Source organism: Mus caroli, unplaced genomic scaffold, assembly GCF_978045245.1.
Source record: "Mus caroli unplaced genomic scaffold, Mus_caroli_1 scaffold_7, whole genome shotgun sequence".
NCBI lineage: Eukaryota > Metazoa > Chordata > Mammalia > Rodentia > Muridae > Mus > Mus caroli.
Genome location: NW_028227262.1, coordinates 90,648,691 through 90,703,847, shown reverse-complemented (window position 1 = coordinate 90,703,847; position 55,157 = coordinate 90,648,691). Strand labels below are relative to the sequence as shown.

Here is a 55,157-nt window from a genome sequence, read left to right as displayed (position 1 = left end):
CTGTCTGCCTCTGTGGTCCTCACTCTAACCTGTAGACTAAGTTCGGTGGAGTCCCGGAGCCAAGATGGCACTCTCTGCAGGGCAGGTCTCTGTCCTCCGGCTGGGAGGGTGCCGCCCAACTCAATTCTTCAACAAATTAGAAAGTGCAATCTGCAAATTCATCTGGAATACCAAAAAACCTAGGGTAGCAAAAACTCTTCTCAAGGATAAAAGAACCTCTGGTGGAATCACCATGCCAGACCTAAAGCTTTACTACAGAGGAATTGTGATAAAAACTGCATGGTACTGGTATAGTGACAGACAAGTAGACCAATGGAATAAAATTGAAGACCCAGAAATGAACCCACACACCTATGGTCACTTGATCTTCGACAAGGGAGCTAAAAACATCCAGTGGAAGAAAGACAGCATTTTCAATAAATGGTGCTGGCACAACTGGTTGTTACCATGTAGAAGAATGCGAATTGATCCATTCCTATCTCCTTGTCCTAAGGTCAGATCTAAGTGGGTCAAGGAACTTCACATAAAACCAGAGACAATGAAACTTATAGAGGAGAAAGTGGGAAAAAACCTCGAAGATAATGGGCACAGGGGAAAAAATTCCTGAATAGAACTGCAATGGCTTGTGCTGTAAGATCGAGAATTGACAAATGGGACCTCATGAAACTGCAAAGCTTCTGCAAGGCAAAAGACACAGTCAATAAGATAAAAAGACCACCAACCGATTGGGAAAGGATCTTTACCTATCCTAAATCAGATAGGGGACTTATATCCAATATATATAAAGAACTCAAGAAGGTGGACTCCAGAAAATCAAATAACCCCATTAAAAAATAGGGCTCAGAACTGAACAAAGAATTCTCACCTGAGGAATACTGAATGGCAGAGAAGCACCTGAAAAAATGTTCAGCATCCTTAATCATCAGGGAAATGCAAATCAAAACAACCCTGAGATTCCACCTGACACTAGTCAGAATGGCTAAGATCAAAAATTCAGGTGACTGCAGATGCTGGGGAGGATGTGGAGAAAGAGGAACACTCCTCCATTGTTGGTGGGATTCCAAGTTTGTACAACCACTTTGGAAATCAGTCTGGCAGTTCCTTAGAAAATTGGACATAGTACTACCAGAGGATACAGCAATACCTCTCCTGGGCATATATCCAGAAGATGTCCCAACCGGTAAGAAGGACACATGCTCCACTATGTTCATAGCAGCCTTATTTATAATAGCCAGAAGCTGGAAAGAACCCAGATGCCCCTCAACAGAGGAATGGATACAGAAAATGTGGTATATTTACACAAGGGAGTACTACTCAGCTATTAAAAAGAATGAATTTATGAAATTCCTAGGCAAATGGATGGACCTGGAGGGCATCATCCTGAGTGAGATAACACAATCACAAAGGAACTCACACAATATGTACTCACTGATAAGTGGATATTAGCCCAAAACTTAGGATACTCAAGATATAAGATACAATTTGCTAAACGCATGAAATTCAAGAAGAATGAAGACAAAGTGTGGACACTGTGCCCCTTCTTATAATTGGGAACAAAACACCCATGGAAGGAGTTACAGAGACAAAGTTTGGAGCTGTGATGAAAGGATGGACCATCTAGAGACTGCCATATCCAGGGATCCACCCCATAATCAGCTTCCAAATGCTGACACCCTTGCATACACTAGCAAGATTTTGCTGAAAGGACCCAGATATAGCTGTCTCTTGTGAGACTATGCCGGGGCCTAGCAAACACTTAAGTGGATGCTCACAGTCAGCTATTGGATGGATCACAGGGCTCCCAATGGAGGAGCTAGAGAAAGTACCCAAGGAGCTAAAGGGATCTGCAACTATATAGGTGGAACAACATTATGAACTAACCAGTACCCCGGAGCTCTTGACTCTAGCTGCATATGTATCATAAGACGGCCTACTAGCCAACACTGGAAAGAGAGGTCCATTGGACACACAAACTTTATATGCCCCAGTACAGTGGAATGCCAGGGCAAAAAAAAAAAAAAAAAAAAAAAAAAAATGGGAATGGGTGGGTAGGGAAGTGGGGGGGGAGGTTATGGGGGACTTTTGTGATAGCATTGAAAATGTAATTGAGGAAAATACGTAATAAAAAATATTAAAAATTTTAAAAATGTCAAAAATACCAATGGAAAAAGAAAGCATCTTCAACAAATGGTACTCATGTAACTGGCAGTTTGTAAATGAAAATAGATCCATATTTGTCACCTCAAAAAAGAGAGGTGACACCTACATTTGTCACCTACAACCACTCTGGAAATCAATCTGGACATTCCTCAAAAAAGTTGGAAATAGATCTACCTGAAGACCCAGCTCTACCATTCTTGCATAAATGAAAACATATCCATATTTGTCACCTTATACAAAGTTCAAGTCCAAGTCGATCAAGGACCTCAACAAAAAACAAGATACAGTGACTTTAATAGAAGAGAAAAATGGGAAAACACCTTGAACTCATTGGCACTGGGGGAAATTTCCTAAAGAGAATTCCAATGGCTCAGGCTCTAAGATAAAGAATCGATAAATGGGACCTCATGAAACAGGAGAGCTTCTATGAGGCAAAAGACATAGCCAACAGGACAAACTTGCAACCTACAAATTGGGAAAAAAAATTTCACTAACCCCACATCTGATAGAGGACTAATATCCAAAATATATAAAAAACTCAATAAACTAACCATCAAAAAAAAAAAAAAAAACAAACCCAAATCCAAAAACCAACCAAACAAACAAACATCTAAATTAAACAAATGGGGTATATAACTAAACAAAGAATTCAAGATAGAAGAACCTCAACGGGCTGAGAAGCACTTAAAGAGATATTCAAAGTCCTTAATGATCAGTGAAATACAAATTAAAATGACCCTAGGATTACACATTACACCAATCAGAATGGCTAAGATCAAAAACTAGGTGACAGCAGATTCTGGTGAGGATGTGGAGGAAGAGGACCACTCCTCCGTTGTTGGTGGGATTGCAAACTGCTACAACAACTCTGGAAATCAATCTGGAGATTCCTCAAAAAAGTTGGAAATAGATCTACCTGAAGACCCAGATCTACCACTCTTGGACATAAAACCAAAAGATGCCCCACCATGCCACAGGGGCATGTGTTCCACTATGTTTATAGCTGCCTTATTTGTGATAGCCAGAACCTGGAAAAAATCCAGATGCCCCACAATGGAAGAATGGATGAATGGAAGAATGGAACCACAGAAAATTTACACAATGACAAACTATTTATCTATTAACAAAAAAGACATCATGAGAGTTACAGGCAAATGGATGGAACTAGAAAATATCATCCTAAGTGACATAACTCATTCCCAAAAGGACATGCATGGTTTGTAATCGCTAATAAGTTAAAATTAGTAGAAAAAAGAAGTACAGAACACCCAGGAAATAATCCCCAGAACTACTCAAGAAAGATAACAAGCTGAAGGACTCAAGTAAGTCCCACTTGGGAGGGAGAAGAAAGCAGTAATGAGGGCAGAGGGGGGAAGGCACCTTGGTGGGAGAGGGGCAAGGAGGGAAATTGGGGAACATGGTCATGTATTAGAGGAGGCAGGTGGAAACAGGACTGAAGCTATATGGGCCAGCAGAAAGAATGGAAACAGGCAACCTGGAGAGTTAGGAAGTGGGCAAAGCTTCTAGAATGTACCAGAAGCATGGAAGGTGAGAAACTCTCAGGGATCAATGGGAGGGATCTTGGATGACGAGCTCTACAGTGGTGAGAGGGAACTTATACAGTCCATCTCCAGTGGAGGGACAGGACATCCAGTGAAAGAATGGAGTTGTAATCCTACAGTCAAAAGCTCTGATCCAGAATTGTTCCTGTCTGAAGAAAGGGCAGGGACAAAAATGAAGAGCAGCATGGGAGAAAGGAAGTCCAGCAATAGGCCCAAATTAGGATCCAGCTCAATGGGAGGTCCAGGGCCCCGACACTGTTGCTGACGCTCTGGTGTGCTTGCAGACAGGAGCCTAGCATGGCTGCCCTCTGAGAGGCCCAACAAGCAGTTGAAAGAGTCAGATGCAGATACTTTTACCCAATCAATAGTCAGAAACTGGAGACCCCTCGGGTTGAATTGGGCAAAAGCTGTAAGAAGCTGAGGAGGGTAGCCCCATGGGAAGATCAGCAGTCTCAACTGACCTGGACCCCCAAGATCTCCCAGACATTAAGTCACCAACCAGCAAGCATACACCAGCTGATATGAGGTCTCTGACACATATATACAGCAGAGGAATGCCTGGTCTGGCGTAGGTGAGAGAAAATGCATCTAGCTCTTGGAGAGACTAAAGGTCCCAAGGACTATGGAGGCCTGGTGGGGTGGGGTGGGGATGGGGGTGGGGACATGCTCTGGAAGATGGGGTGTGGGAGAGGAGTTATGGGATGAGAAGCCATCAGGGAGCAGACCACGAGGGGATGAAATATGGACTGTAAAAAAAGGATTAAAGTATAAATAAATAAATAAATAAAATAAAAGTGGGGGTCCAAAACTAAACAGAATTCTTAACAGAGGAATCTTACATGGCTGGGAAGCTCTTAAAGGAAATTTCAAAGTTCTTAGGCATCACAGAAATGCAAATCAAAACAACTTTGGAGTTCCATCTTACACCCATCAAAATGGCTAAGATATAAAAGCAAGAGATAGCACTTGCTGGTGAAAATGTGGAACAAAGAGAACGCAGGCAGACCAATTGTCCCATCAACACATACTTCTGTCAGGAGATGGGGGGAGCTCCTCACATGGGCACCAGTCTGCTGGCTCTCTGCTGGCAGGTCTAGGCTGAGAGGAGAGAACCCGGTCCAGCTGAGTCTCTGGACTGAAGTGTGATGGTGTGTGTTGTGGCTAGGATCTCCTGCCATTTGGAGAATAACCACTCTGAGAATATACACCCTGAGCAAGGAGTCTGTCAAAGCAGGAATTTGTTTTATTGTATCAGTCTTTTGTTTATATAGGGTTGAGGAAGGAGGTGAGGATTTTTGGTGAGGTGAGATGACATAGGGGGATGGGAAGGGCAACAGAGGAGGGAATGGGGTGACTGACAGAGCCAACAAAGTTATTCTATGTAAGCAGTAGCTAGGTAAAGATAGGCTTAATCAGGTCGTGCTGAGTAACTGCAGTAAGGAAGTGATTGAGACAGTTTTCAAACCCGAGCCAGGCTCCGGTTTGTCCTCAAGCCCCAAACCAGGGCCAAGATGGGGCCCAACAGGAGAACACTCTTCCATTGCTGATGGAAATGTTAACTTGTGCAACCACACTGGAAATCAATTTTGAGGTTTCTTTGCATAAAAGGAATAATTCTACATGAAGATCCAGATATAACACTCCTGGGCATAAACCCAAAAGGTGCTCCAATATCTCAAAAAGACACTTGCCCAATTATGTTCATAGCAGTCAGAAGCTGGAAACAACCTAGATGTCCCTCAACTGAAGAAGGGATAAAGAAAATGTGGTACATCTACACAGTGAAATATTATTCGGCTATTGGGAAAGGGAATAGGGGATTTTCGGGGAGGAAAATAGGAAAGGGGAAAACATTTGAAATGTAAATAAAGAAAATATCTAATTGAAAATAATAATAAAAAATCAAGACATTATGAATTTTTGTTTCTCAATAAAAAAAATCATAATTTTAAATGGGGGAGGCTATGGTGATTAACACTTCCACTCCCAAAGCTAGAGAGGCAGTTACTAAAGAAGCCCTAGGACCACCATCTTGGCACAGCTCAGAGAGAGAGATGCTCTATTAAGACAGCAGGGGAATGGCAACAGCAAAACAAACAGAAAGAGCAGGTGACAGCCAACATTGCCTTCTGGCATCCATGTGCACATATACATACATATTTCATCTGTGCACACACATAGATCCATGCATACAGATACACAATGAAAACATTTTCAATATGTATGTATCTAAATTATTTTTATTTACCAACAATATTTTAATACATGTAAGTGAAATGAAGTACAAATAAACAGGCACATGGTATTTTCATATAAGGGTCATTAAGTAACTGTAGCAAAAAAATGGAAACTTTAAATTCATAGTGTTTTCATGAATCCAGAAAAGTTATAATTAGGGAATAGAAATAAAGCTACAAGAAAATATTTAAACTATTCTTTGATGAGCAAGAGTACAACATATTTTGGAGAGAAAGCTTAAAAGTCACTATCAGCAAGGATCTCCTTTTGAGTAAACTCGGCAGCAAGGGAATATTCATTTTACACAGTAAAAGGGAGAAAGAGAATTTATGTAGAAATATCAATTTATTTTGTACAATTAACTTTAAAACTCTATGGTTCTTAGCAACAGAAATGTCAAAAGAATGTATATGTGTAATACCACAAATTTTAATTAAATCATATGAAGAATCCTGCTTTGCTACCTGAACCATTAAAGTTTAATTTTTTTGAGTTATTTATTTTTTTTACTCATTCATACATTCATTTAAATCCCAACCAGTGTCCCTTTCACAGAGTTCCACTTCCTATCCCTCATCTCCTTCTCCTCTGATATGGTGTCCCACCGCATTGTATTACACCACCCAGGCAATAAAGTCTCTTCCAGGGTTAGGACAGCCTCTCCAGCTGAGGCTAAACAAGGCAGGACTGTTGGGGAATGGATTCCATGACAGACAGTAACTTTAGGAACAGGCACAGTTTGCTGGGGGAATTCACATGGAGACTGGGCTGTACATCCGCTACATATGTGTTAGGGACATTAAAGTTTAAAAGAAACAAACTGTATTTTAGAGAAAAATAATTGGTGCTTTACAGAATAATTCCTTATAGCCATCTATAAGTCCAATTTCAGGATATTGCGTGACATCTCACCTCTGCAGTTAGCATGAATGCACTTATAGATACATGCTGGCACAACACTCATAGGTATAAATAAATAATAAATTAATAGTTTTTTAAAGAAATGAAAAAAATCTTTTTAAAAAAATCTCTGGTGGTGCTTTGAGTACATGTTTTTCACCATAATTATTATTCTGTTATCAGAACTGATTTGTACCAAAGGACTAATTGTGGGATAGGCATACATCAGAAACTTCTGAACCATAAGGCTGACTGGATCATAAATCCACACCAGGACTGATGTGGTTGAGATGATGAAGTCCACCCAGTACATGACCACAAAGAAAATCACCAGCAGCAAGATAGTCTGGGTAGCTCTTTTCTCAGGGGATGCTCTCAGGTGTTTGATGCTATGATGAAGATGCTTGCACTGCCTCTGATGTCTACATAAGATAATCACCATGTATGTACTTGTGGTTAGCATCATTCCTACAAGAAATACATCTCTGGAGGTTGTCACTGTAAAAATGAATACCCTGATGATGGAGTTCATGCGGAAGAGTAAGCAGGATTTAGTGATCTGCATCTGGTTACTCTCACTCACATTAGTAAAACCACGAACATAGAAGATCCGGCTACTACTGTATGAAAAACTGAAAGACCAAATACATAAGAAAATATAGACCATGTATTTTCTTAGTTTCTGTTTAAATTTTGCCAAACAAGAAGTACTGGGACTGATTGTGACAGCCTGGAACACACTCAGGAGGCAGGTGGTGCAGATAGAGAGGCATCTCATCACCCTGCTTATGTAAAATGTTGCCTTACATTTGAAGTCATTATTAATATTTAGTGACTCAAATATGTCTGTAAGCAACAGGTCCCCTCCAGTGAGGCACACCATTATGTGAATGAAGGTCAGCTGACAGGAGATCAAGTCCGTGGGCTTAGGTCTGTGACCTACAATTATAAAAATATAGAAGCAAAGAAGAGACATATTTGCTAGGACTCCAAGTCCAGCTTGGAAATAAAGGACATTCTTGAGTGAAAACATAAGTAAAAATTGTATTCATCTTAAGAGCATTGTAGAAATTTATTTCAAATATCTGAAAAAAATAAAGTATACATCAAGCTTTTGATATACTGGATAATAAGACTCTATCCTCATTTCATTTTTTATACTAGCTGATTATTGGCTTGTCTCTTTGATGTTCCAGATTTTACATCATTGCCTACATTTCTACATGCCCTCCATGTATCTCCTGTATAAATTACCATATTATGAACAATAAATTTATTTACACATATTTAGACAGAATTCATAATTTGTGAGTCTGTAGTGCCCCCTAGTCTCATGCTTTAGAAATCTAGCCCTGTTGATTTAAATTGACTCATTTTATACTTAACACCTAAAACAGTAGTGGTGAGAACAGATAACCCATTTGTATAACTGAATAAAACTTACATTGATATGGAAAATAGTCACAGAAGATAACAAAAAGAATTGAGGTGAGGCCATAATTTTACTGTGCTCTATTTTGTGCAAATACTTTTGTTTTATCTCATAATTCTAATGAAAGCATGATGCTAATTCATGATAATCCCATTATTTTAATTAGCAAAATATCTTCCCCAATTCATCTATTTTTATGTTTCTTTTTAAAACAAATCCATAATCTGCATTTAAGACTAGATACAGTTGGAGAACCCTGGTATACTTTCCACATCCTATTACCATTAATTATCATTATAAATATCCATAGATGGCACTCAGCTTAGTTCCCATCTCATCACCTTTTATGAAACTGGACTTCAGGTTTAAAAAGCCTGATTCCCAGCTACCATGGCAAACACTGTTTTTCTCTTCCTTTTGAATGGAATTGTAAATTGCTAATACAATCAGAAGTTATGTCTTTTCAGCCATTTGTATTGACATTTTACCTAACTACCATTTTCTTCTCTATTTATCTTCCTACATTCTCTAGGTAGCCCCCCTTTTCCTATTTTCCTGTTGAAATACTTGTACCCTGCAATCCTGCTTTCTATTGCTCCCACCCCCAACCCTATCCTGGCAATGGTTCCGTTTTCCTTTTCTGTTTTCTGTAGTTACTATGTAATCACACCTGAACATGTATCATCATGTAGCCTCCAACAAGATGGAACATGTGGTATTAAAAGAATCACCATTTTCCAAACATTATGACAAACATGAACTTGTGGAAGAATTTGAGTTTAAAACCGATTCCTTCTCATTCAATAGAAAACAAAGTCCCCAGTGTTTCATATGTCATCAGCACTCACACATGTTTTATAGATGCACTCAACAGTCTTACCTTTAGTGCCCATGTTTTTTATTTGCCATGATTACCAAGATCAATTTATTATGGGACTAATTTAATTTACTTCTTTAAAGTCAGCTTGTGATAGAGAAATAGAAAACAACTATACTAGCCCAGATTCTTGTGAGGAAAGGTGAGCTTAATTATATTTTCAGCTTCACTAGTATACTCCATATATATCGATACACACATACATTCATATGTAGAAATAATGCAAAAGATATTGCCTGAGACTATCCTATAACATATCCATGAATATGACAGCATAAATCGCACATTTTATATTTACATAATTTTTCCTTCTAAAATGTTTAATCTTGTAAAGCAATAGATTCATCAAAACTGCCAGAACCAAATATCTGATTCTCTCACCAACATACATTTATATTAGCTTCACCATGATGTTATGTTTTTAAAAGTTCTAGAATACAGGGTATTGATGTACCTGAGTGGTCAAGAGGACTTTTTGCTTTTGCAAAGATGTTTACATTTGTAAGGATAACTTTATAAGGATTTAAAAATGAGGTGAGAGTTCCAAATATTTTTGAACTACATATAAAAGATCTACTTTATTAGAGATCATTGAAATAATTAAAGAATCTACGTAAAGCATCTAGAACTTTTATGATGTTAAGAGGATTTTATGCTTTACTATGTCATTAATTGAAACTTTCCTAAGAATTCCTAAGTATGTTTAAACTTACCAGCTTAAGTTTCATATAAATAAATGCACACAGTCAGTTAACTTGAGAAAAGTAGTAAAATAAGAAAATACAAATTACAATTTAAATGTACATTAATATGTACTCCTGTGCACCAATAAATGTCTGTGTATTTTCCCCCTCTGAGGTATCCTAGGTATTTTGCTACAGGGATGGAAAACTAACACAGTTGGCCATATCTAGGTGAAACCATGATCTTAGAGTGCACTCTCAAGAGAATCCTCTGTCAGATATTCTCGTAAAAATGTTGAGACTAGAGCTACATTTTAAATATATATCAGTGTACAATCATTGTAAAAATGAGGGGTTTGATGACATTTTTTATTTAATATATAATACTGGTTGATCATCTTCACCCTATGAGACTTTCCTGTCTCTGTTCATCTTCCTGCTGGTCCCTGTCTTCTTCCCAATACCCACTTCTACTCTCACATATAATAAGAAATCAAATTAAGTGAAATCTATGTCTTGTCATTGATCACTACACTGATAGTTTATGTCTGAAAGCATCTCTTTCATTTGCTTTTGGTATAACTCAAAAGTAAAATTCTAAGCAGAGACTTCTCTAACAATTTATTACAGAATCATGCTTCCTTCTAACAACTACCTACAGCTCTCACTATAATGAAGAGAAAAAGAAACACTCACCCATATGAGCCTTTGAAAGACATCTATGCAGAATGAGACCTGAATGTAGTTATATAGACGAAAGGTTATCTCATCTCCCTCTACATGAATACTTATCATGTCATCCGGAGAAGGCAACTTTGACTTTAAGGATGTTAGAAAGTGGCACTATCAAATTGAAAAGTGAACTTTCCTAATTCTAGGAGAACAGTGGAGTAGAACCAGCTGAGCTCTGGGTTTCCCAGGTGTAAGCTGTTCTCTGTAGGCATTAACTGTGTATGTGGATTAATTGATACAAGTCCTTGTGAACAAACAAAAGTAACAATTATATCCCATTTTTTAAAAGCAGAAAAACATTTTACATTCCACAAGGGATCTATCCTGCTTTCAAAACATTCATGGTATCCTCTAAACATACTTGACAGTGGATTCATGGCTTCACCTAAAATTTAGCATCTCTTTTGCTAAAATTATGAAAATGGTACCTCTACCAAATATAATTGGTGAAAGCCATTTTTCTTACAGAGCAAAAAGATAGGAGGTAATATAACTCTATTATCACCAGAAACGAAGATATTGGTCTATAAATGTTGTTTACTTGGTATAGTGTGTAGAAGTATTCTGTAAAAGGACATCATGAAATAAATCAAATCTTGAAATTATAAGCACAAGCTAGAGAGAAAAATCCCAAGTTAATGGCAAAGAAAAGACCTTCACCAAGGTCACAGAAGAATACTGCTGGATAACCACACCCATACAAATATAAGAAGCACACAGAACCAAAAGGGACAAGACGAGAAGCAAAAGTTTTTGTCCATCTTATAGTTAAAACACTAAGAATACAAAACAAAAACTGGATTGAAAGTTCTAAGAGAAAAACTGCAAGTGACAAAGGAAACCCATCAAACGGAAAAGTGAACTTTCCTAATTCCAGGTTAATAGAGAAGGCAGAAACGTCTACAGAAGTGCATCTCAAGTCATAAATGACAATGAAAAATAATATACCTAGCATAGAGAACCTGTGTGTGTGTGTGTGTGTGTGTGTGTGTGTGTGTGTGTGTGTGTGGGTGTTTATGTGTATTCAAGTCATCAAACATAGGATAATATGGGAAGGATTATTTTTGATTGAAAGTAGGAATGAGACTAGCAGAGAGAATGTAGAAAATATGAAGTCATAAATATGAAAACACAAAGTACCACTGAGAACACAACACCAAAATTCAACAGTAGAATGTCCAGAACTAAAACACACATTTCAATAATTATTCATACATGAATGGCCTCAATCTTCCACTCAAAATCATAGATTGACTGAATGAATCAAGAAACAAATTTATCTGCTGTCTCTAAGAAACATCTTAGATTTAAAATATGTACCACCTTAGAATAAAAAGATAGGACAAATTACTCCAGTGGAACCAGGAAGACAACAGGTGTCATTTCCTAACATTTGCCAAAGTATGCTTTGAAATAAAACTAATCAGAAAGGGATCTTTCATTCTAATCAAGGAGACACGACCAATAAGTCATTATCATCTTAGAAAAAATATTTATCAAACTCAGGGGGGCAAAGTTTCTAAAAAGAAAATAGACAATTGGATTAAAAGAACCAGATTGACATCAATCCATTAACAGTAGAAGATTTCAATACCCAACATGAGGTGTGTCCTAGGCTTGTGATATTTTCAATGTGAGAATGAGGATACTTGCCTTTCTCCATGAACCTGAGCACTTGGGAAGTCTTGCAGAGGTTCTCCCACTTCCTATTCTCTCAGGCACCGCTACCTCTTTCATTTTTTTTTTTTTTTTTTTGGTCTTTCTCTGTCTCTCCCTGTTTGCAGCAGGGATAACATAATTAACTAAAAGAGTGGAAGTAGAAGATGCTGTAGAAGAGTGTGAAATGATTAGCATATGGTCTTGGCTCTAACATTTACTTTCTGAAGTCTGGATAACTGGATACCGTGTTAGAGAGTTGCAGAGACACAGAAAGACTCTCAGTAGGAGATTTGCCATTTTCCTATACAGTAACCATAAAAAGAGGAAGCTATATGTAGGCATGGTGTGAAATTAGTGCCTATCTTCACAACTAAGAGGGAATTACTTGATATCTACTCAAAGAATGAAAGTAGATCCATGTTATGGATAGTTTTATGTCAACTTGACACAAGCTAAAGTCATGTGGCAGGAGAAAGCCTTAATTAAAATATTTCCAAGGGAGGGGTGCTGTGATTAGGATGTAAAGCTGATAAAGTGAATCAATGAAAAAAATAAGAGAAAGAAAATGAAAATGTCTCCAAAAGATCTATCTGTAAGCAAGTCTGTACTATGAGTGATTAATGGGGGAGTTACATGGTACCATCCTGGGTTTGTGGTCCTGGCTTCTAAAAGAAAGTTGAATTAGCAAGCCACATATTACAAATTAGTAAACAGCACCCTTCCATGGCCTCTAGATTAGCTCCTGCCTCCAGGTTCCTGTCCTCTTGGTATTTTTGTCCTGACCTCTTCCATAGAAAGACTACGATATGGAAGTATAAGCCAAATAAATTCTTTCCTTTTCAACTTGCTTTTGAACAAGATGTTTGTCACATCAATAGTGAGCCCAAGTCAAGTTGGTATTGGTGAATTTCTTTGCGAGACCTGGCCATATGATTTGGGATGGATTGTGGAAATACATTGGTCCTTTGGATTAGCATGCCGTTGACTGTTGAGATCTTGGTGGACTGTTTTCTAGGAGATTGGAACCTAAGAAAACAGTGTGGATGATGGAGGTCTGTCTCTCATTGTTCTGGAGGAAAGTTTAAAGACTCTATCAGGACCATTTGGTATTGAATGAAGATTTCATGGTTCTGGTTAGCTGGGGCTAGGGCTGGGGCTGATGCACCACCTGTTATTAACAAGAAACCCGAACTACTAAAGTGAAACCTTTTCTTTGCAGGAATACTCTATTCTTACCCATAGGGACTGAGAAATTAGTGGTGATTGGAAAGACACCAGCATTGTTGTGTTAAAAATCTTAAAAGTATTCTTGAGAGTCACCACACAAAAATCAGTGTTCTAGACACAGGTAATATCTTCGGTAGTGTACAAGTCACCCAGATAGTGTGGGTATTATATGGGGAGCAGCCACATTCCTAACACTACTCTTTTGAAACTCAGATTGATACACTGATACACGTGGACCAATTGTTTTTGCTGGCTTTGAGGAAGAGGACTGTAAATGAAGAACTACACCACAGAGTGCCTAAGACAATGGTAGTCATGGCTGAATAGGGAAAGCTGCAATATTTATATACTCATCATGGCTTCCAAAGTAAGTGTGTGATATCAAGAGTTTGCTGATGCATTTATCAAAAGATGGCTTACTCCAGAGGATATGCCTAAGATCCTTTATTTAATATAGATGAAAATACGTTTAATGTCAGTGTATTTGTTTTATTTAAGTGGATTAGCTATTTAAATGTAATTTTCCTGGTAGAAAAGAAATGGCTCAGTTGTAAAGGACTCTTGCAGTCTTTCAGATGATTCAATTTCAGTTCTTAGCACACACGTTGGATAGATTGAATCCAGAGTTTTACTGATAAAAATTTCCCCATTACTCTCAAAAACCTCCAGGGTTTTATTTGGATGACTATACACTGAATAAAAATAAACTTTCCAGCCCTAGTGAATATTGTCTTTGAATTGACAATGATTCTGGAAGACATCAAAAACATCATGGTTTTCCACTTGGAGTATTTGCTGATGGGTGTCTGGTGATTGGTAGAATTGTTTCTAACATTTGATTTATCGTATGGCCCCAAACTCAAGCTCTGCTTATTTCCAGAATCGCAGAATGTGTAATTAAGATATTTGTCTTAGAAGATGGAAGGGTCTACAAAAGGAACAGCTCTCACTTCATAAGTAAATATGGCTCAGCAACGGATTGCAGTTACCACATGATTCTGATTCCTAAGGTTAAAAATGTTGCTTTATACATTTATAGAATAAAGAGAAATATAAATCAAGGCAAATTTTAAATAAGTTAGTAGGCATATGAGAGAGGTGTACCCTGACATGGAAGAAGCTTGTTTATAGCCACAAGACATTATCTGAGGACATTCTTAGCCATTGGATTGGTGGGATCTAGTATCTTGCTAAATTAATCATGTCTAATCGGAATTCTTTATTATCATGAGAGCCAATTTCAATTAAGAGCTTCTAATTTTTTTCTATCTAGTATCATAAGGTGATAATTCAAATATAAAAAAGGACAAGGAATGGATGTTGCAGATGCTGTTTATCCCGTTTAGGAGTTCTCTGGTGGAATTTTTAGGGTCACTTATTGTAGTGGCTATTCCTGGTTGTCAACTTGACTATATTTGGAATGAACTACAATCCAGAATTGAAAGGCTCACCAGTGACCCTTATCTGGAGGCTTGGAGATCTTTATCTGGATCTTGGTATCGAGATCTTGAGCCATAGTGGCTATGGATTCCGGAAGATTAAATCTCCGAGTTTAAGGAACACACGTTTAATCTGGGCTACACCTTTCATCTGGGATTAAAGGTGTGGTGGAACACACCTTTAATCTGGGCTACACCTTCTGCTGGAGACAATATAAGGACATTAGAAAAAGGGAGTCTAGCTCTTGCTTCTTCGCCTGCTTGCTGTGTGAGACTGAGTAACTGCTAGATCTTTGGACTTCCATTCACAGCTGCGACTGAACCATTGTTGGGAATTGGGCTGCCGACTGTAAGTCATCAATAAATTCTTTTACTATATAGAGACTATTCATAAGTTCTGTGACTCTAGAGAACCCTGACTAATACACTTATGTATACTATCATATCATCTACAAATAGTGATAGTTTGACTTCTTCCTTTCCAATTTGTATCCCGTTGATCTCTTTTTGTTGTCTAATTGCTCTGGCTAGGACTTCAAGTACTATATTGAATAGGTTGAGAGAAAGTGGGCAGCCTTGTCTAGTCCCCGATTTTAGTGTTATTGCTTCAAGTTTCTATCTATTTATTTTGAGGTTGGCTACTGGCTTGCTGTATGTTGCTTTTACTATGTTTAGGTAGGGTCCTTGAATTCCTGGCCTTTCCAAGTCTTTTATCATGAAGGAGTGTTGGATTTTGTCAAATGCTTTCTCAGCATCTAAGGAGATGATTATGTGGTTTTTGTCTTTGAGCTTGCTTATATAGTGGATTTTGTTGATGGATTTCCATATATTAAACCATCCCTGCATCCCTGGAATAAAGCCTACTTGATCGTGATGGATGATTCTTTTGATGTGTTATTGAATTTGGTTAGCGAGAATTTTATTGAGTATTTTTGCATCCATATTCATAAGGGAAATTGGTCTGAAGTTCTCTATCTTTGTTGGGTCTTTATGTGGTTTAAGTATTAGAATAATTGTGGCTTCATAGAATGAATCATGTAGAGTACCTTCTGTTTCTATTATGTGGAATAGTTTGAGAAGAACTGGAATTGGGTCTTCTTTGAAGTTCTGATAAAACAGTGAACTAAACCCATCTGGTCCTGGGATTTTTTTTTTTTTGGTTGGAAGACTATTAATGACTGCTTCAATTTTTTATGGTATATAGGACTGTATAGGTCATTAATCTGATCCTGATTTAATTTTGGTACCTGGTATATGTCTAAAAATATAGGGGAACACCAGGGCCAAGAAGTGGGAGTTGGAGTGGGGGGTGGGGGTCTGTGGGCCTTTTGGAATAGCATTTGAAATGTAAATGAAGAATACACCTAATTAAAAATAAATTAAAAAAAAGAAATTTGTCCATTTCATCTAGATTTTCCAGGTTTTTTTTTTTGTTTGTTTATTTTGTTTTGTTTTGTTTTGTTTTTTGACTATAGCCTTCTTTAGAAGGATATGATGGTGTTTTGAATTTTCTCAGGATCTGATATTATGTCTTCCTTTTCATTTCTGATTTTGTTAATTAGGATGCTGTCCCTGTGCCCTCTGGTGAGTCTGGCTAAGGGTTTATCTATCTTGTTGATTTTCTCAAAAATCAGCTCCTGGTTTGGTTGATTCTTTGAATAGTTCTTTTTGTTTCCACTTGGTTGATTTCAGCCCTGAGTTTGATTATTTCATGCAGTCTACTCCTCTTGGGTGAAAATGCTTCCTTTTGTTCTAGAGCTTTTAGGTGTGTTGTCAAGCTGCTCTCTCTAGTTTCTTTTTGGAGGCACTCAGAGCTATGAGTTTTCCTCTTAGGAAGGCTTTTATCGTATCTCATAAGTTTGGGTATGTTGTGGCTTCATTTTCATTAAATTTTAAAAAGTCTTTAATTTCTTTCTTTACTTCTTCCTTGACCAAGGTATCATTGAGGAGAGTGTTGTTCAGCTTCCATGTGAATGTTGACTTTCTATTATTAATGTTGTTATTGAACATCAGCCTTACTCCGTGGTGATATGATAGGATGCAAGGGACACTTTCAATATTTTTGTATATGTTGAGACCTGTTATGTGACCAATTATATGGTCAATTTTGGAGTAGGTACCATGAGGCTGAGAAAAAGGTATATCCTTTTGTTTTAGGGTAAAATGTTTTGAAGATATCTGTTAAATCCATTTGATTCATAACTTCTGTTAGTGTCCATGTGTCTCTGTTTAGTTTCTGTTTCCAGGACCTGTACATTGGTGAAGTGGGGTGTTGAAATCTCCCACTATTATTGTGTGAGGTACAATATGTGCTTTGAGCTTTACTCAAATTTCTTTAATCAATGTGGCTGCCCTTGCAATTGGAGTATAGATATTCAGAATTGAGAGTTCATCTTATGAAGTGCCCCTCCTTGTCTTTTTTTTATAACTTTGATGGAAGTTGATTTTATTCAGTATTAGAATGGCTACTCCAGCTTGTTCCTTCAGACTGTTTGCTTGGAAAATTGTTTTCTAGCCTTTCACTCTGAGGCAGTGTCTGTCTTTTTCCATGAGGTGGGTTTCCTGTAAGCAGCAAAATGTTGGTCGTTTGTGTAGCCAGTCTACTAGTCTATGTCTTTTTATTGGGGAATTGAGTCCATTGATATTAAGAAATATTAAGGAAAAGTAATTGTTGCTTCCTGTTATTTTTCTTGTTAGAGTTGGGATTCTGTTCTTGTGGCTGTCTTCTTTTAGGTTTGTTGAAGGATTACTTTCTTCCTTTTTCTAGGGCATAGTTTCCATACTTGTGGTGGTTTTGTCCCTTTATTATCCTTTGAAGGGTTGGATTCATGGAAAGATATTATGTGAATTTGGTTTTGTCATAGAATACTTTGGTTTCTCCAGTTATGGTAATTGAGAGTTTGGCTTGGTATAGTAGCCTTGGCTGGCATTTATGTTCCCTTGGGGTCTGTATAACATCTTTCTAGGATCATCTGGCTTTCATAGTCTCTGGTGAGAAGTCTGGTGTAATTCTAAAAGGTCTGCCTTTATATGTTACTTGACTTTTTCCCTTATTGCTTTTAATATTCTGTCTTCATTTAGTGCATTTGCTGTTCTGATTATTATGTGTCAGGAGGAATTTCTTTTCTGTTCCAGTCTATTTGGAGTTCTGTAGGCTTCTTGTATATTCATGGTCATCTCTTTCTTTAGGTTTGGGAAGTTTTCTTCTATAATTTTGTTGAAGATATTTGCTGGCCCTTTAAGTTGTAAATACTCATTCTCATCTATACCTATTAATCTTCGATTTGGTCTTCTCATTTTGTCCTGGATTTGATGGATGTTATGAGGTAGGATCTTTTTGCATTTTGCATTTTCTTTGATTGTTGTGTCCATATTCCCTATGGACTCTTCTGCACCTGAGATTCTCTCTTCTATCTCCTGTATTCTGTTTCTGATGCTCGCATCTATGGTTCCTGACTTCTTTCATAGAATTATGAAATTGTCTCCCTTTGTGATTTCTTTATTGGTTCTACTTCCAGTTTTAGATCCTGGATAATTTTGTTCAATTCCATCACCTGTTTGGTAGTGTTTTCCTGTAACTCTCTTAGTGATTTTTGTGTTTCCTCTTTAAGGGCTTCTAGCTCTTTACCTGTGTTTTCCTGTATTTCCTTCTTAAAATCCTCCATCATCATCATGAGAAGTGACTTTAGATCCTTGTCTTGCTTTTCTGGTGTGATGGTGTATCCAGAACTTGTTATGGTGGGAGAGTTTAGTTCTGATGATGCCAAGTAAACCTGGTTTTTGTTGCTTCTGTTCTTATGCTTGCCTCCTGCCATCTGATTATCTCAAGTATTTGCTGCCCTCAATATATCTGATTAGAGCCTGTTCTTCTTATAATTCCAGTTGATTCAGGATTCCTCAGAGTCCAGCTTTCTCTGTGATCCTTTGATTGTGAGCTCCTGTCACTGATATTCTGGCTCAGAGTTCTTGGCTGTCAAGCTTCCTCTGAGACCCTGAAATACTGGTGTGACCCAGCCCCTGTTATCCTGGGATCCTGTTATCCTAAGATCCTGAGCGTGTTACAGTGCCTGGAAGTGGTGTCTCCTTTGAGGACTGTGAAGATGTATGGTCTGTTTGAAACCAAGGTAAATCAGTACTGTTCAAAAGGAACCTGAACCTCTGGTCAGGAAAGGCTCTGGTGTCCTTGTTCCTGCTGTCATGGGCCTGTAACAATTGGATTGGAACTGATGTTGTTTTCCACTAACCAGTTATCCTAAGATTGTGTGGAGAGTCCTCTGGGGACTCTAGGAGTGTCCGCTGATTCTTTGCCCAAGGTGACCCTGACCAGGGGCTGGTGCCAACCAGAATTGACTTGTGCCCCTGTCCAGGCCAGTTTTCTGCTTCTGTACTACTGTCTCAGGTCCTGCGCAGTAAGATTGGAACGATGTTGTGTTCTGCTCACCAGTGATCCTAAGATCGCATGGAGAGTCCTAGGGACTGTGGGGGTATCCATTGACTCCTTGCCCTAGGTGACCCGGTGCTGGTATGGATTAGAAGGAAATTAGTCTCTTTCTAACAGACACCAGGACAAAAAAAAAAAAAAGAAAGAAGGAAGGAAAGAAAGAAACAAACAAAGAAAGAAACAAAGAAAGAAACAAAGAAAGAAACAAAGAAGCCAAGGGATGGCACCACCCACCTTAGGCTGGACCCTCCCCAATTAAGAGGTAATTGAGAAAATGCCTGACTCACTACTATGGATCTCAGAGAGATAATTTTTCAACTAAGGATCCTTTCTCTTTGATGAATCTAGTGTTTGTAAAGTTGACAGAAAACCAGCCAGTACAGGGCTAATATCTAAAATATATAAAGAACTCCAAAACATTGACATTAAGAACTCTAACCCAATTTAAAAGTGGTGTAAATACAAAAACAGAATTTTTCAGAAGAGGAAACTCAAAGAATTATTAAACATTCCTATTCACCAGGGTAATGCAAATTAAAGCCAGCCGGGCTTCTGCATGTCTTTAATTCCAGCACTTGGGAGGGAGAGGCAGGCAGATTTCTGACTTCGAGGCCAGCCTAATCTACATCTACAGAGTGAGTTCCAGGACAGCCAGAGCTATACAGAGAAATCCTGTCTCGAAAAACCAAAAAAAAAAAAAAAAAAAAACATCTACTTTGAGACATAGCCTTATACCAGACAGAATGGCCAGAGATGAATAACACTAATGACACTTCATTTCATACTGGTAAGGATGTGGAGTAAGGAGAACACTTATGAATTGCTGTTGAGAGCACACATTTCTATATACACTATGGAAATCACTTTGGTATTTCCTCAGGAAGTTGGGAACAGATCTACTTCAAGCACAGCTATACAACTTTTAGATACATACTCAAAGGACACATCATACTACAGAATCCTAAACAGTGTCCTACTAAAGAGACACTGTTTATTTATAATATACAGAATTTGAAAACATTCTCAATCTACCTATTAATAAATGAGTAACAAAAGTGTGGTTCATTTAAACAATAAGACAATACTCAGCTGTTAAAAATAATGGAATTTGCAGATCAAAGAGTAAATCTAGAAAAAGTAATTCTGGGTGACGTAAAAGAACCGAGAACAAGTGGTCGTTTATATGTGGATTTTAGTTATTAAGTCTCTGATTAGCAAGCTATAACCCATATACTCATAGGACTTAGTTATAGCATTCGGGAATAAGGGGAAGGTTGGTTCTCCCTAAGAAAAGAAAACACACTAGACAGGTATGGATGGATGAGGGGAACTGAAATGAGAGTGTGAAGCAGAATGGGAAAGATGGTACAGAAAGTGAAAGTGGGAAGGGGCAGCAAATAATAAGGAACATTTTGATTGGTGTGAGATGACCCACAAAGTATACATGAACATACCTCCTTTGTCTGTGCACATACATATAAGCATACACATATTCACAAAAACACATTCTACATATGTTTCTGTATATAAATAATTTTTATTTACCAACATTATTTCAATAAATATGGATAAAATGAAGTGCAAATAAACAGATATAAGAAAGTTTCATATGATATTAACTACATAACTGTGTTAACAAATGGGAAATATAAATTCACATTAATTTTTTGAACAAGAGAAAGGTGAATAAATAAACAGAATTAAATATACAATTATAAATAAATATTACCAATGAGTGTATATTAAAATGGTTTCAACGAAAAAGCTTCCAAAATAACTATCAGAGAGGAAATTCTTTTGAATAATCTCAGTATCAAGGACACTTTTATGATAAAGTGAAAGTACAAGAAAAGAGAATTCATGTGGAAAGAACAATGTATGCTGTACAACGAACTTAAGTTTATAGGACTTGGCATCAGTAATGTCAAAAGAATATAAATATAAATGTATATATATATATATAATACTACACATTTTATTTGAATCATATGAAGAATGTCACTTTGTTACTTGAACAATTGAAGTTAAAGAAGAATTTGTAATTTAGAAAAAGCATAATTATTTGGGCACAGCACTTATGATCATTTGAAACTGCAGTTCTGGGACAACCAACGATCTCTTCAGACCTTTGAATTTCTGGAATGCACACATGCATACATGCTGGTATTACACTAGTACATGTAAATAAAAATACGTGGATAATTTTTAGAGGAAGAGAAATAATATTTTTTTAGATAATCTACTGGAACTTGGAGTGAAATTTTTTAGTATACGGATTATTCTCTTATACCAAAGCTATACCAAAGGAGCAATTGTGGGATAGGCATACATCACAAACTGCTGAACAGTCAGGATGACTGACTCATACATCCAAAACAGGATTGAGGTGAATGAGATGATGAAGTCCAACCAGTACATAACCACAAAGGAAACTACTAGCAGCAAGATGGTCTGGGTGGCCCTTTTCTCAGGGGATGCTCTCAGGTAGCTGATGCTATGAAAATGCTTACATTGCCTCTAATGTCTGCATAAGATAACCACCATGTATGTACTTGTGATCAGCATGACTCCTACAAGACATATATCTCTGGACATTGTTACTGTTAAAATCAACCCCCTGATGATGTAGTTCATGGGGAAGAGTGAGCAGGATTTAGTGACCTTCATCTGGTGGTTTTCACATTGATAAAACCAGCAACATGGAAGATCCACCTACTACTGAATGACAAATTGAAAGACCAGAGATAGAAAAAAGCATAGATGAAGTGTTTTTTTACTTTACTCTTAAATTTTGCCAAGAGGTACTGGGACTGATTGGGATAGCCTAGGATACACTCAAGAGGCAGGTGATGCAGATAGAGAGGCCTCTCATCACCCTGTTTATGTAAAAAGTTGTCTTACATTTGATGCCATTCCCAAATTTTAGTGACTCCAATATGTTTGCAAGCAAGTTATCCCCTTCACTGAGGATCATCATTATGTGAATGAAGGTAAGTTGACAGGAGATCAGGTCCATGGGCTTAGATCTGTTAACTAGGATTATGAAATTATAGAAAAAAAGGAAAACGATATTTGGTAGGAGTTCAAGTCCAGCTTAGATATAAAAGGCATTCCCAAATGAGGACATAAGTGGAGAGTGTAATTACCCTAAGAGCATAGTAGAACTGTAATTCATATATCTGGGAAAAAATGTATACAGGAAATGTGTGATTCATTGGGAATTGTGTCTATCTATGTAATTATTCTATTTTTCTACTAATTCTTCAGTAACCTGTTGCTTCAAGTTTTGATATTCCACAATGTAAATCACAGCCTACATATCTATATACCACCCATGTATTTCCTGGGTATAAATATTGTAGATAACAAATGCCTTCACGGGCATATTTGTACAGAATGAACACTGTCTCATGCACCTTAGTCTAATGCCTTAGAAATCCAGTTGTACTGATTTCAGTTGTCTCATTGTATAGGAAACACCTAAAACAGTAGTGATTAGTAGAGAATATTAATCACATTCATGAAACTGAACATAATGTACAGTGGTTTGGAAAAAAATTTAAAAATGTAATCCAAAATACCAGGCAAGTCTACCTCATATTCCATAATTTTACTATGTTCTATGCATATTTTGACTAATAATTTTGATTAAATCACAGAAATAATTTATGATTATTTTAATATTTTAATCACCAAAAGGTCTATCTCAATTAATCTTTTTTAATGTATTTTTTCTCCATGAAAGTTCACATCCTCAGAATCTACAATTGAAGGCAAAGACAGGTACATTGGAAGACCAGTAGAGTACTTTTCACATCCTGTTAATTATGTAAGTATTGTAGTTATAAATGGTCCTAGGTGGATTCCAGTTCACTTCCCATCACATTAAAACCTTTTGTGAACTCCAATTAAGAATTAAAGAACTACTCCCAGCTGTCAAGACAAGTAAATCACTAACAATATGATTCCTCGTGGCTTTTTCTAGCCATCCATGCTGTTATTTTACCTAACTACTCTCTTCTTTATGTTTATCTCTCACACCATTACCTTAGAACCCATCCATTTTCCCATTTTTGTATTTGACAAATTGTGTCCTGTTATTCGTCCTTACCTTCTTCTCCACTTTTTCTGTATGTATCTGCCACCTCCCTACTAAGTAGCAGTGTCTTTCCCATTTCCTTGATCAGATACTTGTATCCTGGAATTCTGCTTTCTATTGCTCAACACTCACCCCTATCTGACAGTGGTTCAGTTTTGCTTTCCTTTTTTCCATAGTTTCTAAGGATTACATAATCATACATGATGATGAGGAGTCAGGAGCCTCCAAGAAGAGAGAACATGTGACATTATGAAAACACTATTTCCCACACATTATGATGAACTTGTATTGCTGAAGATGACCACATGATGATTCTGTTTGGGAATTCCTGTATTAGATTCTTTCCCATCCAGTCAAAAACAAGGTTGCAAGTATTATCATATGTCATCAAGACCCAGAAATTTTTACAGTTTCACTCAACAGTCTTACCTTTGATACTTATGTAAATTACTTGCTCTAGTTACCAGAATCAATTTACTATTTTTTGTTTAATTTTTAATATTTTATTACGTATTTTCCTCAATTACATTTCCAATTCTATCATCCCAAAAGTCCCCCATACCCCGCCACTTCTCTACCCACCATTTCCCATTTGATTTTTTTTTTTTTTTTTTGCCCCAGCATTCCCATGTACTGGGGCATATAAAGTTTATGTGTCCAATGGGCCTCTCTTTCCAGTGATGGCCGACTTGGCCATCTTTTGATACATATGCAGCTAGAGTCAAGAGCTCCAGGGTACTGATTAGTTCATAATGTTGTTCCACCTATAGGGTTGCAGATCCCTTTAGCTCCTTGGGTACTTTCTCTAGCTCCTCCATTGGGAGCCCTGTGATCCATCCAATAGCTGACTGTGAGCATCCACTTCTGTGTTTGCTAGGCCCCGGCATAGTCTCACAAGAAACAGCTATATCTGGGTCCTTTCAGCAAAATCTTGCTAGTGTATGCAATGGTGTCAGCATTTGGAAGCTGATTATGGGGTGGATCCCCGGATATGGCAGTCTATATGGTCCATCCGTTTGTCACAGCTCCAAACTTTGTCTCTGTAACTCCTTCCATGGGTATTTTGTTCGCAGTACTAAGAAAGGGCACAGTGTCCACACTTTGGTCTTCATTCTTCTTGAGTTTCATGCGTTTAGCAAATTATATCTTATATCTTGGGTATCCTAAGTTTTGGGCTAATATCCACTTATCAGTGAGTACATATTGTGTGAGTTCCTTTGTGATTGTGTTACCTCACACAGGATGATGCCCTCCAGGTCCATTTTTTACGTAGGAATTTCATAAATTCATTTTTTTAATAGCTGAGTAGTACTACATTGTGTAAATGCACTACACTTTCTGTATCCATTCCTCTGTTGAGGGGCATCTGGGTTCTTTCCAACCTCTGTCTATTATAAATAGGGCTGCTATGAACATAGTGGAGCATGTGTCCTTCTTACCGGTTGGGACAACTTCTGGATATATGCCCAGGAGAGATATTGCTAGATCCTCCGGTAGTACTATGTCCAATTTTCTAAGGATCTGCCAGACTGATTTCCAGAGTGGTTGTAAAAGCTTACAATCCCACCAACAATGGAGGAGTGTTCCTCTTTCTCCACATCCTTGCCAGAATCTGCTGTCACCAGAATTTTTGATCTTAACCATTCTGACTGGTATGAGGTGGAATCTCAGGGTTGTTTTGATTTGCATTTCTTTGCTGATGTTGAACATTTTTTCAGGTGCTTCTCTGCCATTGGGTATTCCTCAGGTGAGAATTCTTTGTTCAGTTTTGAGCCCCATTTTTTAATGGGGTTATTTGATTTTCTGGAGTCCACCTTCTTGAGTGCTTTATATATATTGGATATTAGTCCCCTATCTGATTTAGGATAGGTAAAGATACTTTCCCAATCTGTTGGTGGTCTTTTGGTCTTATTGACGGTGTCTTTTACCTTGCAGAAGCTTTGCAGTTTCATGAGGTCCCATTTGTCAATTCTCGATCTTACAGTGCAAGCCATTGCTGTTCTATTCAGGAATTTTTCCCCTATGCCCATATCTTCAAAGCTTTTCCCCACTTTCTCCTCTATAAGTTTCAGTGTCTCTGCTTTTATATGAAGTTCCTTGATCCACTTAGATTTGACCTTGGTACAAGGAGAAAGGAATGGAACAATTCGCATTCTTCTACATGATAACAACCAGTTGTGCCAGCACCATTTGTTGAAAATGCAGTCTTTCTTCCACTGGAAGGTTTTAGCTCCCTTGTTAAAGATCAAGTGACCATAGGTGTGTGGGTTGATTTCTGGGTGTTCAATTCCATTCCATTGGTCTATTTGTCTGTCACTATACCAGTACCATGCAGTTTTTATCACAATTGCTCTGTAGTAAAGCTTTAGGTCAGGCATGGTGATTCCACCAGAGGTTCTTTTATCCCTGAGCAGAGTTTTTGCTATCCTAGGTGTTTTGTTTTACCAGATGAATTTGCAGATTGCTCTTTCTAATTCATTAAAGAATTGAGTTGGAATTTTGATGGGGATTGCATTGAATCTGTAGATTGCTTTTGGCAAGATAGCCATTTTTACAATGTTTATCCTGCCAATCCTTGAGCATGGGAGATCTTTCCATCTTCTGAGATCTTCTTTAATTTCTTTCTTCAGAGACTTGAAGTTCTTATCATACAGATCTTTCACTTCCTTAGTTAGAGTCACGCCAAGATATTTTATATTATTTGTGACCATTGAGAAGGGTGTTGTTTCCCTAATTTCTTTCTCAGCCTGTTTATTCTTTGTGTAGAGAAAGGCCATTGACTTGTTTGAGTTATTTTTATATCCAGCTACTTCACCGAAGCTGTTTATAAGGTTTAGGAGTTCTCTGGTGGAATTTTTAGGGTCACTTATATATACTATCATATCATCTGCAAAAGGTGATATTTTGACTTCATCTTTTCTAATTTGTATCCCTTTGATCTCCTTTTGTTGTCACATTGCTCTGGCTAGGACTTCAAGTACAATGTTGAATAGGTAGGGAGAAAGTGGAGAGCCTTGTCTTGTCCCTGATTGTAGTGGGATTGCTTCAAGCTTCTCACCATTTACTTTTATGTTGGCTACTGGTTTGCTGTAGATGGCTTTTATCATGGTTAGGTGTGGGCCTTGAATTCCTGATCTTTCCAAGACTTTTACCATGAATGGGTGTTGGATCTTGTCGAAAGGTTTTCCACGTCTAACGAGATGATCATGTGGTTTTTGTCTTTGAGTTTGTTTATATAATGGATTACGTTGATGGATTTCCATATATTAAACCTTCCCTGCATCCCTGGAATAAAACCTACTTGGTCAGTATGGATGATTGCTTTAATGTGTTCTTGGATTCGGTTAGTGAGAATATTTTTGCATCTATATTCATAAGGGAAATTGGTCTGAATTTCTCTATCTTTGTTGGATCTTTCTGTGGTTTAGGTATCAGAGTAATTGTGGCTTCATAGAATGAGTTGGGTAGAGTTCCTTCTACTTTTATTTTGTGGAATAGTTTGTGCAGAACTGGAATTAAATCTTCTTTGAAGGTCTGGTAGACCTCTGCACTAAACCCATCACGGTCCTGGGCTTTTTTTGGCTGGGAGACTATTAATGACTGCTTCTATTTCTTTAGGGGATATTGGACTGTTTATATCGTTAACTTGATCCTGATTTAATTTTAGTACCTGGTTTCTGTCTAGAAATTTGTCCATTTCGTCTAGGTTTTCCAGTTTGGTTGAGTGTAGCCTTTTGTAGAAGGATCTGATGGTGTTTTGGATTTCTTCAGGATCTCTTGTTATGTCTCCCTTTTGATTTCTGATTTTGTTAATTAGGATGTTGTCCCTGTGCCCTCTAGTGACTCTAGTCTAAGGGTTTATCTATCTTGTTGATTTTCTCAAAAAACCAACTCCTTGTTTGTTTAAATCTTTGAATAGTTTTTCTTGTTTCTACTTGGTTGATTTCAGCCCTGAGTTTGATTATTTCCTGCTGTCTACTCCTCTTGGGTGAATTTTCTTCCTTTTTTTCTAGAGCTTTCAGATGTGTTGTCAAGCTGCTAGTGTGTGCTCTCTCTAGTTTCTTTTTGGAGGCACTCAGAGCTATGAGTTTCCCTCTTAGAAATGCCTTCATTGTGTCCCATACGTTTGGGTATGTTGTGGCTTCATTTTCATTAAACTCTAAAAAGTCTTTCATTTCTTTCTTTATTCCTTCCTTGATCAAGGTATCATTGAGAAGAGTGTTGTTCAGTTTCCACGTGAATGTTGGCTTTCTATTATTTATGTTGTTATTAAAGATCAGCCTTAATCCATGGTGGTCTGATAGGATGCATGGGACAATTTCAATATTTATTATCTGTTCAGGCCTGTTTTGTGACCAATTATATGGTCAATTTTGGAGAAGGTCCCGTGAGGTGCTGAGAAGAAGGTATATCCTTTTGTTTTAGGATAAAATATTCTGTAGATATCTGTTAAGTCCATTTGTTTCATCACTTCTGTTAGTTTCACTGTGTCCCTGTTTAGTTTCTGTTTCCATGATCTGTCCATTGATGAAAGTGGTGTGTTGAAGTCTCCCACTATGATTGTTTTAGGTGCAATGAGTGCTTTGAGCATTACTAAAGTGTCTTTAATGAATGTGGCTGCCCTTGTATTTGGAGCATAGATATTCAGAATTTAGAGTTCCTCTTGGATTATTTTACCTTTGATGAGTATGAAGTGTCCCTCCTTGTCTTTTTTGATAACTTTGGGTTGAAAGCAATATTATTCGATATTAGAATGACTACTCCAGCTTGTTTCTTCATACCATTTGCATGGAAAATTGTTTTCCACCCTTTCACTCTGAGGTGGTGTCTGTCTTTTTCCCTGAGATGGGTTTCCTGTAAGCAGCAGAATGTTGGGTCCTGTTTGTGTAGCCAGTCTGTTAGTCTATGTCTTTTTATTGGGGGAATTGAGTCCATTAATATTAAGAGGTATTAAGTAAAAGTAATTGTTGCTTCCTTTTATTTTTGTTGTTAGAGTTGGCATTCTGTTCTTGTGGCTGTCTTCTTTTTGGTTTGTTGAGGGATTACTTTCTTGCTTTTTTTAGGGCGTTATTTCCGTCCTTGTATTGGTTATTTTCTGTTATTATCCTTTGAAGGGCTGGATTCATGGAGAAATAATGTGTGGATTTGGTTTTGTCGTGGAATACTTTGGTTTCTCCATCTATGGTAATTGAGAGTTTGGCCAGGTATAGTAGCCTGGACTGGCATTTGTGTTCTCTTAGTGTCTGTATGACATCTGTCCAGGTTCTGCTGGCTTTCATAGTATCTGGTGAAAAGTCTGGTGTAATTTTGATAGGCCTACCTTTATATGTTACTTGACCTTTCTCCCTTACTGCTTTTAATATTCTATCTTTATTTAGTGCATTTGATGTTCTGATTATTATGTGTTGGGAAGAATTTCTTTTCTGGTCCAGTCTATTTGGAGTTGTGTAGACTTCTTGTATGATCATGTGCATCTCTTTCTTTAGGTTTGGGAAGTTTTCTTCTATAATTTTGTTGAAGATATTTGCCGGTCCTTTCAATTGAAAATCTTCATCCTCATCAACTCCTATTATCCTTAGGTTTGGTCTTCTCCTTGTGTCCTGTATTTCCTGGATGTTTTGAGTTAGGATCCTTTTGCGTTTGTATTTTCTTTGATTGTTGTGCAGATTTTCTCTATGGAATCTTCTGTACCTGAGAAGGATTTCTCTATGGAATCTTCTGTTGCTGATGCCCATATCTATGGTTCCAGATTTCTTTCCTAGGGTTTCTATCTCCAGCGTTGCTTCACTTTGGGTTTTCTTTATTGTGTCTACTTCCCTTTTTAGGTCTAGTATGGTTTTTTTCATTTCCATCACCTGTTTGGATGTGTTTTCCTGTTTTTCTTTAAGGACTTCTACCTGTTTGGTTGTGTTATCCTGTTTTTCTTTAAGGACTTGTAACTCTTTAGCAGTGTTCTCCTGTATTTCTTTAAGTGAGCTATTAAAGTCCTTCTTGATGTCCTCTACCATCATCATGAGATATGCTTTTAAATTCAGGTCTAGCTTTTCGGTTGTGTTAGGGTGCCCAGGACTAGGTGGGATGGGAGTGCTGCATTCTGATGATGGTGAGTGTTCTTGATTTCAGTTAGTAGGATTCTTACATTTGCCTTTCGCCATCTGGTAATCTCTGGAGCTAGTTGTTATAGTTGTCTCTGGTTAAAGCTTGTTCCTCAGGTGATTATGTTAACCTCTATCAGCAGATCTGGGTGATTAGCTCTCTCCTTAGTTTCAGTGGTCAGAGTATTCTCTCCAGGCAAGCTCTCCTCTTGCAGGGAAGGTGCACAGATATCTGGTGTTCGAACCTGCCTCCTGGCAGAATTTGTGTTCCACTCACCAGAGTTCTTAAGATCCCATGGAGGGTTCTTTGAGGACCTTGGTGGTGTCCAGAATCTCCACACACAAGGAACCCTGGTGCTGGAGTGGACTAGAAGGAACTCGTGCCCCTGATCAGGCTGGGTTATGTACTTCCTTAATTAATGCAGTCTCAGGTCCCGAATGAGTGGATTGGAGCAGAAGCTGTGTTCCACTCACCAGAGGTCTTAGGATCCCGTGGGGGATCCCGTGTGGGTCCTTGCGGGTGTCCGGAGACCCTCCAGGCCAGGAACCTTGGTGCTGCAGTGGACCAGAAGGGACTTGTGCTCCTGATCAGGCCGGTTATCTGCTTCCCTAGTTAATGCAGTCTCGAGTCCCGTGCGATTGGATTGGAGCAGATACTGTGTTCCACTCACCAGAGGTCTTAGGATCCCGTGAGGGATCCTGTGTGGGTCCTTGCAGGTGTCCAGAGACTCAACGGGCAATGAACCCCCTTGTGCAGATTTATTAATCTATAGGGCATACAAACATAATAGATGACAAATATCAATTTTATTTTATGCTTCACCACAGTTAGTGAGTGATGGCCTAAAATCTGTGTAGCTGCTCAGAGAGCACCTAAAGTGAGTATGTGATTTTTTGGTGACAAGTGAAATTGTTGGCTAATGTACTGTCCACTGTCAACAACAAGAATAAGTCTTCAAAAATCTCAGGAAATGAAGAGCTTAAATACCCAAGCTAGTTCCATTGGATCTTTTTGAAATAGATAATCACAGCAGAAATAAACATTGGTCACTTCTTATGACAGTCTTAATTCATAGCAATTACCTGATATTCTTAAATAACTAAAATGGGTGAATTGTTCATTGGAAATTGAGTTCACTGCAGATAAGTTTACACACTGACTAGAATATTACAACATCACACTTATGATCTAGTATCCCCGATATGAAGCAACAGAAGCAGAGGTGTCACTGTAGAGACTTTGTGGAAGTAGTCATACTCAGAACTTCATCACAAGTTGCTTAGTCCTGGTGTTCCCCTGTACTGGGGCATATAAAATTTGCTAGACCAAGGAGCCTCTCTTCCCATTTGTAACTGGCAGGTTTTCTCTTAGATTTTTCATTCCACGTTTCCTTTTTATGTATACTTAGCATTTTAACTATAACATGCTTGGAAATTTTTGTTTACATTCTTGTCTTTTCTGTGTTTTCTCTGTGCTCCTTGTGGTATATGGGTGTCTTTGGGATGGTTTCTTTCTTTATAATTAATTTTTATAGTTACATTTCAAATGTTATCACCTTCCCAAGTTTCCCCTCTGGGACCACACTATCCCATCCTCTCTCACCCTGCTTCTATGAGTGTACTCCCACCCCCACCCACCCTTTCCCACCTCATTGCCCTGGCATTCCCCTACACCGGGGAATCAAGCCTTCATAGAACCAAGGGCCTCTCCTCCTATTGATGTCAACAATGGCATCCTCTGCTACACATGCAGCTGGAGTCATGGGTCCCTCCATGTATACTCTTTGGTTGGTGGTTTAGTTCCTGGGAGCTCTGGGTGATCTGGTTGGTTAATATTATTGTTCTTCCTATGGGGTTGCAAACACCTTCAGCTCCTTTAGTCATTTCTCTAACTTATCCATTGGGGTCCCAGTGCTTAGTTCAATGGTTGGCTGCAAGCATCTGCCACTGTATTTGTCAGATTCTAGCAGAGCCTATCAGGAGACAGCTATAACAGGGCTGGTCTCTTTTATGATTTTATGGAAGTTCTTGTGGTTGCCATTGACTTGGGTTCACTTTCCTTCACCTATGCCCATAATTTGAAGGTTGGACTTATATCATGGTATCCCACGTGCATAAAATTTTCTAGGCTTATACTCTGTCATTGAGCTACATCCCAACCACATGTCACTTTCTCCTGATAATACAGGTAGAGTACCATATCACTCTGTGCTATGTAAGAAAGATTACTTTCCTGAGTGTGTTTGGAGGAGGTGACATTTTTCTAATTTTAACACAAGAGCTATTAATTTCCAAGTGAGGCACTGAAGTCACTGTCAAGTAATTATGGAGGGGGATCATAAATGTTTTGGAAGCAGGAAGGATGTCTTGGGGAAACTAAAAATGTTTTCTACTTCTTTTAAGTGAAATATTATAATTGTTGCTTTGTTGTGTTCACAAAGACTGAGATCAGTTAATCCTCACAGACAGATGCAGCCTATAGAAAACAGCTCACACAGGAGAAACCTAGATCTCAGCTGTACCTACCCTACAGTTTTCCTGGAGTTAGGAAAGTTCACTTTTCCATTTGAGGGCACCACATTGTAACAACCTTAAGGTCAAAACTGACTTCTCCAGAGGACATAATTATTATGGGACTACAGGGAGATGAGCTGATGCCATTTCTTCCTTATAACTACTTCATAGAGACTCATTCTACAAGGATGTTTGTCAAAGGCCAAGCCTGGTAAGTGTTTCTTTTTTTTCTTCACTATGGTGAAAGCTGTAAGTAGGTGATGGAAGGAAGCAGGACATTCTGTATAAAGGATTAGATAAGTCTTTGCCTAGAATATTACTTTTTAGACAAACTGTATACTAAGCATTCAATAGATGGTTGTAGACATGAAGGCATCTGCCATAACCATTTATAAAAGAGCATAGATATCATTTAATGTGATAAACTGATTATATATGTGACAATATAAGGAGCTATTGGAAAGAGGACAAGAGCCTAGCAGAATGATGGAGAGAGATTGGGCTGGCTAAAGGGTGAAGTTCATTAATACATGTTATATATTGAATGAATATGTCATGAAAACCATCATTTTTCAATGAATGAGCATGAAAAAAGTCACTCCAAATTCAGTAATTTAGAGAGCACATCTGACAGAGAATTCTGCCAAGTGTGTACTCTATAAATTCCAATTGCTAATGGTGTTAGTTTTCAATTCCTGTAGCAAAGCACTGAAATACCTTATATGGTGAAAAGAAAGAACACACTTTTGTTTTGGTGTGCAGGAGTACATTTATAGTATTAAGCTATATTTCAATTTTACTTTGTATTTTCTCATATTAATTTTTTTCTCCAGTTAACTGTATGCATTTAATACAATGAAACTTAAGCTAGGTATATTCAAGGAATTAACTAACTTAGTGTTTTCAGTAATTTTCTAGTGTGTTATGTTTGCATTCCTTTGGAAATTCTTAGGAAAGTTTCAACTCAAGGTCTAGGAGTTTATAAGACATTGTTAACCTTATATAATAAGTTATTTTTAATATGAGAGATTTGTTTAAAGCCATGTAAACTTATTGTTCAAACATGTAAACTGTATAAGTTTTAGTAGAAAATTGAGTGTTTCTTTGAAAATGAGTTCAGTTTTAATATTTTAAGATTTCTAAATGAAAACTTTTAACATTGCTACTGGTATATTTTTCAGTAAACTCTTCATTAGCAGTGAGAAAATTAGTTGTTTTCCTCAAAGAGTATAAAATTATTTAAAGTCAAATTCAATGTTTTCTCCAATAATTACAAAACAAAATTTCTGTTATACGGCTGTATAGGTTGCTATCTCTGTCCGTAGTTTTCCTCAACACACACACACACACACACACACACACACACACACACACACACACACATTGATAATTTTTAAAAAGTGGAACAAAATATTGCCAGTTAATGTCCTTATGTGACCAGCCACATAGTATCAATACTAAAATAACCAACTGATAATTCTTGATTTTATATTTGCAATCTTTTTAGTTTCTTTTTGGTAATTCACATTAAGTGTCTGCACTGGTACAATAGGCAGGGCCAATGAATTTGATCAAGTCAATCAGAAACAAGGAACACCATCTCTATTTTCCTTAAAGTTCATTTTACTTATGTTACTTCATACACATATTTTATTTAATTCCTGTTTTCACTCATTGATTTAATGGTATTCATGTGATATGCCCTGGTCCACACTATGATATTGTTCAGTTCTTAGTCTCAGTAGTCCAATGATTTCACACACAAGCACACACACAAACACACACACACACACACACACACACATACACACTCATTCCAAGTGATCATTTTCATATATTTTCCAAAATTATGCCATGCAACCTATAATTAAGATCTGAGTATGACTAGCTCCACAAAGTCTCTGCAGTGACACTTCTGCTGCTGCTGCTTCATCTCAGGGAAATTGGCTCATAAGCATGATATTGTAATATTCTCAACAGTATCTGTGAGCTCACTGTTATGCTGCCATAAACTCAACTTCCAAAGAACAATTCACCCATTTTAGTTATTTAAGTGGATCAAGTAATAGCTATAAATTAATACCTTAGTAATAAGTGATCAGTGTTTATTTCTTCTGTCATTATCTTTTCCATAAAGATTCCATGTAATAGCATGAATGGCTAAGGTCTTCATCTCCTGAGATTTTTGAAGACTTATTCTTGTTGCTGACAGTGGACAGTACATCTGCCAACACCATGTGCCTTGTCACCTGAAAGTCACATACTCACATTACCTTCTTTCTGAGCACTGTTACTGCTTTAAGGTAATTTAAGGTAATTGTGGTAAAGCTATAACAAATTTCATACTGTCATCTATTGTGTTTGTATGTCCCTTAGATCACTAAATCTCTACAAAGCAGAAGGCAAAAATCACCATAAATTTGTAAACAGAAAGTGTTCCACAATCAAATACTATGAGAATGAGGAGGTAAGATAATCTTTCTTTAAAAATGTAGAGCTAGGTATAAAGCAGCTCTTGGGTTTTTTATTGCACATTTCTTCAGACAGTTGTCTGAACACTGCTTGTTTTTCAGTCTGAATCAACTTAATAGTGATGGCTTCCCCACTCTTATGATTTTTTTTATCAACACACTTAGGGTATCAGTACTTATAACTAAATATTACAATTTATACTACTGTGAAAGACCCCATAACTGCTGTTGTTTTTCAAGTAAAATGAGTGACTATTCTCAGTGGATGCTTATGTTAACAACTCTAGTCATAGTAGCTATAAGTCTTTTCTTGTCCACTCTCAGCTTCAGTGAACTTCAGAGAAAGATGTCACTTGATCATTTAGAAGATGTGTAATTTTATGTATGTGGCAAATATTTACAAAGCAATTGATGTGAAAAGAATTATTAAAGAACATATCTTTGAGAAAAGAAAAAATACTTCAGATTGCTATTTGTTAACTTATATTACTATTTTTATATATTATGTATATTAAATGTGCTACATTGGTAGACAAAATAGAATGATGATAGAAGCAAACTGTCCAATGAATCCCAAGTTTCACATATACACTGTTTTTTTTTTTTTACAGATATATGAAATACACTTCTACTATGCTCTTAAGATGAATAGACTCTCCACTTATGTCCTCTTTAGAGAATGTCTTTTATATCCAAGCTGGACTTGGAGTCCTAGCCAATATGTTTCTCCTTTTTTTCTATACTTCCATAATACTAGGAGACAGATCTAAGCCCATGGACCTGATCTCCTGTCAACTGACCTTCATTCACATAATGATGATCCTCAGTGAAGGAGATAACTTGCTTGCAAACATATTAGAGTCACTAAAATTTGGGAATGATGTCAAATGTAAGACAACTTTTTACATAAACAGAGTGATGAGAGGCCTCTCCATCTGCATCACGTGCCTCCTGAGTGTGTTCCAGGCTGTCACAATCAGTCCCAGTACCTCCTTGTTGGCAAAATTTAAAAATAAAGTAAAAACACACATTATTTATGCTTTTTTCTATTTTTGGTCTTTCAATTTGTCATTCAGTAGTAGGCTGATTTTCTATGTTGTTGGTTTTACCAATGTGAGTGAGACCTACCAGATGAAAGTCACTAAATCCTGCTCACTCTACCCCATGAACTACATCATCAGGGGATCGATTTTAACAGTGATAATCGCCAGGGATGTGTTTCTTGTAGGAGTCATGTTGACCACAAGCACATACATGGTGATTACCTTGTGCAGACATCAAATGCAATGCAAACATCTTCATAACATCAACTACTTAAGAGCATCCCCTGAGAAAAGGGCCACCCAGACCATCTTGCTGTTGGTAGTGTTCTTTGTGGTCATGTACTGGTTGGACTTCATCATTTCATTCACCTCAACCCTGTCATGGAAGTATGTACCCGTTGTACTGACTGTTCAGAAATTGGTGATGTATGCCTACCCCACAATAACTCCTTTAGTTCAAATCACTTCTGATAAGAGAATAATCAGTATACTGAAAAACATGCACTCCACGTTCTACTAGATTTTCTAAAAATGATTATTTCTCTTCCTTTAAAACTTATTCACTTATTTTGATTTATATGTACAAGTGTCATACCATTTCGAAATTGCATATCCTTTTTAATCTTCACTTGTTCATGTAAAACAGTGACTTTTGTCGTATTATTCAAGTAGCTTATGGTATTACATACATATATTCTTTTGATATTACAGCTGCGATATACTATAAACTTCTCAAGTTCATTGTACAGCATAATTGCTCTTTCCACATCAATTCTCTTCTTCATACTTTTTGCTTTTCTTAGAAGTGTCCTTGATGCTGAGGTTATTCAAAAGTACCTCCTCACTGATAATTGCTTTGAATGCTTTTTCCTAACACCATTTTCATCTATATTTATTCATAAATTTTAGTTAAAATTGTAGCTTTAATAATGTTTACCAGTTCAATGTTTTAAAGTTAATAATGAGTTTAATGTGAATTTATATTGTCCATTTTTAACCACAGTTACTCAATTAGTCTCATATGAAACTTTCTTAAGAGTTTTTACTTCTTCATTTCATCCAAATTTATTGAAATATTATTGATAAATAAAATTATTTACATACAGATACATATGTACAATATGGGATTTGTGAATATGCGTATTCTTGTATACATGTGCACAGACAAAGGAGGTGTGTTCATGTACATATTGTGGCCAGGAGACAACCTTGGCTGCTTTTCTTCAGATACCATTCATCTTATGGTCTGATAGTGTGTTTCTTCTGTACTTGAAGCCTACCAAATAGGCTCTAACCTAATATGAGTCTACCAGATAGGGATTCTCCTATCTCTTCCACTTCTCTTACGTGATCACTAGTGTTCATCCATACCCCACAATTTAACACTTATTTAATTCTTTTATTGGAAAAAGTATTTGCATATATTATATTCTAATTAGATTTCCCTTTCCTCTAGTTCTCCCAATTCTCCCTTATCCTCTCTCCTATCTAGATCAACCCTCTTTAAGTTTCTCCTTATTAAACAAAACAATATCTAATCAATAATAAACTAAATGACAATAATTTAAAACAACATAAAAACAAACAAAATTAGAGAAAAACATGGTAGAAAAGAGACAAAGAAAGGAAAAATAAATAATCTGTAGTAGGTTACATGAAGACATAGGTGCAAACAACTTTAACAGAGGTACCCTTTAAGAATACAGAACCCATGCCAGTGCCTGGCAAATACAGAAGTGAATGCTCAGAGTCATCTCTATGATGGAACATAGGTGCCCTGCAATGGAGAAGCTAGAGAAAGCACACAAGGAGCTGAATGGAATCTGCAACCCTATAGGTAGAACAACAATATGAACTAAGCTGTACTCCAAGAGCTCGTGTCTCTAGCTGCATATGTAGCAGAGATGGGTTCGTCAGCCATAATTGGGAAGAGAGGCCCCTTGCTCTTGCAAACTTTATATGCCCCAGTACAGGGAAATGCCAGGGCCAAGAAGTAGGAGTGGGTGGGTAGGGGAGCAGGGCAGGGGGAGGGTATAGGAAACTTTCGGGATAGCATTTGAAATGTAAATAAAGGAAATATCTAATAAAAAGAGAATCAAAAACAAACAAACAAAAAAAAATACAAAACCTGAAAAATACACACACACACACATATATATATATATATATATGAATGATATGGTCTCACCAGGTTTTTGCTTCCCTTTGTTAGATATTTCAACTAATGTCAGCCCCGTTGGGTCTTGGAAGCCTCTTGCTTTTCTCGTATATGGGACGATTTTATGGCTACCCCTATTTCCCCATCTCCATTCAATTTCCTGATCCACTGTACTTCACCATCGCCTCCCATATCTGATACTGACCTCCTTTTCCCTTCACTCCTTTTCCCTCCCACGTTCTTCCATCCCTCTACCTTTTGTGATTATTCTGTTTCCCCTTCTAAGTAGGACTGAAGCATCCATACTTTGGCCTTCCTTCTTCTTGCGCTTCACAGGGTCTAAGGTTTTTTTTTGTGTGTGTGTGTGGGCATTCTGAAAACAGTGTTTTTAACCTCTTTTTAAAAATAACAATTATCATTGCTCTTTAAAATATAATGTACATATAATATATATATATATATATATATATATATGCAAAGGACCCGTAAAGATTGCTTTGAGATCACTTTGTGTTGGTCATCTGCAGGGAAGAGCAATGTTTTTCCCCAAGTGAGCCAGCCTTGGAGAAAACTAATATTTCATTTGCAACTAGGTATTTGAGGAAGATCATTTTTGAGTTAGAGATGGGCTTGTATCTATTTCTACTCTAGACATTATCAGGTGAGATCTGTGCAGTCCCTGTGAATGCAACCACAGTCTCTTAGCTTGTATGTATCCATTGTACTGTGTTTAGAAGACCTTGTTTCCTTAGTATCCACTCTCTATTTTGGCTCTTATTCCTACCACCACTTGCACAGAATTCCTTGAGCCTTCAGTGAAATAAATTAATGGAGACCTCCAATATAGGACTGAGAGACCCAAAGTCTCTCACTCTCTGCATGTTTTTCCTACTGTGGGTCTTTGTAGCTCTTCCCATCTGCTGATGGAGGAAGCTGCTGTGATGATGATTTAGTAAGACTCAGATCTATAAGTCCAGTACAGTTCAATTAAGTGTATTTTATTCCTACACTCTTTTACAAAAACATGTGTTTGATTTTCTTCTTCACTCCTGGCTCATCTAGTGTCAGGTTCTTGACCACCCAAGCAGTGTTGGTAATGGCTTCATCTCATGGAGTATGTGATTTAAATCAAACCAGGTATTGGTAGGTTACTTTCAGAGGATTTCTGCCTGTATAGCACAATTAAATCTTGATGGCCAGTCATTATTATAGTCTGAGGGTTTTTTTTAAGCTGGGTTGTTGTTTAACTTTCTCTCCATGTAGTGTGCATGGTACTTTTCAATATCATGAACTTTGTTCAGTTAGGGCAAAGCATCTAGATAGTTACAACCTCAATTTCTCTGTGTTCAATGAGTTGTGCAACTGATGTCCTCAGGAATATGGCTTTAACATCAGTTTTTGGAGAGCAAAGAATAGCCTTGACAATTCAGTGTGGGTTTTTTGGAGTTTCTCATGTAACCTCTTTTGAAAATATGTCAATTAAGTATAAGCAATTCCTAGTACTGGGAGATTCATTTGGTAATGATAGATTTCACTTTGGACTCTGTATCCCTGTTATGTGGTTGTTTTATTTAGATTTCCTTTCTAAGTGTATGTATTTTAGGAAGCTTCTGCTGTATTAAGTTTCCATATGATCCCTTATATGATCCTTATTATCTTTTTAATTTCATGGTTTAATTAACTAATTTCATGATAATTGCTTTGTGAAAGAAGAGTTTGAAAACACTGTTTTCAGAATTCCCCCCATAAAACTCACAGACCCTGTGAAGCTCAAGAAGGAAGACCAAAGAATGGATGGTTCAGTCATACTTAGAAGGGGAAACAGAAAACCACAAGAGGGAGAGGGAGAGAAGAACATGGGAGAGAAAGGGAGTGAAGGGGAAAGGGGGGCAGTATCAGGTATGGAAGGAGATGGTGGACAAGTACCGAGGGTCAGGAAATTGAATGGAGATATGTAGCAGGGGGATGGGGAAATAGGGGTAGCCATAAAAACTCCCATATGACAGAAAAGCAAGAGGTTTCCAAGATCCAACGGAGCTGACATTAGTTGAAATACCCGACAAAGGGAAGCAAAGAACCTGTAGAGACCATATTCCCCTGTTAGGCACTTCTCTTGGTTGAGGGATGGGGCTACACACCCATCTCAAAAATATTATCCCAAAATTGTTCCTTTCTAAAGGAAATGCAGGGACAAAAGGGTAGAGCAGAGACTGAAGGAAAAGCCATCCAGAGACTGCCCCACTTAGGGATCCATCCCATCTGCAGACACAAAACCCAGATACACTGCTGATGCCAAGATGTGCTTGCTGACAAGAGCCTGGTATGGCTGTCCCCTGAGAGGATCTTCCAGAGTCTGACCAATACAATGTGGATGTTCACAGCCAACTATTGGAGTGAGAACAAGGATCCCACTGGAGGAGTTATGGGAAGAACTTCAGAATCCAAAAAAATTTTCAACCCCATAGGAGGAACAATATTAAATAACCAGACCCCCCCAGAGCTTCCAGGGACTAAACAACTAACCAAAGAATACACATTAAGGGATCCATGGTCCTACTGCTTATGTAGCAGACGATTGATTGCCTTATCTGGCATCAATGGAAGGGGACGCCCTTAGTCCTGTGGTGACTTGATGCACCTAAGTAGGGGAAAATAGGGCAGTGATTAGTGGATTTTGGGTTGGGGAGCTCCCTCATAGAATCGGGAGGGAGGGTAGGTTTGAAGAGGGAATTCCAGGAAGGGGCATAATATTTTAAATGCAAATAAATCAATAAAAATAATAATAAAGGGCTGGTATAAGGGAAAACTAGAAAACAGGTTTTTAAATTGCTTTATTTATTTACATCCCAGTCATTGCCCCTCCATCAGTCCCTGCTCCCATAGTTCCTCATCTCCTTCCCCCTTACTCTAGCATCTGAGAGGATGCTTCGCCTAGCCCACCAGGCCTCCCCAATCCATGAGTCCTTAAGTATCTCGAGTATTAAGTACATTTTCTCCCACTGTGACCAGACAAGGTAAACCTCTGCTACTTATGTGCCAGGAGCCTTGCACAAGCTCATGTATGATCCAGGTTGGAGGCTCAGTCTCTGGAAGCTTCCGTGATCTGGGTTTGTTGAGACTGCTTGTCTTCCTAAAGGGTTGTTCTCCCTTTTAGCTTCTTCAATCCTTCCCTTATTCAAACAAAGGGGTCCCCAACTTCAGTCCAATGGTTGGCTGTATCTGCTTCTGTCTCAGTAAGATGCTGGTAGGGCCTCTCAGAGGACAGCCATGACAGGCTCCTGTCAATGGCACATCACAGCAAAGTTGTTTCAGGCCTTGGTTTCCCCCACCCCCCATTTTGGACTGATCATTGGTCCTCCCTTCCTTCAGTCTCCTCTCCATTTTTGTCCCTGCAGTTCTTTTAGACTGCAATTAGGAACAATTTTAGGTCAGGAATTTTGACTGTGGGTTAGAAACCCGTCCCTCTACTGTAGGCCCTGTCTCTCAACTGGAGATAGACTTCCAAGTTCCCTTTCCCAATGTTGGACATTTTGGATAAGGTCAACCCCAATGAGTCCTGAAATTGTCTCACTTCCCAGGTCTCTGGTATTTTCTAGAGGGTCCCCCAACCTCACACTCCATGAAGCTGCTTATTTCCACTCATTCTCTTAGACATCTGGGCTTCTCTCCTGTGCCCTCTCCCATATATGTACCTGTTCCCTTTTCCCTTCACTCTATCTCACCTAGGTTCCTCCATAACTTTGCCTCCAATGATTATTTCCTTCCTTCTGCTAGGCAGAATTGAAGTCTCTACACTTGGATATTTCTGCTTGTTACATTTCTAACAGTCTGTAGGTTGTATCCAAGGTATTTTGTATTTTTTGGCAGATATTACTAATCAGTGAGTACATATATTGTGTGTCCTTTTGGGTATGTGTTACTTCACTCAGGCTGATATTTACTAATTCCATCCTTTTGCCTGCAAAATTCATGATGCCCTTGTATTTAATAGCTGAATAATATTCACTGTGTATATATAAACCAGATTTTTCTGTATCCATTCTTCTGTTGAGAGACATCTGGGTTGTTTCCAGCTTCTGGCTATTGAAAATAAGACTGCTATGAACATGGTTGAACATGTGTCTTTGTAGTATGGTGGGGCATCTTTTGAGTATATTCCCAAGAGTGATATAGCTTGGACTTCAGGTAGAACTATTTCCAATTTTATGAGAAACTACCAGATTGAATTATAGAATGGTTGTACCAGTTTGCAATACCTAAATGTAATAAAAGCAATATATAGCAAAACAACAGTCAACATCAAATTAAATGGAGAGAAAGTAGAAGCAATTCCACTAAAATTCAGGACAAGACAAAGATGCCCCACTCTCTCTTTATCTATTCAATATAGTAGTTGAAGTTCTGGATAGAGCAATTAGACAACAAACATATTAAGGGGATACCAAATAGAAGGTAGGCAAAGTATCACTAACTGCTGATGATATGATCCTATACATAAGCAACCCCCAAAATTACACCCAGGAGTACTACAACTGATAAAACAGATTCAGCAAAATGGGAGGATAAAAAAATTAATTCAATCAAATCAGTAGCCTTCCATTATACAAATGATAAATGGTGCTGAGAAAGAAATTAGGGAAACAACACGCCTCACAATGGACACACAGTGTAAAATGTCTTCATGTAAATCGTACCAAGCAAGTGGAAGATCTGTATGACAAGACATTCAAATCAGTGTAAAAAGAAATAGAAGACCTCTGAAGATGGAAAGAGCTCCCATGCTCTTGGATAGGTAAGATTAACACAGTGAAAATGGCCATCTTGCTAAAAAACAATCTGCAGAATCAATGCAATCCCCATCAAAATTTCAACACAATTCTTCACAGTTATAAAAAGAGTAAGTCTCAACTTCATATGGAAAAACAAGAAACCCAGGATATTGAAAACAGTTCTCAAAAATAAAAGAACTTTTGGGGGAATCACCACACCTGATCTCAAGCTGTACTACAAAGCAATACTGATTAAAACCATGGGGTATTGATACAGAGACAGACAGGTCAAACAATGGAATATGAATCGACACCCCGGAAGTAAAGCCATACACATATGAACACTAGATCATTGGCAAGAAGCCAAAAACATACAGTCAAAAAACCTATCTTCAATAGATTATGCTGGTCTAACTAGTAGTCTGTATGTAGGAGAATTTAAATAGATTCATATTTACAACCTTGCACGAAGCTCACATCCAAGTGGACTAAGGACCTCTACATAAGACCAAATACACTGAATCTCATGAAAGAGAAAGTAGAAAAGAGCCTCAAACTCATTGGCACAGAGGAAATTTTCATGAACTGAATACCAATGCCTCAGGCTCAAAGGTCAACAGTTGACAAATGGGACCTCATAAAACTGAACTGCTTCTGTAAGACAAAAGATAGAGTGAATAGGATAACTGGCAACCTACCGGGTAAGGAAAAACTTCTGTAATCGTTCATCCGACAAAGGACCAATATCCAAAATGTATAAAGAACTCAAGAAGGTAACTTCCAAAAACTCAAATAACACCATTAAAAATGGGTACAGAGATAAACAGAATTCACAGCAGAAGAATCCTAAATGGCTGAGAAGCACTTAAAGAAATATTCAAAGTTCTCAGTTGTCAGAGAATTGCAAATCTAAACAGCCCTGAAATTCTACTTCATACCAATCAATATGGCTAAAATAAAAAATCTCAAGTGACAGCACATGCTGACAAGGATATGGAAAAAAAAAAAAAGGAACATTCGTCCATCATTGGTGGAATTACAAACTGAGATAAACACTGGAAGTCAATCTGGTGGTTTTTGTTTTATTTTTTTTTTTTTTTAAAATTGGAAATAGTTCTACCTGAAGATCCAGCTAAACCACTCTTGGGCATAAATTCAAAAGATGCCCCACTATACCACAAGGACACATGCTCTACCATGTTCATAGAAGGCTTATTTGTAATAGTCAGAAACTGGAAGTAATTCAGATGCCCCTCAACAGAAGAATGGATACAGAAAATGTGGTTAATCAACATGATGGTATACTATTCAGCTATTAAAAATGAGGACATCATGGATTTGGCAGGCAAATGGATGGAACTAGAAAATATCATCCTGAGTGAGGTAACTCATAACCCAAAGTACATTCATGATATGTGCTCACTGATAAGTGGATATTAGCCAAGAACACAGAATACCTAGGATACAACCTACAGATCATAAGAAATGTAAGAAGCAGAAATGCCCAAGTGAGGAGGCTTCAATGACACCTAGACTGGGAAGAAACTAATTACAGGAGGCAGAGGGAGGGAGGGAACTAAGTGGGAGAACAGAGGGGGACAGTAAAAGTAAAACAGGATCAGATGTGGGGTAGGGGGGGGAGACAGGAGAGATTCCTACAGGGCAATGGGAATAAATGGAAATAGCAGCCCCCAAGAGTGTTAGGTAGAGACACCCTCTAGAGAGTACCAGAGAACAGAGAGGTAAGACACTCCCAGGACTCATTTAGGATGATCTTAGACAAAACTACCAACACTGGTGGAAGAGTACTCAAAAAGTCTACCTCTAGTAGACAGACAAGGCCTCAAGTGGAAGGACAGGGTTACTAACCCACAGTCAAAATTCCTGACCCAGAATTATTCCTGTCTAAAAGAACTGGAATGACAAAAATAGAGAAGAGACTGAAGGAAAGGAGGTCCATTGGCTGGCCTAACTTTGGATCCATCTCATGGCAGGGAGGGGGGGGGGCAAGGCCTGACACTATTATGCTGTTCTGCTATCAGAGAGAAGCCTGGCATGGCTGTCCTCAGAGAGACCCCACCAGCCACTGAATGAGACAGAAACATATACTGACAACCATTCATTGGACTAAAGTTGGTGACCTCTTTGGTTGAATTATGGGAAGGACTGAAAAAGCTGAAAAGTGGAGTATGAGCCTGTAGGAAAACCAGCAGTCTCAATGAAGCACCCAGAGACTGAGCAACCAACCAGGAGCATACATCATACACTGGCTCATCCAAGGCCCTGGGCAGAGGAGTATATTTTCTGTACTCAGAGGGAGATGATGTGCTGAATTCTTGAAAGCCTTGAGGTCCTAGGAAAGGTATAGACCTGGTGGGATGGAAAGCACCCTCTTGGAGGCAAGAAGGAGGAGGAATGGGATAAGGAACTGTGGGAATGGATAGTGAGGTACAACAACTAGAATGTAAATTAAAATTAAACTAAAAACAGAACTTGAGAATTATTTTATTTGCATATCAGTGATGACTAGGCACTTTGAACATTTCTTTAAGTGCTTCTCAGCCATTCAAGATTCCTTTGTTGGGAATTCTATGTAGCTATATGCTCCATTATTTAATTGGGTTATTTGGGTTGTTGGTGTCTAATTTCTTGAGTTCTTTATACATTTTGCAGATTAGTCCTCTGTCAAAGATATATATATATATATATATATATATATATATATATATATATGTCCTATATATATATATATATTAGTCCTCTGTCAAAGATATATATATATATATATATATATATATATATATATATATATATATATATCTTTCCATATCTGTAGACTGCCTTTTAATCCTTCTTACAGTGTCCTTTGCCTTACAGAAGCTTTGCAGTTTCATGAGGTCCCATTAATCAATTTTTGATCTTAGAACCTGAGCCATTGTTGTTCTGTTCAGTAAATTGTCTCATGAACCAATGTGTTCAAAGCTATTTTCCAATTTCCCTTCTGTTAGATTTAGTGTATTTGGCTTTATCTTGAGGACCTTGATACACTTGGGCTTGAGTTTTGTGCAGGGTGAAAAATATGCTTCTATTGCATTCATTCACATGTAGACATCTAGTTAAACCAGAACCATATGTTGAAGATATTTTCTTTTATCAATTGTATGATTTTGGCATCTTTATAAAAATTCAAGTCTCCAAAAGTATGTGGCTTTTTGGGGGATATCAATACCATGCTGTTACTGTCACTGTTGCTCTGTAATAGAGCCTGAGGTCAGGGATCATGACTACTCCAGAAGTTATTTTATTGGTGACCATGTATTTTAAAAAGCATCTTTGAGGTCACTATCTGTTTACAGATCAGATATGTTATAACAAGTATAATTGGAGTCATACTTTTGGTGGTTGTTCTAGCTCTGATGTGTGTGTGTGTGTGTGTGTGTGTGCAGATCAAATTAGATCTGCACTACAAGATCTAATTTGCCATGAGGAGGGGATTCTCAAGTGCAGTGGTTTTGTATTTGTTATGTAAACCTTACTTCCCAATTTAAAGTTTTTGGTAAAATAAAAGTGGCTAGAGCTAATTATTTTAGAGAATAGAATGGTTGGAAAGATTTTAGTTAACAGATTGGAGATTGGAGGTATGGACCAGAAGGAGGTGAATCAGAAACAAGAAGGAGAATAGAGAAGAAGGGAGGAGAAAGAGAAAAAGGACAGAAGATCTCCATTAGACATGATGGACCAGGAGCACATGGCACAGTGAAACTGCTTCCACATTGAAATAGAGAATTTCAAATGTGGTAATACTTCAAATGGAGTAATTTCTATCTGTATTCTCAGGCATTAGGCATTTTTGAGGTAAGAGCTCAATACTACCAACTTCTAAAACTATATCTTAATTATAGTACTAGAATTGTGAAAAATAGTTACTTCAGATTATTGGATACATTTAGGGCAGTGGGCTGCACACAGACAGGCTGGTCTTTAGTCGAGCAAAGATCTAGAACTCCAGGGGACCCAATGGATGGTAAACCTGTAGGAGACTGAATATGAGTAAAATATAATGGATATTTTCTACTTCTGAACGCCTGTTGAATTTGTATCAATTACAAATTTAATTCTGAGCAATCAAAAAAAATTAAGCAGTCTATATTCAAAACAAATTTCTGCATATAAAGAGTCAGTAATTATAATAACTATATTCAGGATGAAATAATAATACCATAAGTATTATATAAAATTCTGATTTATAAACTGAGGAATATGGACTTTTGATCACCTTTCTTATTTTGTCTGACTTTCATCCTACCATACCCATCTTGTTTGCATCTATATAGAATGTTGGTGCCTCTGTAAATGGTGTTATCTTTACTATATATGGAAGAACCCATTTACTTCATAAATAAACTGTATACTTGTTTTGCAGATATTTGTTAAGAATTTTTCCCAAATAGTTACTAAATGCTCTTTGCCAATCTTCATTGATAAATCATAATGGCATAATCTCAGCATTAGTAAAAATTATTACAATTTTGGCTGGATCTTTTACTGACAATTGATATAGACTTATTCTACATTTTATAATTAATTCAGAAATCTTTTATATATGTCTTCAATTTTTACATTGTGTATGAATTAAGAACATCCATTCCATAATAATATCTTCCCTTTGCATAATTAGCTCAAAAGGATAATGAGTTGAAGGCAAAATGCGCAAGATACAGTCAAATTTAGGATCAACTAACTACATATGCATATTGCAGTCTTTGATGTACAGGAGATTTCACTTTAACTACTTCAGCTGTTAGACACAATAGACTGGATAAATTTGAATCTCATTGTATTGATTAAAACAAATTACTAAACTCATATGGACCTAATCCAATTTTAGACCTCAGCCATTTAATATCTCCCATTAATTTTTAAAAATCATTAAGAGTTTACAATTGGTTCCTACTGATTTATACATTTTGTGGTCAAATATTTGTGAACTTATTTAAAATCCCAGTCAATTCAGTGAATCTCCTCTTTGTATTTATTCATGACTCCCAACATGGCAGACTGTTTTGTATTTCCTTAAGCATATTCTCTAAAACATCTTTTTTAGAATCAGCTGACAAAATGTCATCCATATAATTATAAATGATAAATTAAGGAAATTGCTTAGCAATTATTTCTAATGGTGGTTGCACAAAATATTGATATAAAGTTCAACAATTTAATGTTCTCTGTGGAAGTACCTTCTAGTGGTATGTTTTCATTGAGCAACTGTTGTTTGTAGTAGGTACTGAGAAAGCAAACCTTTCCCTATCTTGTTTCTGCAGAGGTATTATTAAAAAATGCAGTCTTTCAAGTCAGTTATTATTATAGGCCAGGATCATAGTAACAAAGTAAGTAAAGAAAATCCAGGGTGTAAGGAAACCATTCGTTGAATTACTCTATTAACTATTCTTAAATTCAAGATCACATTCCATTTTCCTTTTTTTTTTTTTTTTTTTTTTTTTTTTTTTTTTTTTTTTTTTTTTACAGCAAACACAGTGGAATTCAATGGGCTGGTGGCCTCTTGTATATGTTGAGTCTCACACTGCTCTTTAACCAGTTATTCAAGTTCTTGCCATTTTTTGTTTGTTATGGGCCACTGCTGTTACCATATATGATTAACAACACTTTTAGGGGCAAGGCTGTTAGTTAGTATGTCAGCAGTGGCACCATTTATAAATTTGTAAACTCAGTCTCTATGATATCTTGTCTTTGTACAATGAGGACAGCATGTGATTGTTGTAAATTACTCATATTAAAAACTACCCCAGGAGCATTTATCATATCAACCCTAATTTTCACATTAATTGTTCTTGGAATCTCGGGATTATTTTGAGTACCCCATTGTAAAAGATCCCTTCCCCAGAAATGTATGTCTATGTCTGCCACACAAGGTCTCAACTTTCCTTCTGGTACTATACAATTAATCTATCAGGTACTTTATCTTATTCATGATAATTTACCAGTTCCAATAAACTGTATGTAAAAGTTGTGAAGTTGCCAAGCTGTATTCTGAAAACATTTGGGAAAGTTTTGATTTTCTTGCCCACTTGGTACCTTCTGGCTTACCAAAGGAGGATGGAACATATTGTTTGCTGAAGGACCTTGAGCTGACAGGCCACTCTGCTCATTTCCCAATGGCAAGATGTTACCTTGTATGTCTCTCTTGGACCTGTAATCCTTAGACCAATGTTTGCTCTTTCCACAGTTGCTTCAGTGCCCTGAATGTCTTTGTGCTTCATTGCAGCAACAACCTGCTTGCTTTCTTCTGAAAATACCATATTCTCCATAGTCAATATGCCTTCTATTTTGTCCTCTGAATCTACTAGCCTTACAATTTCTATGGAAATGATCAAATTCACTAAAATTAAAGCATCTGTCATTTTGATTCCTAAATCTTCTAGCTGAGTTGTCCCCATGATATTGGCATTATGCTTCTGAGAACAAATACCAGTTGTCTTTGATCCATTCATCTATCAGGGCTAGTCTTGCTTTTGATTGTGTGGTTTCTCTCTTACATTGTGTATTTGCATTTTCAAGTGCCAAGGTTTCTATCAATGACTGTCTAGTTTCAGATTCTGATATTGTTCTATTTACAGATGAGTGCAATCTTTGTAAGAAGTTGGCAAAGGCTTATCCAAGGTCCTGTATTACATTAGTAAATGAGGTGGATCCCCCAGGCCCACCCAGCTCTTCCCTCATAACCACAACATACACTGACAGTATGACATTGTTCAATTATGATATTATCAGGTCTGATTTGTTCTTGTAAGTCAAAATAATGTCCTTCACTGAGGAGTTGGTATTTAGTAACATTGATTCACCCTTGCTAAATTATGTTGCTTTATTTTTCTGGTTTAATACCTTAGAAAATATTGTCTACCTTCTTGTGCAGCTAATATTAATCCACTCCATTCTTGGGAAACTCTATGCTGTGTAGCCCAGTTACTTAACATTTTTTTTAACAAATGGAGAATACAAGCTATACAATATAATGGCCTCTTTAAAAATCTATAAGTATTTAATTTCTACTGAATGCTATTTCAGCTCATTATAAGAATGACCTTCATCATTTTCAGTCATATGCTGTACAAAAACTGGAAAGACTGAAAGTGTGTGTATACACCCAAGCAAATATTCAGATGGAGCACTTGCCTAAACATTCACACATTGTCCTTTTACCTCCTCTTGCTCTTCCCAGCCCCTTGTCTCACAAAGGTGCTCTGGGAACCTTACCTGGCAGTGAAAATACATGGAGTAGGATGGGGCAGAAGTTTACCTTCCAGCCTAGTTTGCTTCCCTCTTTCTTTCATGTGGTAAATTTCCAGTCTCAGACACCAAGTCTGAACCCTGTTGTTTACACCCAACAGGCACTTTATACTTTCTGACATCTATCTGTATACAAACTCTCTAAGAGCATAACCATATCTATAATCTTTCTCTATAACACAAGATAATTGAGGATCTTTCTGAATTTTCCCCTTTCCCCTGAATTTTTTTTTCAAAATGGTAATCATGAGGACTATAAAATGAAACAAACAAACAAAAAAATCCTCCAGGAAGAGCAAGGCAGATCACACTGTGACTGTACCTGCTATTTTGCCAATGTCCTTATATACCTTTGCTAACCCATCAAAAACCTGCTTATTCCTCTAATACATTAGAAGTAAGATTACCCATTATGTCTAAAGAATGTTGATAGCCTCCTGCCAGCTTAGAGTTTTCAAAACCTACTGTAATTGTGGTTCTTCAATGCTTCAACTTCCCTTCTAGCACACCACCGACCAGAGGCAGGAGAAAAGAAAATTAATTAAGAAAGTAGAATTATGGACCTGTATAGAGATAGTTGTTTAGGATAAAACAAATTTTTGTTATCTGCAGTTCAGTCCATTTAACATCACCAAAAAATGAACCAGTAGCAGTAGCTTCATGCAGAAGAAAACACCAGGCTCCACTAATCCTCCTGAGTCTGCAGAAGCAGAAAGAAGGTGCTATATTATCACGAGAAGTTCTTTGGTGTTTTTTTTTTTTCTATGTGAAGTCACAACAAGCAAAGATATGTGAAGTAAGCAAGGCAAATGAATGCAAGAGCAAAATCCATTGTCCACTGGGTTATACATATACTCTTTCCAAACATCACATTTCCTCTCAAGCATCCACTCAAGTGAACCATTACATGCTCTTTCACCAGAAAGCTTCAAGAAAAACACCACGTGTCTGTTCTCAGCAAAGCAACCTCTCATAAGACAGCTTCCAGAAAAATATCACATGACACACCTGAGTCTCCAACAAAACCAGAAATTTCCACTTCATGTACTTCAATTTACTCATTCATCTGCTTACTCATTCATCTTTACTCATTCATCTGTTTAGGGATATCTAGGTTTTTTTCAGTATCCAAATATTTATAAATAAGCAGTGTCTCTGTAGTAGATTGAGTGTCCTCTGGGACCCATAGTGGTATAGCTGTGTCTTGAACTAGATCTATTCCCAACTTCCTGAGGAACCACCACACTGATTCCATAGTTAATAGACAAGTTTGTACTACCAAGAGCAACACATGAGAGTTCTTATTCCACATCGTTGCTTGTCTGTGGTGCCATTGCTATTACTCATGTTGGCCATTCTGTCAGGAATCAGGTTAAATCTTAAAGTAGTTTTAATTTGCATTACACTGATGACTATTGAAGTTGAACTTTTTTAATGTTTCTAAGCCATTTGAGTTTCCTCTTTTGAAAATTCTCTGCTTAAGGTTCTACTCCACTTTTAAATTGAATTATTTGTTTGCTTGATGTCATTTTTTTTTAGTTCTTTATATAAGCTATATATTAACCCTGTGCTGGCTTATTTTCTGTCAACTTGACAGAAGCTACAGTCATCAAAAAGCAAGGAGCTTCAGTTGAGGAAATGTCTCTAGGAGATCAATCATATTGAGTAAAGAATTTTCACAATTTTCACAATCAATGGCAGAAGGCCCAGCCAATTTGGGGTGATGCCATTCCTGGGCTGGTAATACTAGGTTCTATACAACAGAGGTGAAGGAAGCCAGAGGAAGCAAGCCAGTAAGTATCACCCCTCCATGATGTTTTGCATCAGCTCCTGCCTCTAAGATCTTGTCCTGTGGAAATTACTGTCCTGACTTCTTTGGTAATGACAAGAAATGTGGAAGTATAAATAGAATTATCTCTTTCCTCCACAACTTAGTTTTTGTTTATCATGTTTTATCACTGCATAAAAATCCTAGGTCAAGCCATATACCCGATGTTCAGTTGGTAAAATTATCTTATTTTATTCTCTCTTATTTGTCTGAATGAATATGTGTTTTTTCCATGTTGAAGATATTTAGTTCAAGATCCCATTGATTAAATGCTGTTCTTGTGCCTGAGTGAGCAGTGTTATATTAAGAAAGTGCTTTTCCAGGCACAGTGAGTTTATGGGTATTAAAAACATTTTTTTTTCTATACTGTTCTGTGTCTCTGGCCTTACATTGAGGGCTTTCATTCATTTTTACTTGATTTTTGTGTATAGTGGTAAGTATGCACATATTTGCACTCTTTTTTTTAAATTAATTTATTTTTTACACTCCATATTCCACCCTCCCTCTGACGGGTCCACATGCCAGTTGCAAAGAAGTCTTTGCCCTTGACTTTTCTTTGCCCTCTGGCCTGTGACTATAATTTCAAGTTTTGATGTATTTCATGGTGTCCTACATACACAATTCTTCTATGCACTCTAAATGAAACACATTTCTAGCCCAACAGCCTAATTTCTGCTGATAATAGAATTATATTACCTCCTGTCTTTTTCCTTTGTAAGAAAAGTGGCTTTCCCCAAGTATGTTTGGAGGTAACATTTCTATTATTTTAGCAAAAGAGATGTTAATTTTTTAGTGAATCCATGAAGCCACTGTCAAGCACCTATGGAGTATGCCATCAATGTTTTGGAAGCAGGATGTATACCTTGGGGAATGTAAAATGTTTTTCTACTTCCTTTAAATGGGATATTATTGTAGTTAGTTTTACTGTTCACAAGGACTTGTATCAATTAATCCACACATACAGTTAATGCCTAGAGAGAACAGCTCACAGCTGGGAAACCCCGAGCTCAGCTGTTTCTACACCACTGTTCTCCTGGAATTAGGGAAGTTCACATTTCCATTTGAAAGTACCACTTTCTAACAACCATAAAGTCAAAACTGCTCTCTCCAGATGACATGATAAATATGGGTGTAGAGGAATATGAGCTAATGACATTTCTTACGTCTAACTACTTCTTTGGGTCTCATTCTGCTTAGATGTCTTTCAAAGACCCAGGTGGGTGAGTGTTTCCTTTCCTATTCATTATAGTAAGAGCTATAAATAGGTGTTATAATGATTCTGTAATACATAATTAGAAATGTCTCTCCTTAGAATTTTACTTTTGAGTTATATTATACCATAAGCAAATAAAAGAGATGCTTTCAGACATAAAATTATCAGTGTAATGGTTAATAACAACATGGATTTTACTTAATTTGATTTCTTACTTTATATGTGACAGTAGAAGTAGAAGGTATTGGGAAGAAAGCAGAGCCCAGCAGAAGGGTGAATAGAGACAGGAAAGGCTCATATTATAAAGATGATAAATGGCTATTATATAGTAAATGAAAATACCATCAAGCCCATCACTTTTTGCAATGACTGTACACTGATATGTATTTAAAATATAGCTTAAGTTTCAACTTTTCAATAAGCATATCTGACAGAGGAATTTCTTATAAATGTGCTCTGATGATTTTAAGATCATGGTTAGACCTAGGTATGGTCAACTGTGTTACTTTTCCATCCCTGTATCAAAATAACTGGGATACATCATAGGGTTAAAAACAGAACACAAACGTTTATTGGTGTGCAGGCGTACAAATTAAGGTACATTTAAATTGTAATTTGTATTTTCTCTGACTACTTTTCTTAAGGTAACAGACTATATGCCTTTGTTTATATGAAATTTAAACAAGGGTATAAAACAAATACTAACTCATTTAATGTTTATCAGTATTTTTCCAGTCTGGTAAGTTTAAGTATACTTAGGAATGGTCTCAGGCACTATCTTCTACATTTTCTGTATATATATGTATGCATTCATGCGTTATATATGGACTATACTAATGAAGTTGAAAATATAATTAGGGTTCTCACAAGAATCTGAGTCAGTGAAGTTTTTTTTTTTTCTAGTTCTCTATCACAAGCTGACTTTAAGGTACTAAGTATATTATCAATTTAATTCCATAATAAATTGATGTTGGTAACCACCCAAAATAAAAAGCATGAGCACTAAAGGTAAGACTGTTCAGTGAAACTATTGAACATATGTGGGCGCTGATGACATATTAATAACACTGGGGACTTTGTTTTCCATTGCTTGGGAAGGAATCTGTTTTAAACTAGAAATTCCAAGATGCATCACAATCTGGTCATCTTCAGTATGGGCATGTTTGTTGCAATGTTTGAAAAATAGTGATTCTCCTCCATTGTTGGTGGAATTGCAAGCTTGTACAACCACTCTGGAAATTAGTCTGGCGGTTCCTCAGAAAATTGGACATAGTACTACCGGAGGATCCAGCAATACCTCTCCTGGGCATATATCCAGAAGATGTCCCAACTGGTAAGAAGGACACATGCTCCACTATGTTCATAGCAGCCCTATTTATAATAGCCAGAAGCTGGAAAGAACCCAGATGTCCCTCAACAGAGGAATGGATACAGAAATTATGGTACATTTACACAATGGAGTACTACTCAGCTATTAAAAAGAATGAATTTATGAAATTCCTAGCCAAATGGATGGACCTGGAGGGCATCATCTTGAGTGAGGTAACACAATCACAAAGGAACTCACACAATATGTATTCACTGATAAGTGGATATTAGCCCAAAACTTAGGATACCCAAGATATAAGATACAATTTGCTAAACGCATGAAACTCAAGAAGAATGAAGACCAAAATGTGGACACTTTGCCCCTTCTTAGAATTGGGAACAAAACACCCATGGAAGGAATTACAGAGACAAAGTTTGGAGCTGTGATGAAAGGATGGACCATCTAGAGACTGCCTTATCCAGGGATCCATCCCATAATCAGCCTCTAAACACGGACACCATTGCATACACTAGCAAGATTTTGCTGAAAGGACCGAAATATAGCTGTCTCTTGTGAGACTATGCAGGGGCCTAGCAAACACAGGAGTGGATGCTCACAGTCAGCTATTGGATGTATCACAGGGCTCCCAATGGAGAAGCTAGAGAAAGTACCCAAGGAACTAAAGGGATCTGCAACCCTATAGTTGGAACAACATAATGAACTAACCAGTACCCCGGAGCTCTTGTCTCTAGCTGCATATGTATCGAAAGATGGCCTAGTCGGCCATCAATGGAAAGAGAGGCCCATTGGACTTGCAAACTTTATATGCCCCAATATAGGGGAATGCCAGGGCCAAAAGAATGGGAATGGGTGGGTAGGGAAGTGGGGGGCGCTATGGGGGGACTTTTGGGATAGCATTGGAAATGTAATTGAGGAAAATATGTAAGAAAAAATATTAAAAATTAAAAAAAAGAAAAATAGTGATTCTCTGAATGTCACATGT

The 55,157-nt window shown here is 37.4% G+C and overlaps 2 protein-coding genes and 1 pseudogene across 2 annotated transcripts; 1 reads left to right on the top strand and 2 right to left on the bottom strand.

Moving 5' to 3' along the window:
- Positions 1-5,957: 5,957 nt before the first annotated feature.
- Positions 5,958-7,940, bottom strand: LOC110288869 (vomeronasal type-1 receptor 100-like). Its single transcript, XM_021155109.2, has one exon. It carries the CDS (start codon positions 7,891-7,893, stop codon positions 6,979-6,981), a length of 915 nt encoding a protein of 304 aa, XP_021010768.1. The 5' UTR covers positions 7,894-7,940; the 3' UTR covers positions 5,958-6,978.
- A 13,615-nt stretch (positions 7,941-21,555) lies between these two features.
- On the bottom strand, positions 21,556-22,477 carry LOC110288868 (vomeronasal type-1 receptor 90-like; annotated as a pseudogene).
- Positions 22,478-32,119: 9,642 nt separating this feature from the next.
- On the top strand, positions 32,120-36,643 carry LOC110296881 (vomeronasal type-1 receptor 100-like). Its single transcript, XM_021165679.2, has 4 exons — positions 32,120-32,269; positions 34,196-34,361; positions 34,435-34,525; positions 35,141-36,643. Exon 4 carries the CDS (start codon positions 35,193-35,195, stop codon positions 36,090-36,092), a length of 900 nt encoding a protein of 299 aa, XP_021021338.1. The 5' UTR covers positions 32,120-32,269; positions 34,196-34,361; positions 34,435-34,525; positions 35,141-35,192; the 3' UTR covers positions 36,093-36,643.
- Positions 36,644-55,157: the final 18,514 nt, after the last annotated feature.

Coding starts and splice junctions, on each gene's coding strand:
- LOC110288869 (XM_021155109.2), bottom strand. CDS start 7,893: ATGTTTTCACTCAAGAATGTCCTTTATTTCCAAGCTGGACTTGGAGTC.
- LOC110296881 (XM_021165679.2), top strand. CDS start 35,193: ATGTCCTCTTTAGAGAATGTCTTTTATATCCAAGCTGGACTTGGAGTC.